The sequence below is a fragment of the Chelon labrosus genome (assembly GCF_963514085.1).
Source record: "Chelon labrosus genome assembly, chromosome: 11".
NCBI lineage: Eukaryota > Metazoa > Chordata > Actinopteri > Mugiliformes > Mugilidae > Chelon > Chelon labrosus.
The window spans coordinates 5588796-5656522 of NC_140344.1; the positions used below are offsets into that span (position 1 = coordinate 5588796).

The following is a 67727-nucleotide window of genomic DNA, read 5'->3' on the forward strand; positions in this document are numbered from 1 at the left end:
TGGTGATTCTAAATTGGCCGTAGGTGTGAGTATGAATGGCTGTCTGTCTCTCTGTGCTAGCCCTGCGATACACTGGTGACCTGTTCAGGGTGTACCCCGCCTCTTGCCCGATGACAGCTGGGATAGGCTCCAGCAGACCCCGCGACCCTTCACAGGACAAGCGGTTACAGAAGATGGATGGATGAATGAATGCTTTGCATGCTATTAACTACACCTCAGCACTTTAATCCCAACACTTAAGTCTTTCAATCCGAAGCACAAAGGTCGACATAAAGGCTGCCTTTGTCCGTCAAATTATCACAAAGAGCTCTTTTGCTTTTTCGAAACTACTACTACTTGTAAAAGAGTTCAACTAGTAAAAATGTTGGAACAGGATTCAAATTGACATATAATTGATCAAAATATGCAAGCAATGTGAGCCATTTAAAATGTATTTAAAATCCCCATTAGTTGAATTCAGTTTATAATAAAATAAAATAAAAGTATATTCTTGAAATCTCAAACATAAAAGCAGCTTAAACCCAGAAAGATGATATCTCCCTCCAGCTCATCACAATAAAGAAGACAACGATGGCTCTTGCATTCATGCCACTTACATCCTTTTTTCCCCCGTAAAATGCCTCATACTACTGCATTGCTAATGATCAGTAATGTCTTGACATTGTTGGCAGCACTGATCAGTCAATCTCCAGCACCTCTTATTGAATCTTAATGAGCTGCTTTTTGCTTGCAGAGGAGAGTCCTCCAGAGACCAGCGCTGCAGCTGAGGCCCAGCAGGCCTGCCACAGATCAGTGAAAATAAACAGAGACGTTTAAAATGCTAATCCACACTGTTCATCATAGTGTTCATCATTTTCATCTCATGTATAGGGTCATTATGACCCGGTCATATATACATATATATTGGCATTTTAAATGTTACAGATGATATGACATTACCATCACCAATTTATCAATGGCTTTGAAATGCATCAAAAGGGAGAAAGTGACAGGAAGTCCAAAAAAAAGGATGTAAGTGCACATATGTAATTGATAGATAAACTATAAAACACATTCTAAAGTTAAGCCACAGTAGTCAGCACTCCCAGAATTGTTTCAGACACTGTTTCATATGACTTTCCTGGAAAATAATGACTAGCATGGAGGTTTTGAATAATTCTCTGCAGGATTACAATTAGATCATCACTGTAAAAACCTAAATAGAAAATGTAAAGTAGTATACCACACAGAAAAAAACTTAACGGCTTCGCCAGCTTGTGATAAGGCATTTTTATACAGAAATTAAAGGACAGTTTAAGGGCAAGTTACCTCAAATCTTTGTAGATTCCTTTATTTAATGTTAATTGCATTATTTTTTATATATGATTTACAAAGAAGCAACCTAGCACATCACACTAGTTTTTCTCTCCTTCTTCTTTTTACTGCCAGTCTGTGAAGCAATTATCAGGTCCTGCCACAAAATGGACTGAGGTTTTGTCTTTGAAGCATATTAGCGTTGTTGTTTTAAATCCAATCCTGTGAATCCTCTTGGACAAAGTCAAACTAACAAGGACCACCCTTATTACCACTTCAGCTTCTATCCCATGTAGAATCTGAACTGCAGAAATAAAGCAAGAGATGATTTGTGAATTTCTGACAACTTGAGATCAGTAACAAGGAGGCTAGCAGCTGATTTATTGTTTAAGAAAATAACAAGCTGCTCTCTTCAGGTAAAAACAGTCTATGCTTAACTCCAAGAAACACTTCAGCTTGAATGAAATACTGTAAGTCACAGGTGTCAAACTGATCCGTGAAAGGGCCGCTGTGGCTGCAGGTTTTCATCCTAACCATGCAGCAGCACACCTGACTTGGCTCAATCAATCAACTGAACTGCCTTCACGCAGTCATTTCAGGTGTCCTCTTGCTTGATTGGAACAAAAACTTGCCAGCCACACCCACTGCATGGGTGCTGCATGGTTGGAATGAAAACCTGCAGCCACAGCGGCCTTTTCACGGATCAGTTTGACACCCCTGCTGTAAGTCATATTTATATAAGTCACATATACAAGTGACCTTACAAGTCATCCATACATCCATAGTCATGTTTGTCATCTCCTCTGTACAGCAGAAATTAGAGGAAGCTGTGACTTACCTTGAAATGCAGTACTGTGTGTGCTGCAACACGACACAAAGACAAGCTAATTCACTGGCAGGCACAGATCCAACTGGGAATCTGACCCATCTTTTTTCTTCAACCTGAAACAAAATCCAAAGCCATGGGTGCTCAAACTTCCTTCTCAGAGGACAGACTTCAGCCTTCATTAATTTTAGGAGAAGTGGCACACGTTTTAGTGCACGTCTCCAGATGCTGCTTTGAGATTTCATTTGCGGTCAAAAATCATCAACCTGTTTGACTATCACTGTTGCGGGTGTATTAAAACGCTTTTATCAATGTTTCAGATAGCAGGCAGATCCACAAACAAGCCTAGAAGTACTGTGATGTAAAGAAATGCCCACCAGCGCTGGAATAAATATGATCCTACGGAGTGAAGCAGTTTGTTCTGAAACACGAAAAAGTCATGCTAGCATCCGTACGGCCCCTCGAGGTGATACTCTGACACGATTCTGTTGTGGACAACAACACCCACAGGGAGGGTTTCACAGATAAAGGAAGTGTTTCACAAAAGACTTTAGGGTTGTTCTCCATGCCAGTGTTTGCTCCTATGTGTTACCCACAAGAGAAAACAACAGAAAGTCCTCATTCCTAAAAGACTAAATAGATGAGTTATCACTGAGCACAGTCACGTTGTTGCCATGGTCGTACTGACTTCCATCTGTCTTCACAATAGCCTGAAAGAAAAATCAATGCAGAGTCTATGGCTGCAGCTGAGGACACAAGGCCTCCAGGGTTAAGCCAAGGCTTGCTTTTGGAGCTAAACAATCTTGGTTATGTTGCAGCATGTGAATAATTGATATAGCCACAAGACAAAATGTAAATGAATTCCTCCCAAAAATACGAAAACAACTTAATTCTACAGTACTTCTTGTGCTGTGACACACTGTCCACCAAAATAAGTGGTTTATTATGAATATAATTCCCACTAATCTGAGTCCAACTGGACGCTTTTCTGACATATCTGTGTCCTTCATCTCCCATCATCTCTTTATTGCTGCATTTGTTAAAGGCTTTGTTATAGTAACATACCAAGGTTGAATGTGAATTAGCCCTGTGTGCCACAAAATAGTTAAATTAAAGACACAACAAACTGATGAAAAAAAAAAAAAAAATGTCTAAAGGAAAATAAGAGAAACATGTATAGGTAGTAAGTTTTTGGTATGTTCTTAGATCTGTCAGAGGCTGATGTCTCAATGGACAAACTGGTGAATACGTTGCCAAGCTGGGATACAGCAATCCAGAATTTCCTGAGATCACTTTTATGTTTGTTTAATCTTAGCACGCACTGAGCTCAAAATCATTAGCAAAACCACAAGGGGTCTGGTTTTGCCAGAAAAACTTCAGTAAAGAGGAAAGAAAACACAATGTTTGTTTTACTTTCAAGAGCCTCTGACTCCGGGGGACTCTGAGAAATTATTTCTCAGTTTTAATTTTCAGTTTTGTCCTCGCCCGGTTGGAATAAGAGAGTGCAGAGATATTGGTCCATAAACTATATTAAAAAAAAATACCCAATACACAACACAATTTTCCAGAACCTAATGAGACAACTTCACATGGAGTGTTTTGTCCCAAAGATACTCTGACAGGCTGACAGCAGAGAAAAAGCAGAACATTCTCACATTCAACCAGTGACTTGAACTACGGTTAATATCATAACAGTTAACTTTCTATCCATTAATTAAAAATGAATACTGGCTAACCATTTCATTTACTTTGCAGTTTTGGCTCATTTACTCATATAAACACACCCAGAGAGATGGCAGCAGGCTTTTCTGGTACTTGCTTGAACACTGAGAGCAATTTGAATTTGTGTCTTGCTTAAGGGCTTTTTATATGTTGAGGATGAGCTGCGACCAGTGCAGCAGATGGTGGACAACCCGTTCTACCTTCTGAACATGCGTCCACATACTTCCAGATTGCAAATAAAAGAGTTGTTACGACCCAGCTCAAGGGCTGCAAAACAAAGTGGAGACAGATGATGTAGTTACAAACCTAAAAGGTTTATTTTGGTTTAAAGGCAAGAAGCCGATAGGTGAGACATGATGAGCTGACAAGCAGTGTCTCCTCGAGCCTCTTCATCCCTATCATTAATCCACACCTTTTCAAATGTGGCTAGTTAAGGTAATTAACCCTAATGCATCAGTTTAAGTTACTACCGTCATGTCCATGTTCAAAAAACTGCTATAAAAACTGATTATTGTTTCTGCTTTTTTCTGCATATGTCTCTTAAACCGCATCAGCACTTTACAAAACTACCAAAAATTCAATCATTTCGTGGGTTTTAACCCTTTAAATGCCAGTTTGATTACTTAAAGTCACTGTTGTTTTTTACGAAAAAAAAAAAAAACCCACAAAAAATAGTTATTTTCCATAAAAATAATATTGGGAGGCTGGGGCATTTTTTTCCAAATCAGTCTTGTTGTGACCAAGATTATCTGAAATATTGACTTGATTGTATTGTTTGTTTTTGTGTAGCATCAGATTTAAAATTTACTACCCTTTTGTGACCTTAGCGGACAAAAATGTCCCATTGACTCCCATTATAGCAATATTTTTTAATCTCTCAACCATAACACTAAAATCATTCATTCTGCAATATTAGGGTTTCATTTTGGAGAAAATGGTCAAATTTGTCATTTTTAGTGTTCAACCCTAAAATCAGCCATTTCCCCATTACATGGCCTATGCATGCAAAATGCAAAGTGTTTGTTATTTCATTGGTATTTGTGCTTGTGTTATTGAGCTTAGCAGGCTATCTTAAGGTGTGTGTGACGTGACGGGCATAACAGAGTCAGTATGTGTATTATTTCGTATGTGCCCAATTTCCCATTTATAATTTACCTTCTTTGTCTTCATGGCATAATTCCTCTTCAAGTTATTTCTAAGCTTTTCCGGAGCTCAGTAATGTTTTTGCACCCCCTCTCTTCATCTGGGCTGAAGATGCATCATGAACGAACTGCTCATCCAAGAAATGTACATCAGTGATTCACCTTATCTATTTTGCTGTACATCGCAGTCACAAGCATGAAAACTGAATTCTTCAAGAGAGCAAGAGTGGTATAAGAAGATGCCAGAGTGATTCAGCCAGTCACACCATAAATAATCCTTTCTGCACGGCTCTGTTTGTCGCTTTCCTAGATCCTTTAGCCTTATATAATCCCTTGTCATTTCACAACTGGATGCTTGCATCCTGGAAATCTAGGAATTGTAACTTTTTGGGTGACACTTTATGAGCTACTGCATCTGAAAGGTGTGAGTTGTTCAATTTGTGCCAGACCCCAAGTGATTGATGCACCAGAACTGTTAAATATTCTGCCAAATCGTCTCCAAGTTTGGCCTAAACAAACCCAGCAGCTAGAACTCCCAAGAGATCCTCTGTAATGTGTCACTGCTGACCCGAAGCCAGTTGAAGTGTTAAAACAAACAGCCAGTGCTTCCCAAGTAGCTCCTTCCTGAATCTCTGTGGTTCTACATCATTTTAATGTTCACCAGTCCTTTTCAAATGCAGTGGAGCTCTGTTAAATTTCTGAGGCTATAGAACAAACCTAACCTTAACCTGCTTCACACTAAAAGCTTACTACTGGCTGTTATTCATTTGGTCTCTGGTTTATCAAAGTACATCGAAAACATTTTATTTTAGTCTTCATTTTGAAATGACATTGTCATCAAATTTAGTGTATTTATGAGCGTGACTCAACCGTCTGCAACCATTGAACTAAATATTAACACTGGTGTTGGCATGCTAACATCTGCCACTTGGCATCAGATGAAAACAATAGCTTCGGCTGCAGTCATCAGAATACATCCTCATAGCCCCAGCAGCATCACGCTTTAATCGTCCAAAACAATACTTGACACTGTAAAGTGAAAATACCCTCAGCAAGAAATATGAGGAGAATGCATTGCATGACATGAAGTACAGGTCCAGCCGGCTCGGAGACAAACCAGGCAGTCTGCTGGCTGCTAAATGCATTTTTGCTTATTACAGTTGCTTAACTGTTTGGCCATCAGGTCAGTTCTGCCATGCAGCAGTCGCTAGCGTGACTGAAAACTGAAACTGCATTTCCGCTGCAACTTGAATCTGACCTTTCATTTTTGTTCAGTAAGTACAGAGGAGGAAAAATAATTATCAGTTAGGATGATCTCCTTGTACAACTTTCTACTCCCTGCCTAGAAATTGGGAAAACCATAGACTGTTTAGCTTCAAATGAGTATCAGCCTTTCTGTGTTGTATATCAAATTTGCTGCTAAATCCATGGCAATGCTAAAGTGAATGCTACAAGAGCCTCTTAAAGTTGTCAAATCTCTATTATTGTTTATTAAAGGTAATTAAGTAATGATGGCATGCTTATTATTACCATTTTAGTCTTTTAAAACGCAGTGAAGCCTACATTTATCTGTGTGTACTACTGCAGCCTGACAGCACACCAGTGCATGTAAAATGTCAGACTGTAACTGGTGGCCTCACGCCAGGCGAGACTTTCACACGTTTAACAAGGTATCAGGATGAGGTGTGCATGGGAGGATTACTTATCTCTCCTCACAATCATGGTGTCACGCATTCTGTAGACGTCATTTTCATCTCGATAAATCCTGTTTTTTTTTTTTTTTGTTTTGTTTTTTACTTAGTTTGAATAATACATTTCACGTTACAGACATTTAAATGAAAGAATCTTTTTGGCACAACAGTAAGATTTGTTAAAGGTTTGTCATAAGGTCCTGATTTTGCTTAGGTTCAGGTTTAATGTAAAGTATGTGAAGGAAAAGCTAAATTAATGTGACTACTATATACACCCAATTATTGTTTTAATATTTGTCTTGACTATTCACTTTCATAAAATGCATTATGTATTTATATATTATGACTTATAATAACCTCTAATGCGAACTGCCCACTGCACTGCATAACACACTCAAATAAGTCTAACACAAATTAAAACTCACCTGTCTTTTTCACTCTTATTTAAAGCTGAATTGTTGACTTTTCAACCACTAGGGGACAGTAGAACACACTGGAAACACAACATTATCATTTAAAGCTTGATTAAGTTGATGTAAATAATATTTAGAAATGTATGTATGGGAAAAAAATGAATAAGACATTTAGTGAGCATCTAAAATAATTGCAATGTCAGAAAATAAAACACTGATTCGAACTAGACTTAAGACGACTTAAGAAAATCTGAGCAAGAGTGCAGAGATAAGTAGTAGTTCTTTGTGTGTTTGACACCACGAAAGATCCCTTTCACAATGAATGTAGTCATTTGATCCATTATTGGTATTAAAATATTGATTAGAGCAGCTTTAAAAGGGCAGCTTGATTTGACTGTAATCCATTTAAGCCTTGATTAAGCACAATGGCTTCTGTGAACCAGTCGTCACGTAAACAGCACCACATATACTGATGGATGGGAAAGTAAAGGATGGAAGACATCATGAGGTGTCCTAGTAAGTTGTCTGTGAAGGTTCTCAGTCATCCAGGCTATGGTATACCCAAGAAACTAGCTGAAACAAGGGCAACTGCACTTTCTGCCACTCATCCAGGTAGCTTCTTTAGGACTAGTGGCACTTTATCAGGAGCGTATTTAAATGGTGTCCACCTGAAACACCAGGTACTCACCTGCAACAAGAGGAATCTGATGCTGATTCTGATTCGTTTTTACATCAATGGTGGATGGTACTCTAACAAATCCATTAATGGTCAGTTACTCCAGACTCAACGTGTAAGGCTTCTTGGTAAAGTTCTCTGAATCCATATCTGCCTGAGGTTGCTATCTGTTGTCCACTATGACCTTTGACTTCCCTATGGAGAAGAGAACTGGCCACCCTGAAAGAACAAATGAGCTTCCTGAAAATGTTTCTGAATTTGTCTCTGGATTTTCTAAGGATTACAGTTGATATAAAATGCAAGGTTGATAAGTTCGTCAGTGTTGAACTGCATACAAAAACCACAGTTCACTGCTGACCAGTACTGCCACTCTGTTGTATACCACCACCCAGCCATTACTGCCACTCTTTCATGTCTCTGAAGTGCAATCAACTTTCGTTTTATTCTTTGCCTCCACACACTAAGTGCCCCATTGTAATACCAGTGCTCTGCCATCTTCCATCTTCGCTGATGAAAAAGGTGAGAGAGTGCAGCGCTCGGCCCCATCTGGTGCCCTCTGTTGTCTTTAAGTGGTTTTAGAGCCACTTGTGCCGCACTTTCAGAGGAGCAGAGGAGGATGGACAGCAGTCCTGCTGTGCATGCCCCCCAAACTCAGCGGATTAATTTCACTTTAGAGTTGCGAGGCGAGGACGCTGCAGCTACACTTGTGGCGCACGTGTTGGAAAAACAGGGAAACTGACCAGCTATGCTATTTAAACTCTGAAACTTTCAACCCGCACTTATATCAGAAAGCTCTTTCAAATCCTAAGAAACATTTCTATTTAGCACTGATGAGGACAGTCTGATGCTGTCTTTATTGGTTGGACCAGACCTCAAAGTGCCACCTTCTGTCAACACAAAACAGGTGGTAATTCTGCACTGGCCACAGTGGTTAAATCATGATGCTTTGATTTCACTCAAACTCCTCTTTTTTCCTCTTTTTCTTTAGATTGGGCAGACTAGACTCCGCACCAACTCGCTAACAATGGCACATTGTGTTGGATTCTAGGCCTTTAAAGTGCTGTCAAGTGCTGGTTCTTTGGATGAAAATACAAGTAACAGGTCCAAACAGGCCCTCAAACTTCCTTGGTGGAAAAGGCTTGAAAAGGAAAGTCAAACTGTTTCAACATCTTAGTTTCCTTGTGCATAAAGACAGCTCTACAAAGACAGGGTTTTCCCAGTTTGGTGAAAGTGTCGCAAAAATACCTCAGTTGTACCCAACATCTTTGGAAAGAACTGGAATGACAAGCAGATTCCTACATCCAGGTTCCAAAATCTAGTAGATCTTCTCTGAATAATGGAGGCCGTTCTAATAGTTTAATCAACATCTGGAAAGGCGAGGATCCCTGTGGGTTTAATGCTTACACCAGCTTCAGAGTCCTTCTCGATATACTGGGAAGTGTTAATTGTCAATTATCACGTTTGCTTCGTAGGTGTCACACAGACAGAATTCACTACGTCTCAACTCAAAACCATAGCTGTGTTATTAGCCTGGCGGGTCACAGCTTGGGTCACAGTCCCGGCTCCAGTTCACGCCAAAGACTTTGGATGAGTTTCAGGTTGGCTCTCAGTGTGTTCCTGTCATATTGCTGTAAACTAAACAGGGAAAACCATTTCTTGCTTAAAGTTGGAAGGGCCCCGTTGTTTAAAATATAAAACTGCATGTATCCTCAGTGTAAATGAGGCGAGATGTTATTTCAACAGGCCTCTAATCTCAGAGCTGTAACTCTAACGTTGTGTACTTTCTTTTGTAATATGCGTTAAATAAAATGCAGCTTTGTGTGCCTGTGTGAAAAGTCAGTGTCAGTTCTTTTACCGAAGTGATCCTGTGCTGCCATCTAGTGGACTAACATAGAAAACCCTAATTTTTGTATTTCTCATAAACCAGGTTTTATCATTATCCCATGATGTTCAAATACTGTGCTGTACATATTTGAGCTGCCTTGATCTCATGTAACATATGTGACTTAGATTCCATTATCTTTATCTGAGCAAACCAGGGTTTATACATTCTCACTGCATGAGTCAGAAATCAGATTAGAGCTGCTCCTGAGATTCCACCCTTCCCTCAGCCCGTGTGCGTGTTCTCCCTGTGCATATTTATGGTGTATGTGAACTACCTGGAGGTGCAAACCAAACACAGTCATGTCAGATATATGGGCCACTGCGGGGCCGCTGAGGAGCCTGGCTGCAGTTTGGTTTGGCCACCACGCAGCAGGAGCCATCTTCCCCCTGTCAGCTTTCATGTGGTGCAGACATTCATCTCCGCGGAGGCAACAGGATTACAGCTTGATGAATGCTATCCCTCCATGGTCCAGTTTCTACAGCGGGAAAAGCTTTCAAAAACGAATCAATTATGAATCAAACAAATATATATATATATATATATATATATATATATATATATATATATAAAATATGTTTACTTGTGAACATAGACATATGGATTACAGTACTGTGATTTCTAAAAATGTCAATCACTTTTGAAAAACAACAGCTTCTATTATCTGAGATCAGTTTTAAAGCCTCCTCTTAAATCTGAACTTGTGCTACAATATGAAGGCTGGGTAGAGACTGTTCCAACATGAGTGGTAATGAGTCATCTCTTCCCGAGCAAGATCAGGGAGAACCCACTCTCCCTATCTTCTCCCCTTCACAGCTCCTGAGGGTCTGGATGCAGGACACTCGCACCCGGGAACATCGATGCCGAGTCTTTTGCCACTTCGGAACACTGCGATTCCTTTGGACCTTTGAGTGCCGTCAGTGGAGGATTTAGCCACCGTGTGCTTCTCCTTAAAAAGTGAGCTGCCATGTTCAGTCTTTCCTGAGAGGTCAGAGCTTTGTCATTTCTCCAAAAGACACTGGTCACAGTGACACGAAAGTACAGAGGCAATGACGAATCAATACTTACTGATGAATACTCTTATGTGCAGTACCGAGTTAGCGTGCTGCATACGTTGGCTGATGCTGCGTCGTTCGCTGCGTTTCCATTGTCAGGACATTTATTGGACATATTATGTGTATTCAAGAAACCCACAGAAGAGCAAACATAACAATGGTTGAGATTTAAGACTGCACATTACAGATTTTAAAATGAGCCTGTTTTTCCCCACCTGAGCCCTTATCCACGGTGATCTACAGCTTTCCCCCTGAGGCCTTGGAGCAGAACAGCACTGAAAACAAGTAGAGATGATCTACTGTGTGTGAAAGTAATAGAGTGGCATAAAGATCATCCTGTACCTGAGGGAGGACGCTTCCTTTGGAGAGCACAGGACACTGATTCAAAGTGAAGTCGCTGCACCAGTTCTGTTTGTTCCCTGCACAGAGTACAGAGTGTCTTAAAATTTAGTGTCAGCAAACCTGAATTCTTACCTTCCAGCGACCTATTAGCAATATTTCCACTTGACATTTCATTCACTTTTACTATACATTCAATTTGTGCTCACAAAACAGTGGAGTGATCCTGTGTCAAAACTGGGTCATTTGGATTTTGAAACTTTCAATTCATTTCGTCCTAACAAAGCCTACGAAGCCAAAGATTAATATAAAGTTCTTTTGTTGAAATACAGAGCACAGACACGTTAACAGATCAGAGCTAATTCATTTAATGAACTATAGTCTGTGCTCTGCCCACGTTTGAGGTCGAACTTACCATCCCGTCCGTCACATGGGGGCTGTCTGCTGTTTGTTTGCTGTTAATTGTTGACTGATCCCTGCCTGTGTGAACATCATTATTCTGTTGGGCTTCTGCCTCATCTGACTATTCATTAGTGGAGCAGCTGCCAGAGCCAACGTGATGCTTTTCCACTGATAGATGAATCACAGCCTCCCGGCGCGTGCGTGATGTTCTGATTTTCAGCAGCATGTGTGGAGATAACATTAATACAGGTCTCACTTTATTGGCCAGAATATTGTTGTTTTATATATGCTCAGATAACTCAGGCAGTTACCGTTAACACCACGTTCACGTTTACTGCAGGACATACACCGATCAGGCATAACATTACGCCCAGCTTCCTAATATTGTGATGGCTGCTGCCATCAAGGAGTGTCGTTGCTATGGTGTGGGGGTGCCGGGTCTGGTCTAGGTGGGTGGTACATATCTAAAACAACATCCACATGAATGCCAGGTCCAAACGTTTCCCAGCAGAACAATGAATTGTCACAAGATGGAGAACACTGCTTTTAAAGAAGAGAGGCTTTTCTTTCAGTCTCTATTGTATTCATTATTCATGGTCTGAATCACTTGGGTCCCTGTTCAGCATGTGTGTGTATTATCCCTTCAAACCAGGGTGAACAAGTGTTTTTGCCAAACACACTTACAAACAAAAATCTGAAAAGAAAGACAACACCAGAGAAACAGTCAAACAGTGTGTGACACATGGAAAGGAGTTCTGCAAGCACCTGGCAACTAAAGAACATGTGTCAAAGTTTCAGAATGAGGCTGCCACATAGTTCAACGATAGTGCTGGTGTAACATGGAAAAGGGAATGAGTGGCAGCCTCCAGTGATGTCAGTCAAAGCTCGTGTACAGCAGGGAGATGACTTCAGAGATTAGGTAATAGTCAGCTAGATTCTCCATTGGTTACGCTGGATTGGACTACATTTACCAAGGGACCAGGCCTGCAGCTTTCCCACAGTAACACTGCCAGCACATGCCCTTTGTGGTACTGATAAAACATCATGAATATACAACACACATCAATACACTCTAACTGCTTTCATACGAAGAACCCGGACACACGCACGCTCATGCTCCACTCTGACGTCTCTGGTAACTGGACACCTGCTTTCTCCTGCCCTGACTGACAGCCTGCAGTAGAAAGTCCAGATCCAGCCCCGGCTCTTCCTAATTGGATTTGTGAGGCATCCTGCCACAGGCCTCTAATAGCCTCTTGTGAGCCGCCTCAGGCCTGTTGTGGGCCACTTCCTCCCCGCGCTGAGAATAAGGGACCTCCTGAAAGGCCTTTTTGGCTGCACACCCTGATTCCTCGGGGCTATTAGGCACTTGTAGATTCTGAAGGGCTTTGACAACAACAGGACACGTGCTGAAAAAATTGAAAGGCAAAAAAATAAATAAATAAATGGGTGCAAGGTTGTAGCATTAAAAAAGGCAGAGCCACCGCCAACTGTTGTTGGTTTTGAATTTTGGAACTGTATTCGATCCAGGATGTTTCCTCAGCTGTAAGAACCAATGTTTGACTTTCAAATCCATGACAGGAAATGAGAAATAAAAAGAAGAAATGATAAGTGTGCTGTGTTCACCTTAAATAAATGCAGGGCACGTCAACTGTCACAGTGAGTTTTTTTTTTTTTTTTTTTTTATATATATGCAATTTATTTATTGTTCCACAACAACAGGCTTTCAGAGGAATCTATTGTATTATATATATATGATACACAAAGATGAAAAAGAAAATGAAAGTAGTTTGTATCGCTCAGAAACACGCTGCCAACAAATATTAAACAAAATAGAAACAAATGAACCTTGCTCCCTGCAACACACAAAAAAAGTTTCACAATACTGTGATGTCTAAGTATTGTGAAAACTCCTGGAAACTGTGAAAATTGCCTTAAAAAGACATTTGCTGAAACAGTTTGACGGACAGCAGTGCTGCAACAGGAGAGTTTTGCAGAACCTTAAATGCAAATACAGGCCGTCATGTGAAATATAGGCATGCCTCCCAAAGCGAACACAGTATTTCTGAAATGTTTCCATTGGTCGTTAGGTTGTTTTTTCATAAAACAGCCCATAAGATGAAAATGTCCACGTCACACTGGCATGGAGAACTAAATAAACATGTTTCCATACTGAATGCCTTGAGGCCTGTGGAGTTTAACGTATGTTGGCCCAAAGAGCCCAACGCACTGCAGTTCCCATAGCAACAGACGAAGCACAAGCAAAGTCAGACAACGTCCTCGTCAATTTGACAACGCCTGAGATCCAAACACACAATCACATTGATCCGGATACACAAACAGTCTAGAATAATCGCAACAACAAAGAAATGTATTTCCAACACCACTGATGAGTAGCGAACATCAACGACTCCAAAAGACGTAAAACTTTGAATGAAAGCGAGTTCATTGTTGTTTTACTCTTCTTGCAGCTTGTTGTTTGTCTGTGTTGTGAGTACTTGCTGGTGTTATGAATATTTGCTGGTTTTGTGAGTATTTACTGGAGTTGTCAGTAATTGCTGGTTTCTCTGTATTTGCTGGTGTTGTGAATATTTGAAAGTGTTGTGACTATTTCCTGGTTTTGTGACTGTTTGCAGGTGTTCTGACTATTTGCTGGTTTTGTGTTGTTGGTTTTGTGACTATTTGCTTTTGTTGTGACTATTTGCTGGTGTTCTGACTATTTGCTGGTTTTGTGTTGCTTGTGTTACGACTATTTGCTGGTGTTGTATTTCATAATGTTGTGACTAGTATCTGTTGTGACTATTTGCTGGTTTTGTGACTATTTTAAGTGTGTGTTTCTGTATTTGCTGGTGTCTGTGAAGGTTCTCAGTCATCCAGGTCATGGTACATCCAAAAAATGTGTTTTAAAAAGGCAACTGGACTAGCAGAGTTTTTAGAGAAGACGTTTCACCACTCATCCAAGTACGTAGCTTCTTCAGTTCTAGGGGACTGGTGGGAAGTCTGAGGTTTAAGTAGGAAACTTCTACTGCAACTCTTGTTTGCATAAACAACCAGAAACCGGTGCAGCTAATTTACATAAACAGTTAAGTACTTACCTCTTTCCCTATCATTTCTTTTGCTTCAGTTGTGTCTATTTGCATGTGTTTTCTAGAGTTGAGCTCTCTCGGCCACCATACAAATGATTGTTGGACACCATAGTAGTGGCATGAATCGAGTCTTGTGATGTACCTGCACCATATCAGACCACAAGAGGGCTTTGAAAGCATCTAAATTTGAAAATTTTATGGATTTTTTGGTTTGGATTTGCCATTTTTTTTATCTTTTAAGGTTGTTGCTTCCAGAGCTGCAAGTAAGACCAGACAGGTTTGTCTCTTACACTGCTCTGCCAGTGTTAAACCCAGCTGACAAAGAACAAGTAAAAGATATTTCTTTATATTAATGAACTATTTAAGAATAGTACAGCACAATGATCAGGGGAGACAGATAGTTATTTAATGCATTTTTATATGCACAACATCAACATCATCATGTATATTAGGCAAGCATAAATCCAAAAGGAATATGTGTTCATTAAATAAAAGGAGGAACCTGTGAGAGTGTACAACAACAATGTGCGTGACAGTCTGGACATTAACTTCTTTATTTTATTACATTTATTGATTCGCTAATTACCCAAACCAAGAGTCATATGCCTAGTAATTGAATACTCAAGGTCTGGCCGGTGTTGTTTTCTTTCTGGTTTTGACCAGGTCATATGTCTGCCTTTAGGTCTCCAGTCAGGTGAGGTTCTACTAAAGGACAAGATCAAGCCCTTATTTTTGTCCCTAAAGTCTATTTAGTTTATTATTCTATTCTATTTTATTGATGTAACTCAAACAAAGCTTTGCATCTACCAACAAACATAAGTTTGTAGTTCATGCCTTAGCCACATTCGGACAGGAAAGCCTCCTTATAAATGATCTCTAGAGAAACATGAATCGGTCTAAGAACATTAGAGCAAGGGGGAGAAAAGAAAAAAAGAGGATGACTGGTGGAGAGCTGGTCTTCCCATTCCAGAGCAGAAGAAGAAGAAGTAGGACATCAGTGTTGAGTGATTAGAATAACAACAGCGGGCAGACACCCAGAGTAGATCTCTGCTGTGGAGCATACGTGACCGCCGACGCCATTTTTCAGCCGCCTGCCACCGCTGCGTTTGATCTACCTCTGTTTCTTCATGTCAGCGGAGAGAGTGTATTTGTATGCGCACGCACACGTGCGCACGCGGGGCCCCGTCCTCCCCCACGTGAGGTTGTGCGGGAAGTAGGGAGGCAAGGGAGGGAAGCTCTTATATTAATGGCTGTGGTTAACCTGGAAGGGTCAAACCCATTGGAGCTGTTGATGGATCTGGTCTGCAGGAGCTCTCTCTCTCTCTCTCTCTCACACACACACACACATGCACACACAGTGCAGGCCTGGCTGCATGATCAGTCTCTGATTGCCCATTCACAGTTTGATGCTCACCGCCATGCAGAGAGACAAAAGATGATGTGGAGGCGAGGGCAGCAGGGGCTAAGAGATGGAAAAAGGAAAAGTCGATGGATATACTTAAACAGTAGATTGTAGTTTTAGTTACAGTTATGTGTATCATAGGGCGAAGGAATCGTGACGGTGTATGAAGTACACTCACTTGCCAGTACATTAGGTACACTAGTGATAATGAATGCATCCTAATATAATAGTCCTGCACTAAATCTTCTAATGTTGAGCTGATGTTGAAACAGCATCAGAGAGGTGGTGATTCATGTAGTTTGTGGAGCTGTTAAACTGGATTGAATTAAACACTAAAGTGTTTCTGTTATTCGGCCTAGCCCACTGACTAAAATGGGGTCGTCAAAATAATAGAAACATACAACACAACACAGTTCCATAGTACTACAAACCACAGCCTCCAAAATGGAAGCACAGTTGAATCAACAATCTCTCTCGGTTATTTGTGACAGATGCTGACCAGAACCTTTGTGTGCAGAAGATGCAGAAGATTTCGTTTTTGCGAGTGTACCTTCAGTAATGAACCGGCAAATGAGTGAATCTCAGTGGTTGGGGTAAGGGAACCACATTGTTTCAAATGAAGATATGTATTACTAGGCATTTTTATGATATTCACAAAAACTGTAGAGTAAAGTTTGCTTTTTATTTTGCCAAATTCAAAGTTGATAGAGGGCGTTCCAACGTGTGGTCCTTCGCATTTCTCACTGGAATATACTTGTTGAGAGAGAGAACACGGTCACTGTTGAATGAACCCGACTGGTGCTAGAAGCTGAACCGCGGTCGCCGGTGTCAGAGTCAGAAGAAAATGCTCAGCCAAACAGAAACGTTTTTGTGTGCGCTACAACAATGTCCCACCACTCAGACCTTTTCGCTCCAGAGACAACAGTTGTTACTCTCATGGCTACAAGACCTGGTAACAGCTAGCTGCATGCACATCGTTCGACAGGCGGATGGACCTGAAGGTTTCACAGAAAAGTCAGCGAAAGTCAGTACATACATTTACCTTGTTTTAGCCGTTTTTCAGATTTCTTTTTTTTCCAGAAACAGTTGTGTGCAAATGGTTCATAGTTAGATCTTAGTGAGTTGCAAACAAACTGCATCTCCCATGCACGTCGTCTAAGCATCAAGACGATATCATGACTGCAAGCATCAAGATGGATTGCATCCATCAAGGTAATGATGGATGCAATAAGTGTGATGTGTGTGTATGTGCAATGTTTAGTTTTTAGCACCAGAATCTAAAAAAAATATATGAAAACAAACTATTTAAGTACAACTTATTATAGCAAATGAAGCTTTCTGCAACAGTAAAGTCATGTTTAAAGACTGCACTTGCTGTCCTCTTAAACATCGTTATTACTTTTGGACTTGTAACGCATTATTGTCAAACTGAGTTGCAGCCATTGTGAGCTGCTGTTAACTTTTCAGTGCTCAACAGAAGATCTGTGTCCAAGATTTGCTTAAAATGGAAGGACTCGAGATAAAAAGCAGGCCTTCTCATTTTGGCAACAGTGCTTACCCACAATATACCTCAGAGAACTGCAGATATATTGCAAATTTCCTAATCCCAGTACACAACTACGGCCTGGTGGAGATACAGTTTTTTTCCTGTGTTTAATGTCCTCAGTAAGAAATGCTGCAACATCAGGGAACACATCCAGCAAGCCATCCACGGACACCTCGGGATCAAAGCCTTCGTGTTATGATGCGTGCCGATAAAGCGCTCTGGGTTTGTGTTCTTGAATGGCAGCAACCAGGAAGTACCCCAAGGAAACAAACTTGTTTCCAAACCAAAGCATCTGACACAAGTTACTCTCCTAATTGAATCAAGCCCACCGTTCCTATAGACAGGGTTTCCCTGAGACCCTATCCCCCGCCGACTGTGGTCTCAGAGCAAAACAAAGAGGATGATGTCAGTAAGGAGGGAGAAGGGGAAGAAGAAGACATGCTCCCAATTACACGACAGCGTGATGGATTAAAGAACAGGGACTGCGCGTTTTACAAGGAACATGCAGCGCTGGGGCCTGATGGAAATGGCAGCTATTGATGAATACAGAGATTAACCGTGTTTAATGAGCTGACATGGATCTTTACGGAATACCAAAGTGAGGCTTATTGTTGGATGGAGCTTAAAGAAGGAGTTTGTTTATACTGTCATTTTTTTTTTTGTCAGTAAATCCCATTTAAAGACCAGCACTGAATGCTTTCTATGTGTTGTGTTGTAAGTGTGTTACCTGTATCCACAACCTAATCTTATTTCTCTATGTTCTGTTGTTGTACAAAAATCTGTTAAAACCAGTGGCATGTTTATGATCAGTAAGACCTTTTACTTACACTTTCACCTTTTATTAGCACATCAAATGTGTATTAGTCCACGGCTGAAAATAGTCCCCAACACGTGAACTTTGATTCATTACTTCTGTTTTGGCTTGATAAAACTATTTGTGACCCAAGTCAAGGGACTGAGGTTAATTCAACAAACAGCTACAATGCTAGCTTTGGCTTTGAAATTAAAAAAAGAAAAAAAGAAAAAAAAGAAGTTATATCGGAAATAAAAATTAGAAATCAGAGCTTTTTTCCAGTAAATTCCAGTATTTTTGGACGAAACAATCCCAGAAACAGCGTAAATATGTCTTTGTTGCAGCTCTACAGTAGGAATGAGCAGTATAATATTGTGTAATTGATGGTAATCAGATTGCTGGCATAAAGGAAATTGTACATCACAAAATATCTGCTGAGTGTGTGTTATTGAAATCAGAAGAAAAAAAAGAAAAGAAAAAGAAAATCAGTATTTTTTAGCTTCCCCATATAAAAGCCCACTAACTCCTGGTCCAACCCCAGGGTAAACATAGTAAAACGTATTAACAGCTGGGTACTGCAGTTATTTTAGTCATTTCTCAAACTTGAGCATAAATTGAATTTTCTCCAAATATTCAGCTGCAGATTACTACACATGAGGTGGGACAGTGGCATGAGGCTTTGGACACACAGTCAGCACTAAAAGTTCCTTACAGGTCTTGTTGAATATCCCCTGCACTGCCTTTCAGCGTAATTCTTAAAAAAGCGCAGTCATACCAGAATCAAGTGGCATTCATTTATTATGCTTCCACCAGATAAATTTGTTACACAAACACAATTTCCAAACCAGCCTCCTCTGCCTGCGTTGTGCAGAGGGTAGGCACACACCCCACATTACGGAGCTTTGCTGCAAAGCACGGACACGTTAGTACGTCGAGTCAGTTTTTTCTCTGCCCTGCTGATCTTCAGTCCTGAGCCGGAACGAGGGAGGAAGAATAAAGGGAGAGAAAGCTTATTCACAGTGCTTAGGAATAGCGAAGTGGTTCGGGACCCCTCCCTCAGGATCCACATGTGCTCACACTGCGATCCAATCACACACACACACACACACACGTTTTCACTGTTTCACTGGCGCGCTCCTTACGGAAAAACGAAGAAAGGGCCCAGAGATCACGAGTGTTCATCAAAGGTCTCCTCTGACCAGACTGGACGTTACCCTGAAACTCACAGAAGTCAGTTAAGCTATAAAAGGGTCTCCCACTTTAAACAAAAGTGTCTTGTCAGCTTATGCCAGTGCTGCTCTGCCCTGCTCATTGATCTGCCTTCGACCAGAAACACAGCTGATTGTCACACAACAGGGTTAATTACATTTTTGGATGCTAGCTGCTGTTAGAGTATGCATTAATCCTGGCATATATTTACACACAGATTTTCTGGACACGGCAGATAGATTTTTGGTCAGAGTTTGATGTAAAAAGCAGGGCAGTGACGTTGTGTCACTGTGAATGACACAGCTGTTTTAAAAATATGATTTCAAACTCTTTATGCAAACTCCACATTTTGTAAAGTGGAAACTTGTCCAGGCTTCCCAGACATGCACGGGAACCACGATCACATGGCCCAGGAGATGTTGGCCGCGTGCTCCTTGGCCTTCATGCGCAGCACGGCGATGCTGGATGAACGCCTCTCGAACTCGGGCTTGGTCTCGAAGGCCGGGTTGGAGGACGGCGTGAGGAGGGAGTCTGCGCTGAAGAAGTTGTTGAGGGAGACGTGGCCGAACTGGTTCTGCTGACTGGGGAAGCCCACGTAGCCGTGGTCGGCGGTGCCGGCGGCCGAACGGGGGGAGTGCGAATAGGAGGTGACGCAGGGAGGGGAACCTCGGGGCAGCATGCAGGAGGAGACAACGGAGCCGCCGGGAGCTGGGCTCGGCCACAGGTTGTTGGGGATCTGTTGGGTAAAGAGGAGGTCAGATACAGGAGGGGATGACTGAACTTCATGAGGACGCAGTGGAAAACAGGCTGCAAAGGCCTGTGTTAGTTTTTAAATGTCAGCTTTGTGAGTTGAGACCAGAGGTATTTGACAGTTACTACTAAAGTCTATGTACACTGTAGGATGAGATGTGGTGAAGCTAAAATCTAATGCTTTTTGAGTTGAAATTATTTTGGCACTCATTCAAATGTTTAAGTTCCACATGCTGTAAGTAACAAATAATAATTAAAGAACAATAATTGTTCAACTGTCTGTGTTTATGTGGTTCTCTGTTGCATTTAACTGCACCACTGGAACACTACAGGAGTCACCATTAGAGGAAAAGTGAGGACAGTTAGGTCAAAGATACAGAGCTGTTGGAGTGATACTGGGTTAAATGTTTCAATAACTGGGCAAAAAAAAGATTTTATAAACACAGTGGAAACTCAAAATGCTTGTTTCTGTGTTTTGTTTTGTTTTTTACCTTATCTTGAGATTGTCTTTCCAGAAACTGTTTTCTCCGCAACAGTCTGTATGAAAATCTAATGGTGATGTGTGGATGTGTCATGTGTCAAGTGACAAGGGAGGGTGTGTGTGTGTGAGCGAGAGAGAGAGAAGGAAAATATGAATTTATTTTATTTTAGGAATCCACACATATGACTTTGGAAGTGTTTAAGTACTTAAAATTAATTTGAAGAGAGGCGCGCAGCCTATTTTGGCACTTTGTTAGGCAGCCAGAGAGCAGAGAGGACAGTAAACACCACATAGCTGCTTTTCACACCCCAAAAGAGTAATGTGAACCGCTGCTCCATCACATCTAAATGGCTCCATTCACTCCCAATCAGTCCATCTGGTCTCATTTGCCAAGGTTTCAGTCAAACTGAGAGGACAAGCCATCATAAGAGAGTGGCATGCAAATGAATTTGTTCCTTAATTATTTTTGGTCAAAAAGAAATCACCTGAACGTGCCATTTCCTCCACCATAAAACATAAAACCCACAGAAAAACAGAAACAAATCGTTTCACAAAATCTGAAATTATATAAACTGGACCAACTGGCTATTTGCTCAACACCTCTGTGCCAAAGTACAGCTTTCTGAAAATAATGACAAACACCACAAGCCAGCTGTGGTTTGGTTAGGAGTCAGATTTCACTTTGACAGTAAGATAAACTTCCTTTGTAGCATAGAAATGTGGTTATATCATGAGGATCAGCTTGGCCAATCAAATGTTTCCTAACAGGGCCTTCTTGACAACATGTGCCATCTCCTTTTTTTTTCAACATCTTTGGCCAAAACCTCACAGTCAACAAGAGAAAAAAATAAAAATTAATTAAAAACCACGAGAATGTAAGCCATGTCCAGCAGCCTGCTTGGGGATACAAAAACAGCCAGTGCCAGCACAGCTACGAGTAAGAGCGTCCATTCAGTGACAGTAATAGGGATCAGCTGTATGGACGGGCATGGCTGGGGTCCAAGGGAGTCTATCAGAAACATGTGCGAGGAAAATGCGAGACAGTCCAACAGTTTTCTGACCTGGGCTTGAGCCAGGGCATAGCAGAGCGGTGACTCTCACTTCTAACACTTTTTATACACAAATAATAGTGGCTCTTTGAATTAAACACATCAGCTGCGTTTAAGGCTCAGAAAAAGTGCACAAACTCCTCATGTGCAGACCGACTTTGCGTATTTCCAACTGAGAAATGATCTCCAATGCTCTGCAGCACTCCGAGGCCTAATCTCAGTTTCTGATAGGAAACACCCACCAAAAGGACAAACTGACAGTCCGCATCTCCTCTCACCTCATCTTGTACCTGACCTTTGTCCGAACAGAAAGATAAATGGTCAGCCAACATGAAATCTGATATAAGGTCATCAATCCAGGCACGACACCAGGCTCTAATCAGCGGTCTTATCTGAAGACGGCCTTCATAATAAGTGATTCATAGAACAGTGATGCCTGGCTTTATGCGATTTGTAGTGACGCACAAGGCACAGGAGGAAGATCGCAGGCCGCGCTGAGCATTACGCACAAACTGCGTCCAAAACGTGCGGCTGACAAATAGGTTTAAATTCCTAGAAGGAGTTGTTACAATAATAATAATTTTTTTTAAAAAAAAAAAGAAAAGCTGAAGCTGAAGCTAAACACAACTCGCCTGTGTGTAACTGTCGGTTCTCGGTAACACCGATAAATCGTAGGTGGCTGCGAAGTGAGTTTTGGCTTGTTGGATCTGCCCGTAGCGCTCTCTTTTCCTCCACTTGGCTCTTCTGTTCTGAAACCACACCTTGGAGGGAGAAGAGAAAATAGGACACAATTAAACACATTTATTCATTTATTTTTAATAAAGACTCAATCTGCCTCTGAATGCAGTCTGCTGAAATTAAAAAGAAATCAGCAGTTTAAAATTAAATTTAAAACCCTTCTGCAGTGCTTAGAAAATAATTGTATATATGCATCTAAATTCATAAAATTAAGTAAAAATTGTTTTAAAATGATTTGTGGTATATTTATATAGTGGACACTGGTGAATGTAGGTTTTCCAGCCTATTAGGTCTCATCGCCTAAAACCCGTATTTATTTTTCTTTCTCTGTAAAAGTGAAACTTAAACATAAATGATGCGTGCTACAAATTTTACCTGCACCCTAGCCTCCGTTAACTCCGTCCTCATGGCCAGCTGTTCCCTCACGTAAACATCTGGATAGTGAGTTTTCTGAAACACTTTCTCCAGCTCCTCCAGCTGCGCGCTGGTGAACGTCGTCCGGTGTCTCCTCTTCTTGCTGCTGGACACGTTGCTGTCGCACTTGTCCCCCATGTCGTCCAGGTCGGTCTTGTCCTGCCCGGTGGTCACGGGGGACGCCCGCAGTGTGCAGCAACCGTCCATCGACCTCCCGAGGTCCGAGTGCAAACTGTCCTCCTCGGTTTTTGGCACACCGTAACCGGCTAGAACGACGGAGACATAAACGAATTACTGTTACACTAATAGAGACACTAACCAGCCACTATTATATTATGTTATATTATATTATATTATATTATATTATATTATATTATATTCGAGAAAAGATTGCCAACCACAAAGTTTCTGAAAAGAGCGAAAACATCAAATGCATTACAAATTACAAAATACATAACATCTAATGAGAATAAAAGCAATAAATGAAATAAAAAATGAAAAAGAAAAGTAACATTTCCTAAAAAAAAAAAAATTGTATACTTGTGTTTTCTCCGCCACTTGCGCACAGAGGCAGACCAACCCAAACGAAAGTGCGCAAAAAAAACAAAAGTCACGGCTCTTACTCACCGGTCTGATCTCCGCAGGGCGAGGAGCGGTGATCTCCGCTCTGAAGCCCGAAGGCCTGCACACATTTGGGGGAAGACTTAGTGAAGTACTGCGCGCTGTCCAGGCTCTCCATGACTTGGTCCATGTAGTAATCGCTGGCCTTCATCACCTGGCTTTTCAGCGCAAACTTATCCTCCATGTACTCCATCATCATCACCGAAATGCGCTCGCTCTAATCAAATGTCACCATAAAAAAAAAAAAAAGAAAAGAAAAAGAAAGAAACTAATCGCCCGTCGTGCACCGATCAGCGGAGAGATGTCTTGTAATGCAATAATTCGCCAATGGAGTTAATTTGCTCTGTCTTGAAGGCACAACGTCTTTATAGCCCCAAAGAGAACGAGATCCTTAAAGAGCCCCCCTCCTTCCCCTGCATATGAAACAGCCACCCAACTCCTCCCACGCCGCGAATCCAAACCAAACAGCAGTTTGAAGGGATTCTCGACCCACGACGACTCCGTGGAAACAATCAAAACTGACTTTAATTTACAACGTGTTTAGACAACCAAAATGAGGCTGTAATTTATCGACAGCTCCACGCTGCTGCTGCTGCTGCTGCTGCTGCTGGAAGTGGGATTTAATTAGAGACTCTGGGTACTTAAGAAGGTCGCTGATCTGCTGCTGTTAATTCATTTCATTTGGGAAGACACCAGAATAAAATCAGCAGCCAAATATAGGCCAGATAGAATGAAAATAAATGTGTTTTGTTGTTGTTGTTTTGTTTATTTAATTTCGAGGGGGTATTCAGTAAAATGGAATTTGAGGCCTAGAAAAAAAAAACAACAATAATCTATGCCTCACCAATTTTTTTAAAGCTTTATTTTTAAGTCCGTTATTTACTTACTTACTCCATTCACTTACTGATTTAAAATGCACAGTTTAATGTCGAGAAAATTAAATAGACCGAATTTTGTCTTGATTATTTAAAAAAAATAAAAATAAACTTTTTTGTCTTTGTTAAGTTAATCAGAGTGTACGTTGTTTGCATTAGGCTGAATAAGTAACGTGCGTTTTTACGCGCAAGAAAATTCCAAATCTTTCTTTTTTTCTGTTGATATAAATTTAACAATTTAATATTTATTAACGCGCACGGGCACATTTGAGACTCAAATCGCTTTCTTAATTGGAAATGAATTCAGTGAAATTCAAGACCTCATATTTTGGCAAACCAGGTTCAGGGAGGGAGCAGTGGCTTCAAGGTGAAATCTATTTTTCGCCAACCTAAACTACTGATCTCATTTCGGGCTGCACCAAGGAACTTGTAGTTAATAAAAAAAATAAATAAAAAAGTGCACTTCTTTATTTTTGACTACAATAACTGTGAATATTATTGATGTTCAGAAGTTCGATGAAGCCTGTCTACAATTTGCAACAGGACTTCCGCGTTTTGAGTCACATGTTTGCAAAAACAGCTTTGTGCAACAGGACACGACATAAATAAACGTCGTAAATATCTTCAGTTTTACCTTATAACTGCAATTTTTTTTTTCATTATGCCTAAAGTAAAGGTAATTCTCCGAACATGCATATTTTTGAAAAAAAATCGTTGTTTTTTTTTGAAAAGACTCGTGTTATTATTACAAAGCTCCATAAATGAAGTACTTTTTTTTTTTTTTTGCTTGAATTAAAGCCCAAACATCCTCCTCATGCCGGAAAGAGGGCTTTCATTGAACCCTCAGGAGCAGACACTCCACAGGGAGCTTTTCAGAAATGACAGGAAGAGTCCTTCTTCTATTTCTGCTTATTGGAGGAATTATGTTACCACCAACCAAAGCCCATCTCCCACCTCCACATCTCCACACAGAGCCACGCCACCTGCAAGGCACACCGTGCATAGCTTTGGTTCGCTCTAGGGTCAGTGGCAGTTACCTGGGGCTGCGCGGTGCCAGAAGAGAAAAAATAAAAATAAACAGAGGTGCTCTTAAGTAGCAGGGGGGTGTCTTATTGGTCCTCTAAGATGACCTCGCATGCTGCCCATGCTGAGGAGAAAATGTGAAAAGTTCACTGTGGTTTGGTGGGAGTTCGGCTGAAAGAAATTCTTGCCCCAATAGCTGCAGCGTGCGCCTGTAAAGATGGAGCGGGTCATCATATAGATTCATAAGTCAGACTAATAGTTTAAGAGCTGCAGCCAGTACGTCAAACGAGCCACGTAGAAGTCACAGTTTCATTTTTAAAAACGCACTGCCGGTTTTTTCATCATGTAGCCCACATTGTGGTCAAAATGTCACTGAACTGAACTAATTATCAGTCGTTTCAGTCTTAATGTGACTGAACAGAGTCCAACACAACCACACCGAGGTCTGAGAGGCCAAAACATGCCACTTCAGAAGGATGAAACATGACATCATGATGCCCAAAGTCACGCTTAGGTTTAATTCAATCTGCCCAAATGTCTTCAAGCGTTGGCACGAAACACAAAAAGGACCAGAGTTTATTTTCCCCCAAAGCACAAATTGCATTGAGCTTATGAATGCCATTTGAGTCATGCAGAACATTTGGATCATAAAGCTGACTTATCAGAACGTGAAAGCAGCACATTAGTGCCTTAAAAGTTTGTTTACATTTTGTTTGTTTGTCTTTATTTTTTTCTGGAGCCAGGCATTCCTGCGGACTGACAAACTCTTAGTCACTTGACCTAGTCATCTGGGTTTATGTTAACATGTTACACATTTCACCTACGACTGAAACAGAGCAAAGCAGCCAGCAGTGCCGGTCAGGTTAAATATAAATGCTACAACACAAGGCTAAAATTATACACATTAACAGTGTGTCAGTATCAGTATGTAATATATTTAGATCCAATACATTATTACATACGTCTATTACATTTTTATTACCATTTATAAATGCATTCGACAGATGAAGGCTGAAACTAGATGTCTCAGAACAGCTACAAACTTCTGCAATCACTTATTAGTGGCAAGAGGTGCATAAGCAACTATCATATAACACGCTGAAGTATAAACAATGTTTTATAATAGTTTTTGAATCCAAAACAAAAGTCTGTTCATCATTTAAACCCAAATAAGGCAAACGTGGAAGTACATTTGCTCCACATACAAAATCAAGTCAGTGATCAAAACTTTTTAATATTCCTCTTTCCGGAATCTCATCTCTCAGATAAATAGCAACATAAATTTAGTTTATCATAAAAAGTCAATTTAAAGTAGGAATCATCTTTAAAAAAAAAAATCAAAAACAGTTGACATAAAAACATGCATTCACACATGCATGCCCATATACGAATGGCTGCCGTCAGGCCAGCTGTCAAATCTCATTTTACAAATGTGTAAGGTAATAAGTCATATGATAATCTTTCACTTTGTCTTTATGTGAATAAATTAGCACAACAGAATCGTTTCTGCTTGTGTGAGTTTGTCTCCAGCTTCTTTAAAAGCTGGCTTCACCTTTCCAGGAGAGCCTTGCACATTCCTCAGAGTTTCCATCTATTTCCTTTTTCTTTACTTTGGCTAAAGGAGCAAACTGTGCCGTGAGGCAGAAATAAATAAGAAAAGACAGACTCCTCTGTCAATTAAATAACTATATAATTTTCTGTGTATAAGATTTACCTCCTATTCAAATCACTTTATTAGTCTTGTTACGATTTACTGTTCACTTGGATGTCAAATATAACCACTTGATAGTCTGGTGTAGACCTTTCACTGCCTTCTATTAATTTTATTTTATTTTATTTTTGCGTTAGTGTCGAAACAGTGTAGAAACTCCTGCACGCTTACCATAGCTGTTTTTACACGTTTGAAGAAGTCATGCTGGTGTATTTTAGAAATCTTTCCAGACAGACGCTGGACTCAATTACAAATTAATTACAAAACTGAAATTAAATATTAGGTCTGTACATGATGCAATATAATGCAAAGACAATATAACAGTGACGCGTGTTAATGGTTCACGAGTGAATTCATTTTTGAAAACAATTTGCATAATTTGTAGCTAAAACCTGGCAACATGTGTCTGTTGTTTTTTAATGCACCTGAAGCCAGAGCCTGGACAGACCCGGATACAAAACCTCTCCCTGACAGACTGCATCTGACAGCATTTGCTGACTTGAGGTCGGGCTGGCAGGGCAGCTCGGGCTGAGAGGGACATTCTTCATCTTATCTAAATGCGTGGCGGAGCACTCGTTTCACCAGGCTGCAGAATTTGGATGTCTCAGGTTACATATAATTTACCCATAACCTAAAAGTAAACACACCTACTAAAGAGGGGTGGATGCTGGCTTATCAATATAATGTCAGGAGCAGATGCAGACAAGAACTCTTAAAGCATTGGCAATTTCAAACTTAAGTCATGGCAAGTTTTATTACTATGCACTATTTTTGTGTCACCTGTTAATTCCCAATAAAAACCTGACTGGTCCAGTATAATGACAGCAAAGGATCAGTCTCTCTCTAAAAGGAGTACAGTGCTCTTGGCTTCCACAACAGCCCCCAAGCGGGCAGGATCACCACAACTCTGACATTCTCCACTCTCCAAGTCAAAAATCTCCATCAGCCCGTGTACAATAAAAACACTGCTTCCAGACATGTGTCAGGGGAAGATAGAAGGAAAATAGACAGACATGCATTTCCTGCCAGGGAGCCACTCTGCAGCTCTGACTATTTGTTTTGACATTCATTAACTCATCATTCTCAGGCAGCGGACCAGCGAGGAACCTCCGAGCCCGGGGTCCGCCGCCTCCGGTAGGGCAGCGTTTGTGGACGGACGCCTTTGGCTCTCCAAATTCAAATACACAGACAAGGCCATTATGAGCCGCGACTGAAAATAAAGAAAACAGCGTTCTAATTCTAACACCAATGTTTGTGCTCAGCTCATAAAAGCAGTAATTTCAAGGGCAAGAGCTGCATATACTTGCAGAATGGGGAAATTGCACATAAATTTCTGGACTTTATTAAAGTTAACATCTAATAGAGCGTGAAAGAAGTGGAAAAGGCAAGTTTCTTCCCATGGTTGCAAACTGTATTTATAAATCAGCATGGAAACAGCATTTCAGCATCCAAAGAAACATGAATCCGCAGGTACTAAACGTCCTGGTTCTTATTTCCTGCCGTCATTTGCATGTGAAGCGTGTCATTTGCTTAAGGTTTGTGACTTTGTTCCATGCGGTTCATTGCTGGTTGCCCGCGATCGAGTTCAGGCAGTGATACTTGAGCAGAATGGACATAATGGAACCGCCTGAAGATATTTGGGCTGGACAAGGTCCTATTGGTCTTAATTAATTTTCAGAAGAGGGAGCCTGTGTTTTCAGCTGGGTTTAAAAAGAACAGCTGCAGGAGAATTCAGAGCAGGTGATAAAAGAGGATAATAAATAAAATGGGCCGCTTTTTCAAGAAAGGAAGAAATAGTCACTTCACACTAACACTTTAGTGGTTGAACTCCTAAAATTTAACATAATGATGAGATGAATGAGGTGTCAAATGTTTTACAAGAGAAAATATTAATATCATGGCAAAGATGTATTTCTTGCAGGGAGATGTGTCAGTGCCTTAAGCAGTGTGGAATCACAACAGAAAAAAAAGCCTCGCTGTGGAAGGATTTGTGTTTTACTTATACACTCTGTCCCTCTTCTTGCCTCCTCCCCAGCCGCCACTCAGCTGGACTGGGTTGTCTCGGAAGGAGATGCGCTCCTTTTTTGACGGAGCAGACGTGACTCGCTTAGGACATGGGACTTCTTTTCCTGGAAACAAAGTGGAAGAGGACTCTGTCAGTATTTCAATTGTCAAATGAATCAAAATGGTAACTGATCAAATTTGTATTTTTTCTTAATTAGATACAGATCCATTTTTGCTGTCTGCTCTTTCTGTCGGGTCAGCCATTTTATAGTCTTGAATAACATGGGTTATCAATAATCAAAATAGATCCCCATCAGAAGTCTTCCAAAACAGTCTGTATTTGGAGCTGTAATAAAAGTAATATATAGATTATTTTACCGCGGAAGAAAACTGTCAGAATGTGGATTTCTTTCACAAGAAATGGAGCACAGGGCATTAAGTCCAATAAATACATACACATGTATCAAAGTATTAACTCTTAAAAGACGAAGGACATTATTTCATGTTGATAATTAAATCATGAGGCTAATTTCAAGCCAATGACTAAGATAGTGTCTGGATCCTATAAATAAGAAGTTTCCCATTTTTAACTCAAAGAAAGCTTTAATGAACAGAAGAACTGTAGTTTTTATTGTTTTATATTGAATGATTATAAGTAAATACAATATAGGAAGGTTTTACTATATTTAAGTTTTGAAATATTGTGTGTTAACTTTATTAAACCACACACTAAAGACTTTTGTATTTCTGTCCTTTGTGTCTCAGATGCACCGTGTGTCAGAGGCCCTTCCATTTCACCTGGGGATCAGTACAAAGCTCTTTAAATGCACAGAACAAAGGCAGCACTTCTACCGAGTATGATGCATTCCACGTGTAGAGCCCAAGCCTGCGGCCTCCACGGCCGCCCCACACAGGGAGCCAAACAGTGGGGAGGGCTCTTTAAGTGGGGGGCCTGGACGCATCGCAGGTACTGACCCAGCTCCAAATGTCTGCACAGCTGGCACATTGTATAGAATATCCATCAACTCACAAGTCATACCTGATCGCACTTCTTTAGGTTTTGATTTAGTCAGTGTAATTTTTTTTTTTTTCCTTGCGGTTTGGTGTAATACAGTTTAAAGATAACCCACCGCAGTCTCTTGTGTTTATTATCAGAAACTTTGGGCCAGCTCAGGTGGCTGAATTTAGTTTATTAAAGACGTTTGTCCAATGATGTGTTCTAAATCAAAAACAGAGCACGGAACTTGTGGCACATGTTGCTAATTTTAATCCGAGCTGTTCGCTCTGTTATTAAAAGGCACAGTGATGAACAAATGGCCGCACATTTGACCCGACCGCTGTGACCAAACAAATTGTTTTCGATCATTTTACTCCTATTAGGGTTGAACAGCGGACAAAATTGAGGGAGCAGATATGCGACTTAAGTGGTTTCCTCTGCACACGTAATGAAAATATTTTGTGAGCCTGGAAACGCATTTTATGGTACTGTCCCAGCGAGTGGCGGGTATCGCATTGCAACAGGTTATAGAGTAGGTTACAGACTATTTATGTAGTCTTTACTGCCATGGCAAACTAAGTGAACCCTCTAACTTAAGACTTTCACTTTGATGCATGTCTGCCACTTCAGAGGCAAAGGCTGTATAATGTTTTGTGAGTCACACTCTTTTACTGATACAGGCTTTATATGAGGATTCACATCAAAGTAGCTCCATTCCTATTTTCCCGATTCCTAGATTTAAGTTAAGTAACCCATTTCCTCTGATATAAGTACTATTGACACCATTAGATGCCCTTTCCAAGTTTATGAAATATCTAATTGGCTTTTTGAGAAATGCTTTTGCCTTACACACACATTGCCCTAGACAATTTCGATAAGTGATGTTTTCATCAGCAAGGACAAAGAGGCTTTCTTTCTCCCAGACATACTCATGAAGAGAACAACGGCATGCCTGCTTAGCACAAAGACGCTCGCTCCTGGTGCTGCTGCACCTCGTGGATGGCATTTTAGAATCATCATCGGAATCCAATTTGGCTTCGTTAACGTGGACAGGGCTCTCCTTCACTTGGATTCCTGGGCTTGTTTAATGTGGTCATCTGCCGTAGGCCTGTCAGTAGCATCTTTGTCACTCAAACCTCCTGAGCCCCACTTCTCTGACAGAAGGGCCAGTCATTCTTCACTGAAAGGACGGATTTTTTATTTTTTTTCCTCTTACTGCCCGTTTCCTGTCAGAGGAGAAATTCACGGCACTCTGTCCCCAGCCCGACCTTGTGGCTCCCCTCCCACAGCAGCTGACCGGTGGACTAGTCTAGCCTGAATAAGCAGCAGCCTTTATCCCTGGCTCTGTGCACTCAGGTTTGTGTGACCCAAGGCTCACGTGTGCAAGTATGTAAACCTAAAACATCTGTACACACATGTAATAAATGTACAGTTACATGTGCACACGAAAATATGCAGCGCTTCAACTTGCCTCTCTGTGCAGCTGCCCAAACTGAGTTTTGCGTCAACTGACTGTGCGTGCCAGTTCGCTCAGTTTTGTACAAAGTAGAGCTGGTATCTATTATTACTGGTATTTTGATTTCACATTCCAGTTTCGGTTGTCGAAGTTTATGTCTTTTTAAATAATATATCGGCATCGCATATACTGGATTTGTTTACATAACCATATTGTATATATACTGCATGTGTATGATTATCTTCTGTGATTAATGAAGTTCTTTAAATAAATTAGAAAGGAACAATGGCTAATAAATGTCTTAATTTGAAATTAAAAACAGTGACACTGATGATTGATTTTAAAGGGATCTAAAATACAACAATTTCTTCAGACTGTTTTGAATTTTTAGTTAATAATTTCAAGTGAAGGTGATCTTGGGTAGAAAGGTGGCTGTGAAGTTGACAAGACTCACTTGTGTGACCCGAGGAGTTTCTGCGAGGATAACTGTTCACTTTGCAAGACTGGGCAGCCATACTGCAGCAGGCCAACGATCCAGTGGCGTGATGTAGACGATCTGCGTATGCTGGGTCAGCCTACACACACACACACACACACAGAAACACACACAAATGAGGCCCAAAATGACACATCTCACGCAAGCAGTCCAGCGTTTTGAAAAACATTCAACAACCAGCGGCTCTGCAGTCGGAACATATCTAAGGAACAGGAGGAAGAGGGCGGCTCCTCTTGCCAGTAATCATAACTCAAACTGCTCTAGAACGGCACAGGGAGACCTGCGGTTTCTGACTTCAAAGCCCTCACGAGCGTCAGCATCATATTCAGGTCCAGGCAAAACTGCTCCAAAGTGACACAGGGATTTCTGCAAGTGAAATGAAGAAATTGCAGCCAGTTGATCCGATTGAAAGTGTCACTGTGGAGCTAAAGCTCAGACTCACCTCCCCCCCTTCCCTCTCTAAATCAAAGCTGATGAGACAGGCCCCGGGAGAGGGGACCTACAGCACGCGACGTGACTCTGACTGGTGTAAATGCTGCATACCTTCACATGCCAGAACCCCCCAGAAAAGATTCAGATCAAGATTCACCGTCGCTCTATGAAGTAAATGAACTGGAAAGGAAACATAGGCAGGAACGGTACTCACCACAAGCTGCACTCTGCCTCCATTCAGAATGGATGCGTTTATCTCTGGTAAGAAATGCTCGCTGAGACAAAAAGATAAAAACATTTAGGCTTTTAATGCTCTGCGTATTTCACTTCTATACAGTCATTTCCGACTTTCAAATCCACCTCTTTGGCCAGCAGAAAAATGTTTATTTAGTGAATGCTCGCTGCCTCTGTTACATATAGAGACAGTGAGTGCGTGAAAAACATTTTAACTTTAACACATCAACATATTAACTCCAGTGGTATCTAGCCATATCATTTCTGGATTTCTGGATATACTGCATTTGTCCAATTTCTAAAATATCAGTTTCTGAACTGTCTGCCTCCTCTCCAATTCAGTAGAAATTACTTTTCTGGGTGTCCCAAATGTTTTATTTTAATAAAATGTGTCCTGTTTACATCAACAGATATTTCAGGTACAAACAAATATTCATGGCTGGATATTATCAGCGGTAAATTGGAAAATGCATATGATAAAACACCCCTTTAGAGAAACTTTATCGACCTAACACACCACCTTGTGACCCACATTAAGTACCTTACCACTCTGAGAGCCTGTCAGACTGAGCAGCCTGGGTGTGCAGCCATTGCTGAGCCTGCTCCCGCTTCACTTGCTCCGTCTGCTCTCCCTGCTGAAGGCCCAGCCCGGCCTCACCAACTGCACCCGACAGAAAACAACAAATAAACGTCACAGGCCATTATTTCATTCTTCTTGTCTTGACGACAGCGCTAACAAAGAGAAAAAGCTCACTGCCTAATTAGCAAGTGCTGGGGAGAAAGTGGCATTTTTTTTCTAAATGACAGGAGCCGTAATCGATACTGCAGTGTAGGAGCTGTGCTAACAGACGCTCACCAGTGTACAAGCTCAACAAATAAACAGCTCACAGGCTTGGTCTGTGGTAAAGTTGGGTTTCATTGTAATTACAGTGTGCCAGGTTCCCCTGCGCTGTGACAGAGAAGTGGTCAAAGGCCTCAGCGTTTACGTTAAGGCTTAAGGTGGTGTATTTGTTTAGAGGACTCATGGGTATTGCTATAATATATTTAGAGCTGCTGAAAGATGTAGCAGGGAGGGCGATATTTTTTCGAACAGCTGGTGAAGCCTGTGGTTCTTAGTAAAACTGGAACCAAGCAATGTATCAAAAGTTGGTTAAAGAGAGAAATCTGTAGGGCTGATGATTTACGAGCCGTGCTGAAATCCCATAATAAAGTCGTAATTCAAAGTAAACATTTATGTTGCACTGACAGTAAAGCTCCATAGATGGGTGTGAACTGATAATGAATTTTGACAGCCCAATGCTGGAACTAATGATGCATTTATTTAAGCCATTAACTGGCTTTTGCTGTGCTGTAAGAGGAAGAGAAAAGCTTTACAGTTTTCATGGGTTAATTGAGAAGCCCCAGTAAAAATGTCAAGTGATAGATGCTTTCCCCTGGGGCAGCAAAGGCCAGGAAATGGCTACTTGGAGTTCCCAAAGCAGAGAGAGAGATGGAGCATATACAGTCTCATTCATATACTTATTATAGTGGTGAATCTGTGCTGCATTTTCAGTTCCTATATATTGCCTCCACGTGAAAAGATCCAATATAGTTGTAAAGCAGACTTCATAAATCGTTGTGAGGTGATTTTTTGAGGAATGCATTGAATGAACAGTTTAGCAAACTCAGTGGGTACACGTTGAAGAGAAAAGTTCGCATTTGTGTTGCGACCCAGTAGCATGGAGAGACTTCTCCTTTCCTGTTTCCCCTTCAGAACCCCCAACCCCAGCTCCCTCCTGACCTCCTCCAACCTCCTCAATCCCCCTCCAGTATTCCTCCAGGACATCAGGAGGGGGCCGGTAGGAGTCACGCCTGTTAAGGGGCGCTCTTAAGCACATTAAGTGATCTCGTCTACACTGAGGAGGGGAGGATTCTGACTCTCAATATCAGAGAGCTGGAACGGAGGAGGGTGGAGGCTTTGGCCCGCAGCAAACCAGAGATGAAGGAGAGACGATGTTGGCACTTTTGATCCTCCTCCCCTCCAACCACACGGCAGAAACAAACAACGCTGGGTCATGCAGTGGATCAGAACCAGTGCAGAGCCTAATGAAAAATAAAACAGGGGCGTAAATTGATGTTGATGATGTTGATGATGTTGTTGTGACTGAGCTACTTGTGCTCACAAAAGTATCAGTCAAACAGTCGGACAGTGTGATTGTAGACAATGGAACAAAAATGTATCCCACTTTATTTATTTCATAAAAACTGAAAGTGAACACACCTTTGGTAACCATTCAGCATTGCTACTACAGCAAGACGCTAATATAATCATTTAACCATTTAACATTGTAAGAAGCATTCGTCAATGCCTTAAAAACATTGCTGATTTGAGTGGAAAGACATTGCGTTATTGTAAAGGTCAGGTCCTGCTGAAAGAAAACTAGTTGAAATTGTATCTAAAGTCAGATGTGTACACATTTTTATACACTTTATCTTGAAAGGATTTCATTTGCATCTTGGCTTGCTATTTGCTCATGAAGACTTGTAGAGCATATGCCTGAAGCACATGAAACTTATCCCATAAAAACACCAAAGTGAAGCTTTACTTTGTTACTTTGTTTTGTATTTTGTGTGTATGGCATTTTGTTGGAAGCTATAGAGCGACATCATGAAAAGTGTTTAAGGAATCCTGTTTTCATGGCATTAGCAAAGTAGAAGAGGAATCAGAGCGTGTCTGAAATTTGACTGACTCAGTGTTTTAGTTGGATGTCTCTCTCTGTTAGTGATTCCCAACTGTACATTGGCTCTGCATGTTTCTGTGCCAGTAGTCCCCAAATATACACTCTGAAGAGAGACCTCCACTGCTTGAGATAAATAGAAGCTCAGTGATTCCGATGGAGAAATTGAATGCGTATGAATGGTGGTAAATTGTCTAACATGAAGTTATTTTGGATAGTCTGCGATAAACAAAATGATTGTGTTTCAGTTTGACTTTGTTGATGGCTTGAAGTGTGAAATTGAGTTAAGTGCTCAGGAGGTAGGGGTTCCAGGCTGAAACAAAAATACATACCCGTGTGTCCCTGTGACATGAGGACGGATGTTTGGTGGGGTTGGATCTCAGTTTGGATGGGAGAGGAAGGCTGGAAGAGTGTGTGTGTTGTGTTTGCCTGGGGGCATTGGGTGTATGGAGTTGGTGGAAAGTAAGAGTTAGAAATGAGGACATAAGCTTCGAGGCATACAACATCTTCAACATCTGCTGAACCCTAATAATAAAAGGTACAAATTATTTTAAAAAATAGGGAACTTTATTATCTATATTTTTGGCATTTAAAAGAAATTTTGTTGTGGCTCTGCACGATTCTCTCCCTCTCTGTCTTCTTCTCTGGGTATGTAAGCCGATACCCATTTCAACTGGGTTACTCATGTCCAGCACATCCACACAAAGAGCCCGGATAAAATAAACACGCCGCGTCGGATATCTTGGAAGGAATCTGTCATGGGTTTGGGGCTAATCACCTCCAGAAGGGGCTTGAGTCAAAGCCTGAAATGCTAGCCCCTGTCAGGGAGTGCTGGATGGGCCGGGCTAGTCTGGGCTGGGCTGGCTAAGCCCCGGGCACTGGGGATGGATCCGGAGGAGGGGGTGCCTGCCACAGGTCAGGACCAGGGAAGGAAAGGGAAAGGTAAGCCTGGACCCGTTTACACAGTCCCAGGATCATATCACAACAAGTCAGTCAGACCCAGCCACTGTCGCCACGGCCTCACGGTCATCCTGTAAAATGTCAGCGGGAGTCGTCTCGTCCAGAGTCAAGCTGGTTAGAGTTATGCAGTTAACAGGATCCACCCGGTCAGATCAACATGTGACTGAGGATACAGAGCATTAAGCAGAAGGAAGGATGACATCCTAACCAGAGACTCCATGTTTTGTTATCAGCTGATGTAGCTGCTTCATATCATTGCTCGAGAGCACCAGTCCCATATGATGAATTATCAAGACAAGGGTGGAGAGGTAAGATAAGGATACTGGAAAAAACAGAGCTGGAAATATTGTAAAGTAATACGTCATCATCGGATAGAAACTGTTGGCTGAGAGCTTATCCGCAGCAGTACGGTCTCAGACATGATCCCAGTGTCGGTAATCACAGAGGTGGAAAGTTGACATAATACACCTGCAGTTCAAACAAATATTAGATAACATAAAGATGCTGTCATAGCCAACTCAACTCAACTTTTAATGTCAAAAATTGTCCATCACTGCCTGATGAACGTGGCAATTTGGTGCAGACAAAAATGTAAAAAGAAAATGTAAAAAGAAAAAATCTGAATCTTTGAAATTGTTGAACTATGTTGATCTTTGACCGTGCAGTAATGAATCAGTTGAAATGGAAACTCCTCCACAGCTGTTCTACAAACAACTTACGAAACGATTACACCTAAGACAGAGGAGTTCTGTTGTTATGTAAACTGTAGGAAATGACAAGTGAATATGCTGCATTACTCCACGGAAAATTAATGGGCATTACGTCCTCATAGCAGCATTGGACTTGGACCAGTTTCTTCGCTGCCTGTTGTTGCACCGTCCCTCTGACTGCTAGATGACCGTGAGCGTTGTGCTCTCTGGATGCAAGGCCTTGACCCCGGCGGGTGGGGGTGGGGTTGGGTGCAGTGGAAAGATGGAGACAGGCCCTCATGATAAAAGCAGACTTCCCCCTTTCCTCCCTCGTGCCCTCCCTTCCAGCGCTTCCCTCCCTTTTAAGTCTGGCTGTGTGTGTCACAATGCCAAATCATCTCTGCACCTCAGGGCAGGCCATCAGGAACACAGCAGAAAAAGATGGAAGAAGAAATTTGCCTCTTCTCGGAGGATCAAAATACTTCACACCACAGTCAAACTGTAGAGTATTTAAGACTATAAATCCATAATAAGAAAACCTCACATCATCAAAAAGCCCAAAAATTGTCAAAGCGGCTTATAACTAGCAGCTAAATAAGATAAAAGTATGGGAATTAGTCTGTCTTTAATCGCAAGGCTACTGCTCTTCGTGAAGGGCATTTGTCAGCACTGCTTTAACACAAACTGCAAAAGTTGCACTGAATCACTTGTGATCGATGAAAGGATTCTATGTTTCATCTTACAGTAGATGAGACAGTATAGATTGTGCAAAGAAAGGTATCATAAAAAATAGAAAATATCTACAGATGATTCTACAGGATGTGTGAATGTGTAGCATGTCTCAGGTCCTACCTTTTACATAATTTCTCATATGTCGTGCAGGCCTGTTTCGTGTCTCCACTGGACCCTGGTGTAATTTCTTGTTTCTGAACATGGCAAGATGGATAGAGGGATCTGAGACAGCAAGAAAGAGAGGGTCACAGAAGGACATGGGAGGTCTAAAACCAGGAGCAGAAAAGCAGAATCCAACATTCGGAAAATATTAGAACAGTGCTCTGGTTCCACTGAGGCAGATGCCACGAGGAGTTACAGCCGACATAGACCTGTGTGCTGGTGGAGCAAGATGACAAGAGCTCTGCAGTTGAAATCATGCATTTGAAATTCTGATCAAAGAGCAGCCTTCCTCTACATGACCATGGCATGATATCCGTGGCAGAACTACTGTTTCTTGGAGCAGAGCAGAGGTGAGGTCACCTTTCAGTGGAGTCACACTCAACCACTACAATGAAATGGGATGAAAGTCATCGCGAGATGACTTGTCAAGGGGTTTCTTGGCAATCGTTATTTCCTTTGCAGGCATTCAAATAAGGCCCAATGAGAGGCGACAGGCCCTGGCTTCTGCTGTCTGTTATGGCTCGTTAACATACATGGGGTGGAAAGGTTTGGTGCTGTTGAAGCACGGTGGTAAGAACAAAGATGAGAATGAAAAGAGGCAAAATTAGTGTAGCTTTTTAAAAGAAAAATGATCTCATGCGCGTGCAGCAGTTCTTTCCATGATGTGAGGGATACAGCATAAAGATTAGGAATGAGCAAACAGAAAGAAACAGTTTATAAAAATGATTATTTATACCTCACAAACAATCACACTCACCAGAAAAAGGCACAGACGCAAAATCTCAAGAATATATTTGGAATTATTCCGTTGTGAAGACACTCACCCCTATGTTTCTTCTGCTCTTTCTTTGCCTTCATCTTCTGAGCTCTCTTCAGCATCATTAGAGCTGTGTGGCTGTCAGTGAAGCCCCTGCAGACAACGCGGAAACAAATGTCAAACAGAAAAACGCATTCTGTAAAATAACAAAATGTAACCAGAAAGAAACAATGCATGAAAAGATTCTAATTTACCATTCTTCCAGAATCTTTTCTGATCTTTCAGAGAGACCGCTCAGCACTGAGGTGGAAGCAGGAGATTTGCTTCTGAAATAGGAGATTATTATTTGTTTACTATTAAGAGATTATTGTCTGTAATAAGAGTGAGATCCAGAAATGTACTAGTTTACTAGCATAAGATGTATGTTATCAAGGTTATCGACTATACCAACTTGCCAGTGATCCTAAAGGCTACATTAGTTCAATCAATGTTGTTGATGCAACCATGAGAAGAGAACGTTCAACGTAAACATTAGACATGAGTCGTCATGGTCTTCAATCAATTTATATCTAGTTTAACCATTTGATTCTATACAAATTTTGTATTTTTTGTATATTGTATTTTACATAATGCGCATTCTGCAGTTTTCTTTTTTTTATACTTTGCATATTGTTTCTTTAGTATTATCTAATTGATACGCTATCTTGATGTTTAAATGTTTTTGTTGCATATACTTTAAGTTATCCTGACTTTGGTGCTTGAGCAAATACTATTTCATCAATGAATGTCACTGGTACAGGATATCAAAAGTGTGAATAGGAGCAACTGTGATATCTGTCTAAGTTCTACAACATATCCAAAAGCGTGGATCTAATTTCTCTACGTTGAGCTTCCTCTGTGTGCAGACTCAAACAACATTACTGTGATTTTACCAACACCTACCTACTGGAACTCTCCGGAGAAATTCTTTGTGCAGCAGAGTCCACATTCTCCTCAGCCACCCAGGCCTGCTTTGGGCTCCACACAAGTGGTGGGGGGAGTATACACTGGGAGGGATGAAGACAGGGTCCAGGAGGCTGAAATATATATTTTTTTAAAGAATCAGTGTCAGTAGTAATTTACAAACCCTATCACTGGATATTAGTAGATTGTCATGCTTTTTAAAACAGAAGTATGTATTGTAGTCTTTGGATTCTCTTAATTTGTGCCAGTAAGAACTGAATCAACATTTGAAGGTGTTCAGAAAGTTGTGATACTGTAACTTTAAATGGAAAAATAGAATTTAAGCTCTGTCTAGAGGAGTTCATGTCCTCTGTATTCCTTAGGGAAAATGAAATATAATGTATACAATGATATCTAGTCACATTTAACTCAAGAGCATATTTTCATTGTAGGTGTTTGGCTGACATTTGTAACCGAAGTGAGTTTTCACACTTGTGGAATGCTCATATGTAAGTCAAACTAACAGCTTAATTACTCTCCAGATTCCATTTTCTCTGTGTCCAAGCGCTAAATTGTTCATTGCTGCCTTTGATGTGTACCTCAGTGTCAACACAATGAGGCCGGCCACGCCAGCAGCTGCACCCCATCAGCTGGCCTAAACGGGCTACCATGATGTACAGTGCTGAGCACGCTCCAAAGAAAAGATCCAACCAGAGGTAAATGAAGGGGGAAAAAAACGGACGACAGTCCAGCCGGCATGAAAAATGACATCTGCTGGTGCTGAGCAACCTTCAGCCCTGCAGGAAATAATCTTGTTTTTCAAGAGAATAAACTTAAAGATCAATCAGGGAGGGTGAGGCGAATCCTGGATGGGGGCGATAAGCTAGATGACACGGGAAGAGGATAACTCTTACATTTCCCATGGGCTGGTAAATCCCAAAATTCACTGGCCACTTTGACTATGATAACAGCCTGCCAGGTTTTAAGAATACTTGATAATTTCCCAGGACTTTACCTTCGGAGATAGTGGCTGCTGAGACACAGGGTAATATCTGGGAGGTGAGTTCTCAGAAAATGTCCAGTCTTTTTCCAGAGCTGCCTTTGTGAAAATGGAAAATATATTTTTGATATGCATGTCTGCACAGAGGCAAGGAACAAACAACAAAGACTGTATCTTCAAATATGTATTATTACAGTAAAGTTATACTGAATGTCAAGAAGAGGTAAAAATGATAACATTTGTGAATGTGTGTTTTTGATGTGTAATGTATGTGTGTGTATGCACAGTCATTATTTGTTATTATTAGTCTTTCTGTATTTAGGTATATATCCAAATTTGTTGGTGTGCAGGTTTATGTATGTATGAAAAAATTGTAGGCTAAATAAATATACAGGCTTTTTTTTTTGCATCTTTGTATCAACCCCTGCGGAAGTTTATGTCTCTGATGGGGCGAGGGGTGAAGAATTACTGAACCGTGAAAGTGAAGAACTCACGAACTTGTGTGCATACCTCATCGAAGATAAATTCATCCATGTCCACCTCCTCAAAGGTGTCATCCTGTCCAGCATCGCACCATGTGACAGTAGCAAGCGCAGATGCAAGCCTCCTCCTCAGACTGAAGCCCCTCCAATATGCCTGGAGGTACCCAGAGAAAGAAACTTTCCATGAATCACAGAGCAAACATAAATATTGTATGTTATCCCATTAGGGAGATAAAACATGCTAAGCCCTCTTTTAATTGCAGAGAGTTCTGCTGTCTGAACTCTGTGTGACTCTGGGCTGTTCTGAGACAAATGGAGCTCCAGTGTGCCTCTAAATCCTCCTATTCCCAGTGGGCTGGGGGGGCACACTTCACTTCAAGTCGAGCCGCACAGGAATTCTACAACTCTTACTACCGCACTTCTTTGGAATCTGATTAATCACTCTGTAACTTCCCACCCCCAAACGCACACGCACGCAAGCACAGTTCTACACTACAACCCCCACTTTCTACCTTGGAGAGCCCTAAAGAACTCATCAAACACTTTTTGTGTTGAGAAGGGATTTGAGAGAGGTGTTGAGTAGCATGTTTTTCAGAACAGCAGCTTGCACGTCTGTGCAGAGGATTAGCCAAGTAAGCCTCCATAGCACATGTGGCCTGAAGATCAATGTCCAAGGATGAAAACGGACATTTTCAGTGATGGTGACTTCAGCAACACTGGAAAAATGTAGTTGTCGTAGTTCTTTTAAGGTCTTTAATTAGACAATGACAGGTTAATGAGAAGTTTCTTGTGAAGACATAACAATAATTCAACTGGATTTTATTTTTCACAACAATCCAACATTTCTCCCCAGGGAACCCCCAAGGGAAAAAATCCCTTTTGACAGAAAGAAGCCTTGAGCAGGACCGAGCTCATATGGGGCATATTTATTCCTCTCCTCTCATATTGTATAGACTCAGTAATAAATAAACTAAACATAAAACTGATCTATTATTTGACAATTCAATAACGGCATCTGTAACGCATCTGTTCTTAGACTTTTAAAATATATCCATGGACACAGTGACCTAATGGATGGACTGAACTAGACTGACAGTAATTACCAGTAAAAAGTTTGACTGATTGAATTCATGTCAGCTATTCCAAATGGCCTGTCTGGGTTGTCACAGCATCAGAGAAAGCAGTTTGATTAAAGAGGACAGGTGACGGGTGCTGCAAAAATATGCACATTATGGGCACCAGTATGTATGCTATATAACAAGGCAACAAATATAGTTTGTAAATTCTTAACCCAGCATTAACCTTTTGTTCAGTAAGTTCAAGATGTTTTACCTGGATGACAGTTGCTGCATAGTCTGGGCCAATAACGCTCCGGTTAATAAAGGAAGGTCCCCAGTCTGGTTTTCCTCCATCTCCTCCTCTTTCTCCTCCCTTCTCTGCAATGGGGGGAGCATGTATGTTCCCAAATTTCTGTCTGTATTTCCTCCAGTGCTGCTGAATCACGACTGCTGCTGTGCTGCTCCAAAAACGACACACACACACACACACACACACACATACACACACGTATAGACAAATACATAAAGTGAGGGATACACATGATGTCATAGCACCTTCATCTTTCAAAACATGAATTTATTTCAGAGCAGACATCTGGAGAGCAGGACTCTGGAGAGTTTAAGCCTGTCCAAAGCCACCCTTCATATCAAAGATCTATTGTCCTCCCAAAGATAGCGCAGTGGTAATGATAAAGCTTCGTGTTAAAATGAAGAAGATCTTCAACATCATATGCTGCAAATCAAATAGTGGAGGCTCCAATGATGACAAATGCTCCGCAGCAGAAACTAATAAAATGGTGAGCTGCTATAAAAAGCATTATATGAAAACACACAGCGTTTGCTTTGAGACAGCAGTGTTCAGTTGCGTACCATGAAAGAATTTAAAGGCTTTCATTACATACATCCTACAAGCTGACCTGTCATCAGCAGTGTAGTGTTTAATGGAATGGGTATACAGAAGAAGATGTCATTGACTCAGATAAAACTTACTTTTTGAGGTGCAAGTCTTGTTGGTTGGACACAGGTTCTTTTTCTAGACTAAAGGAGGTAGTTTTTCCTTTTGTTGCGAAGACGTGAACACCGCCAGAGTTTGGTTTGCTAACTGCTGGCTCTGGTCCCATTTTAACACCATCAAATGTGTCACGGCGACTCTCCGCAGCTGGCGTCTCCTCAGTACCCCAGCTGCATCTCAAGTTGTTTCTGCTTAGAATGACTGGTGGCATTTTGGCAGTGGACTCCCTTTTTGGGTAATCAGCGATGATGGTGTCCACTTCCAGTGTTTCGGCCTTTGTTTGGGCAGCAGCCCAGTGCTCATCACACACAGTGGTGTCACCATATTCGTGGGCAAATCTCTGCTCCTCAGCCAGCTTCAGAGTCATAGTGAAATGTCTCATTGCATCATCCAAGGAAGATGAAGCATCGCTATAAGCAAAAGAACACAAAAAGTTACTGTTTGGATAAATTGCTCAGAATATGAATCAGTTGTTGTAGAAGTGTGGGCCCTAGTGACCTGCTCCCACACATCGTTTTGTAAAATTACATTTCAAATGTACTGTATCCTAGTCCACATGAATCCCAATCAAACCCACTCACTGGATTAACTGTATGCAGTGGATCATGTGGACAGACCCTCCTGCATGTAAAGTCTGAGTCAACAAACACATTAATGGTGATTTATATTTTATGAGCCCTCGGCTAAGTGACGGCACTTGGGGAAATGTTGTGAAATTCGAGCTAAATTTTCAGGATCTTGCCAATTCTGCACAAATGTACCCACACATATACATTAAGAGAAGCAGTTTTCCACTTCTTTCATTTAATGTGATTTTGAGTTAACGTCTGTGGTGCAGATTGCTCTGACACTGGGAAATTCACTAAGCCCACAATAAGTAAATCCTCTGTGGATCACTGGATCTGGTACAGTTCAGGTTTGTTCACGGTACGCACAGTATGAAAAGTAAGGAAATATTTTTGTTTCCAAACTAGATTACACATCAGTTATAATATAGAAATCACACCGAAGGCTATTACAAAATCTTTCCCAGCCATTGAACCAGACTTCAAATAAATTTTTGTTTATTTAGACTCTGATTTATGGTGCTATGAAATTAAATTAGGTACAGAGTCATTTAGTTTGGAACATACTATTACAAAATAGTATTAGCGAAGTTAAATTTAGCAAGCTTAATTCAATCCATTCTGTCGCAACACACATAATCTTATATTGAATTAATGAAATATCAGATTTTTTAGATCCTATTCTTGACCAGTTCACCTGAGGTGAGTGTGTGCTCATATGTCTGCGTGTGTTTGTGTGTACGTGTGTGTGTGAGCGAGAGCTGCCTGTCTCTTCTCTGTCTCCCCTAATACCATATAATGTCCCTTTCATTGAGGGGATAAACTGACGACAAAGCCACCTCAATAGAAACTTAATGAATCTATTAGCAATGCTAGGGTCTGCTCCCCTCCCTGTCTTCAACCCTGAGGGCCCAGAGACACTCGACCAGTCTAGAAGGCCAGTGGCTTTAAGTAATACAGCTTCTTTTTGACAAAGACCTCGCTCTTCACTCTCAGCGGGGCAAGTGAGAAGAGTCAGGGGGTCCAGAAGCACTGCAACCCCAGTGACCTCCATCCCTGTACCTGCTGGTTCACTGCAGGGTCACCATGTAGCGGAAAATCTAAATTATAGCTGCAGCACAATATGACGATGACAGAAAAATTAAGTAATTCTAATATTATGTGCAACTATCAAACTCCTCAGTGGTTACTTCGTTTTTTTTTTTTTTTAAATCATATATATATATATATATGTCTCATTTAATTACTCAAGTGCAAATAAACCTTTATTTTAACTGCTTGTTTTACAAGTAGGTGCTCACTGCTTGTAGGGAAAACATTTTAGTTAAAATTTTTCACAATGAGCCCTAAGCAACCTCAAAAAGTACATCATATGTATGAAACAGAGCCTTTTTGTTAGAAAAACAGTATTCAGCCTCCTGCCTGTGAAACGTTGAGAAACTATATCCTTAATATACATCTAGCCCACCTTCCAGTCACCAGCGAATTGACGTGTGGCACTCTTCTCACCTCATCTAAACCTCAGTCTGACACAAGGTCAGGCCAGGGGTTAAATGGCTGTGTTGGCTCTTGCAAGGCCCCAAAAATGGCCCATTGTCCAGAGGCCAGGGGGATAGAGGGCACACAGTGAGGGGTGAAGTGAAGGGAGCGCTACGCTACCCCCGAAGCCATAGGAGTCCTCAGTGTGACCCGTACGAGTAGCCGCCGCCACGTTTCATCTTTTGTGCTGTGTAATTTGGAAGGGTCAGGAAGATAAGCAGAAAGTTGACCACTGTTTTAAGTGCTGGTGGTCCGACCAGCATAGGAGCGTCAATGTGTGTGGAGGCCAGTGACACTGAAGGACTTATGAAAATAGATGGACGTTGTCTTTAGGCTCACTACGCCCTATGTATCAGACATAACAAGAGGTTAGCTAACATTCCTCACTGCTTGATGTCTGTATATCTAACAGGACGATCGACAAAAAAAAAAAAAAATGCAATATGACCTCCTGTAAACAGGCTCGCAGTCATTTATATTGCATTATTCTTTTATGTTTTTTATAGTTTTTCTTTTAAAGCGCGTTCTAATCCCTTTATGGTGTTGCCTCCTGCATGCAAATGGAATCACATTTTCTGCCCTCTTTTCCCTAAAAGCACTACCTATCAAACATACAGCACTGGCTTGCCAAGCTTATGTCTGCACTTCCTAGTTGAGAAAAGTTCTTTAGGTAATTTATTGTGGAAATCATAATCACTTGATTAAAAAGGACAGTGCATGATAGTGAGTGAACATACCATCTGTAACGCTGGAACCACAGTACATATCAATACATGTAACTGAGATGAGCATTTTAAACCTTCCTCCCCAAGAGCGGTTTCAAGCTCCTTCAGAAGTCTGTACCCCACACATTTTAGTTTACAAATACAGATAAGATACTATGATCTCTGGTGTCAGCATTGGAGAAAATAATGAAGAAGAAAATTATGAAATCTTACCAACAATAAGCTCCTTAACAGTGTTTCCCTTTATGAGGACAGCTCAAGAGAGGGATAACTATAGATTTAGGGGCCACACACCTATCCAACCATATACTCTCACTGTTGGTAACACAGGTGGTATGCTGACAGTACATCTATACACAGCCAGACAGTATTGTGTCTCTTACCTGAGCTCCATGCTGTGATGCTGCTGTAAATCACGCGTCTGCTGAAGCTGAGCCTGACAGAATGTTAGGAAGCAGCCTGAGGCCAGGGCGACCTGTTGAACAGCAGGGGGCGAGAGAAAGGAGTCTGTCTGCTGGCTATCAATGGCCCTCAGACCAGGCAACGCTTTCTGTAGTGTGGCTCTGAAAAAGAGAGAATACTGGATAAAATAACAGCCACTTTTATGGTTGTAATGTCTGTATTATCGACAATAAATCTTTGAGCAAATAGGCTATTTAAATAGAAAACACATATTCCGCCACAAATCAGATTTGCACTTAAATCCCACATAAGACCGATGTGGTCCATATCCATAACCAAATCGTAAAGTTAAAACCATGATTTAAAAAAGCGAATTCCTTCTACATTTAAATTTATCTTTTGTACACATTTCAATCTGTGGTCATGTTCACATTTCTGTCTTTTAAGTAACGATACTACACTATACACTGCAGTGAATACACACTACTTCATGAGTCCCAAATGAATAAACAACGTGAACAGAACTCAAACAAGAATTTCAGATGCAGTGGAGAAATTTTCACATTAGATGCATGTTCTGCCAGGGATACAAAATAACACATGAAGACTTTACCATGGAATATCAGCATGATACAACTTTGATCTTTTAAGCCGAAAGATAAATCGATAAAGGCATTTCAGACTCAAGGAACAGACGCAGTTAATTCTATATTTCAAGCCAGTTACGTTGCGATGTAACTTGTCAGATAATCACCACTGTCTTAATGAAAACTCACATTAGATCTACATGAGGTTAGAAAGTTGAGCTGATATTGAGGAGCTAGAGCAACCATTCTCTGTTTCTCCCCAGCCAATCATGTTCATGCGCTTAAGTACATTGTAAATCTAAACCTCTGAACTACAACTAGATTGATACGTTTACAGTGATTTAATGATCCTCTGGTATAAATCCTGTATGCTGTGATTTATGTGAAGTTAAACAGCTACTTATTTATTAAAACCTTACTAACTGGCATATGTTAGGTAGTATGAGCCTTCAACTGGAGGGAAGCCCTGAATGTGTGTGAGTCTGGGGGAGAGGTAACCGCTGCCTGAGGCTAAGGATGTACAAGCAGAGGAATCTCAACTATCTGCCAGAGAAACAGACTCAGAGCATCTACCAGAGGAGCACTGGCCAAATGTGGTCTGTGTTCAGTGGGAAAATGTGGAGCTGGAAACTCTACAGGACACCAGGGAATGGCAACAATAAAATCAGTAAAAAAATACAAGCCTTCAGGCTGCAGAAATCAAGAACTGGGTTTTTCAAAATTGATTCACAGAGCACCATATGCTCTTAAATCTTGCCTAGCACGTCACCAGAGAAGGATAAAACATGTGCTGAGGTGAAACCTCTCATTTACTGGTTCAGATGGATTCATAAAGGCTGCATATGTGAATATTTGAGACTGTCTTACTTTATAATGTACACATAAAGTTCTTTACATGCACTACCCTTCTTGCAGTTTTTATGACATCTTGTTGCCTATAATTTTTAACCATCACTTTATTGGTTTCAGAATTTCGCCAGAAGACTGTAGCCAAAAATAAACCAGCTGGCTAACACTGGTACATTAATAGATTTCTGTGGAATGTTTTATTGACCTCTGGCTATAATGTTTTTTTCTCTCTACATTCTCTGGATTATTTAAACCGTTAAAAGCCTCATTTCACACCAATAACTTCATATTAATATATTCAGTCTCTGTTCAGTGGCTAATAAAGGTGAAGCAGAGTGCATAATTCTTGTGGAGCAAGTAAAGTAAAGGTATAATCATATAGAACAATACTATATGCAGATAGCATGCAGAGTTTTCAAGATCCTTCCACCACCCAGAGATAAAGATGTAGGACTGGATCTGTGTACCGGCAGGGGAATACAGTTTTGATGTGGCTGCATAGCGCTTTCCAACACAGATCAGAATTAGATTCCTACTATTTGGGCATGATTCCTGGCTGGTTGTCTTCAATGGAAGCTCCAAAACCCAAATAGGACCTATTGGTTGTAACTCAAGCTCACTGTGGTGGGGTGGAAAATGTAATTCAATTCAGAAACAGACGTCAATTAGGCACACTTGTGACAGCGCAGGGTAGACTCCACACAAAATAGTTCAATGCAATGAGTTGTTGATGTTTACAATGGATGATTCTTATTGAAGAATTGGGGGAAATGTGCTGTGGTAATGATCTGCAATAGACTCAACAGCTATTATGATCTTTCCAAAGCATAAAAACAGTTTAAGAATCAGACATTATGTAGACTGCTTAAGTGCCACCATGTAGCTGAAACTCACAATTCAGATGCTATGAATCTACACTGGATACAGCTTGAATCTCTTGAAAACTGATATAAATGTTGTCCTCCTTTCAGAGGGAAACACTGTTCTTGGCTGAGATTTTTTTAACCTCTCTTCTCCAGCCTGTTTGAGCACAAGTCCGTATTTCATTTAGTGAAGACTTCCTCCAAAACACAGGCCCTTAAAATGGCCCTGATTAATCAGGCCCAGTGTTTTCTTCATCTACGTCTCCTGGATCAGGGGCTGCCTACAGGGAGTGTAATTCTTAGCGCTTGCCTTTTGGTGCTTTAATTTAGCCGATGTTATCACTGGCTCAGGATGAAAGGGCCGGGGCAAGAGTGAGGGAAATACTAGAGGTTAATTCCACTGCTGGCACTGGAGGTTAAGTAAAGTTCAATGAAATATTAAGGTAATGTTTCAGTTAAGGCTTAAGATGGAAAAAGCATTCATAAGTTAGGGTTATTCTGGACAGAAAAAACACCACAAAAAAAGTAAACAGTAAACCCACAAATAAAAAGATTTTACACAGATTTATTGAACGCAATGGACACCACTGGAAGTTTAACACGTGCATATGTTGTCTGCGTTAGGTCGAAAAACTGACCAGTGAGATCTCCGTAATACAAAAGTCTGAATTTTCTAAAACTGAAACACTAGGGACTTTTTGGTGGGGTGAGTATCGATTTTCATATTTTTCTGTTACTAAATGGGTGTGAGTAACCCTGAGGACCCAAAACTTTACAAACCTGCAATAGCTGACATCACTGCTCATGACAGTTGAATAGAAGCAAGTGAAAGTGGTCATCGCATATTTTTCATATAAAATCATTGCAAATGTCGTAGCGTGGACAAAATATTTAGCCACTCAACTGTAATTGCATGAGCAAATTGACAAAGAAAAGATAACTGATTTTTCGGTTGTATCAATATTTTGGGAATTTTGAGCATACGATGCAGCATACGTACACACAGATGTCTGTGGAACCTTGTGGTAATCTAATAGGCAACGCGGATCACAGTGGTAATCCCAGGGAGTGGACAGGGAGACCTGTGTTCAACTGGAATGTTTAGACTACCTGAGCCAACCGACCGAATTTGTGATGGAGAAGCAGTGGCTTTTCACTGGTCTGTTCATTTGAATGACTATCACAGCAAGTCACATTTCCGAACAGAGGAAGCTAAAATTGTGCAAAATATTTCCAGAAAGAACTACGGAAATTTCTAATTACTCTATCTTGATCTGAAACTGTGTCCCGGGTACTGCAGAGGACAGTGTGCTCATGTAAGAGGTTAACAGCTATCCAGAAAATGACATTAGGGACATATGAATTTGCAACAGCACTGCCTGATGTCTCCTAGATGCAGATGCATACAGATTAGATAGCGGTCACTGGAAAAACAGTGGCCCATGTCATTTGGTTAACCTCCTCCATGCAGCCGTCACCTTACCTCCAGCCATGCTCCTGCTGAAGGGGATTCCCGGTGAGCTGGACGTCTTGCAGGAACTGACAACCTTCCAGATTGTCACACACATTCTGAACCTCTGCCAGGAAAACAGAAACAGTTTGTGGTCAATTTCACAAACGTCCCATATAGTTATGTGACACTAAATCAACGAAATGAAATAAGCCATAACCCTAAGACCCAAGTGTACATTGGGTCTTGGGGTTATGGCATTAAACTAGAGGCAGCAAAGTCCAAAGTCATTAGGTCAACACAAGTGAGATAAAGTGAATATCAAATCGCATAGCTATTACAATTCCAGACATTACTTGAATAGTACAGTTAAGTTACGGCTTTATTATAAAGGGAAGTGTATATATAATGTTTAATCATAACAACATGTTACCTGACAGGCAGTTGAATCTAAGATCCAGATTTTCAAGGGAAACAAAATCAGACATGGAGGGCAGCTGGGTAATTCTAGGAAACAAAGAAACTACTTAGAACTCTGCACCATATCTTAATCTAGGGTTCATGTCGCTGTGAACACAAAAGAACACAACTGAAAAACATTCAGTAATATTCCATATCAAGTTACACTGAAAAAAGAAAGAAAAGCCATAGTGTTGTTTTGTATTTTGTGTCTGCAACACTTAGGCAAAGATAGACTGGAGGAATACTGTGTACCTGTTTTGGGCTGCAGAGAGGTGTTGCATGAGGGGAAGCCAGCAGGCAGAGAGGTCCTGAAGGGAGGAGATGCTGTTGTCGTCCAGATGCAGCTCTCTGAGAAGGACCTGGTTGTTCAGACTGGGGGGCTGTTGTAGAAACAGGGTGAAGTTGTCAGTTAACACTTGTCACACTGTGAGGTTAGGCCAACTTTACATTGCTGCTGCGCCCGCAGCATCTAAAAGACCCCATCTATCAATGTCAGTTGATCTGGTCCTGCTATGGTAACTGGTGTCAGTGTCAGCCACAAGTAAGGCTCATCAGGAAATGAGTGATGCAATTAGAAATACTGATTATGTATACACTATCATGCTGCTCTTACTTTGATTTTGAAGAATACTTTTTCTTTAGTGATCAGTGAGATATGATGCATTCAATAGTCCCAATAAGTCAATACTCAAAATTATGTTATTTGCAAATTCAGGACATTCAGTGCATAAAAGGAAAAAACATGGCTTTGCTACAAACAACAAATGCTCTTCAACATATATATGGTAAAAAAGGTGCAAAAAGTAGCAAAACAATGTGGGCCTAACTCTGTGTTTTTTAAAAGCCCATCACCCTCTCAAATGTCCAAACACCGCTCTCAAACTTAAAATACAGACAACGCTGACATCAGATGTAATGCTTTCAATCATCATCTGTGTCTATAATTACCTCAGAAAGGCTGTTGGCTCTCAGATCCAGCGTGTGGAGCAGAGCGCTGTTCTCCAGACCCTCCACTCTTGCCAGGTGGTTGTGTGAGCAGTCCAGGTGAATGAGTGTGTACACGTCTCTCAGCCCTTTGGTGCTGATCAGCTGGTTGTGGTCCAGTGACAACCTCTGCAGCCTCTTCACAGACTCCAGACCAGCTAGTAAAAGAGATGAAAATCACTTGTTCAGACAGGAAAACAATTCAGGATGAGTCTGAATATAAGCAGAAGAAAAAGCATGTTTAAAAACATTAAATGATAGAGTCCAAACTAACACAGTCTATATGTATGATATGGTGCAATGACAGTAATTTCTAAGTCAACAAAGTCCATAGTCCCAGAAAAGGGCGATAGTGCCCTCTTGTGGAGAACTGAAGACTTCTTAGAAATAGTTCAAAACATTCCTAAACTGAGTTAATCTCTGTGTTTGATGAGGTATAATGAATTCACTGATTCTCACCAATGCGAGTGATGGAGTTGTGCGAGAGGTCTAGGACGTCCAAATTATCAGCACCGGTTAATCCATGAATGGAAGGTAGTTTGTTGTGGGCAAGTCGAAGAACTCGTAAACTGGTCATATTTTCACATTCCATGAATGAGATCTCATTTTCCTAAGACAAAACAAATGTACGGCGTGATCATATGAAAAACATGAAAACTGGATGCAATGACTCTATCTGCTCTGATGCTATAATCACCCGCAGATCAATGTAGCAGAGCTCTCGTAGCTGGCTGATGCCTTCCAATGATCTGAGGCCGCAGCGCCTGAGAGTGAGGGATCGAAGCCGAGGGCACTGGGTAAGAGTGGACAGGCTGCAGCCAGGCAAGTCCTCCAAGGTCACCGTGGTTACCTGAAAGAGAGGCAAACATGCCTGAGGAGTTTTACTGCATATTCAGAGGTAAAGTCAGCAAGTGTCATTTACTAATTTACTTAAGATTTGATTTTTATTGCAAATGCACAATTTAATAAACCTATTTCTTAAACCTTTTATAGCAAATTAAGTTTAACTTGTGTCATATTTAACAAATTTATTGGTAATAATTGGCTCTGGTACTAAATGATATCCCTTATGTGTCCGTATAGTGCCCGAGCACTTGTTACCTCTTGTAGAGATCTGCAGCCTGTGGACTGCAGCAGGGTATGTGAGCAGAGAGGGGGCAGACTGCCGGCCTCTGCTGCCTTCCTCAGCCCTCTCCGACTCCGGACGGACGCTTTCTGCTTCCTCCTGTTCTGGAGGGACAGTTTGGACCAGGGGATGCAGTCCTTCATCCACGACAACCTCTTCTGCTCCGTGTGATCTGAAAGGCACGCAGCTGAAGAGCAGGAAGTAGAGCAAGACAGTGCTGCTGGTTGGTCCATAGTTTTATACATGGTGGTCCGACTAACGGTCTGGTCATGTTGTTGTAGGGTTTTAGAGTTGCTGGGGCAGTCTGTGGACTCATTGTGTAAAGGAGCAGGGCTTGAGGATGTCAGTGTAGGCTTGACTGCATGTTCAGTACCACATGTATTACCGTTTTTCTCTGTATTATGCATACTAATGTCACTTTCTTTCAGTCTTCTTTCTTCTGTTTCTATGTTTTCTCTCACCCGTTCCCTGTTTTGCCTCCCATCCTCCTCTTTTCCCGAGCCTCCCCTTTCTTCCTGCCTCTCCTGTTGATCTTTTCTATCTCTCTCATGTTCCGTTTCTCTGTTGCTTGCTTCATTCTCCTGCATTTCTAGTTTGAGTCTTATTTCTTTCTCTCTGTTTCTGCATTCCTCTTCTTCTTTCTGTCTCTTAATTTCTTCGTCCAACTCTTCAGTCTGCTCTTCCTCCTCTTCCTTCCCTGTCATATATTTATTTTCCATACCATGTCTTTTCTCCTCATCCATTCTCTTTCCTTCACCTCCCTCTTCCTTTTTCTTCACCTGGTCATGCATCATCTTATTCCCAACTTCTGACTCTCTGCTGTCTTCTTGACTTCTTCCCTCCACCTCATTTTTCCCTACCTCCTCCTGTTTCATTCTCACCTCAAGCTCCTTAGTAACTCTCAGCTCTTTCTTATCCTTATATTTTATCTCCTCTTCTTTCTTCTTTTCAGGCTCATTCACATTTGTTTTCTTCTCCTCTTCCTTCCCTGTCATATATTTATTCTCCATACCATGTCTTTTCTCCTTGTCCATTCTCTTTTCTTCACCTCCCTCTTCCTTTCTCCTCATCTGGTCGTGCATCATCTTATTCTCAGTCTGCGACGTTCCTCTTTCCTCTTCACTTTTTCTCTCCTGCACCTTCTTCCCCATCTCCTCCTGCTGCATCACCACATCAAGCTCCTTGGTTATTCTCACCTCCTCCTCCTCCTTCTTGTTTCTCTCTTCTTCTTCCTTCTTTCTTAGGTCACCTTTAAGTTTTACTTCTTCATTTTTCTCATCCTCCATCGTCTTCTTCCCGGCCACCTCAATGAATTGTTTTTCATCCTTGCCTTTTCTTTCTTCTTTTTCTTTCTGTATCATTTCCTTGTTTCTTCTCTCCTCCTCTTCCCTCAGTTGTATTTCTTTTCTTTTTCTTTCTTCATTTTCCTTCTTCATCTCTTCCTCTAACTTGTTTTCTTCCTCTTCTCTTTTTCTCTTTTCCTCTTCCTCCTTCTTGTTCATCTCCTCTTCTTTCTTTCTCCTGTCTTCTTCTTTAAGTCTCATTTTTTCAGTTTTTCTCTGTTCCTCTTCCTCTATTCGTTTTCTCTCTTCCTGCCTTTTCCTCCTGTCCTCCTCTTCATTCTTCCTCTTCTCTTCTTTTTCTTTCCTTTTCCTTTTTTCTTCCTCTTCTCTCTTCCTCCTCTCTTCCTTCTCCTTCCCCCTCCTTGCCTCCTCTTCTTCTTTTTTCTTCTTCAGCTCCTCTTCGATCATTCTCTTCTCTTTATCCACTCGTTTTTGTAAATTACTAATCAGTTCCTGTTTGGAAAAAACAATTACTACATTTTCAACAATGCTAGTTGTTTAATTTCATTGATTAACATTAGCTCAGAAATAACTGAACAAGCCAAATGGAAATTGTAAACACTCCAATTCACAAGTTTGAGTCCCTGCAGTAGATCAAGTTTCAGGTACCTGCTGAAGCAGCAACTCCTGTTCAAGTTTTTCCTGCGCTCTCTTCTCCATCAGTTCAAGTTCCATCTGATGAAGCTGGAGACAGAAGTTAATATTTATATTTATGATAAAATAGAGGTATACGTTATATTAAAAAAAAAAAAAATAAAATAGTTATTGTATATTTTCCATGATATTTAGCTCTCTGTTCACTTGTCAGTTTCTCTGTAAGGAAATCTAAGGGGACTCATTTGTACCAGCAGATGAATTCATGTTAGCTCATCTGACTGCACCTACATCTGCTGTATGAAGCATTAACAGAGTATTGTGCTGAGAAGATGGTGTCAGTTACCTTCTCTGCTTCCATTAACTTCCTCAGCTCCTCCTGGAAGTCGATTTCCCTTTGTCTTCTTTGCTCCTTTTTCTGCATCTCCTCTGCATCAAATGCACCGATTTTCGATGTCAAATAATTCTGATTCTCAATATAGTCATCTGTTTCAGCTTCATCTGTGACAAGTACAAAAGGTTATGGGTTATATACTGTAGTAGTTCAGCAAGCAAGGAGGAAAACCATGAATACGTGTCAGTGCAGGCTCAAATCTGGCTTGTAGCTTGTCATCCTTCCCCTATATTAAACCATACGCCTTTAAAAACTGTCTCAAATCTAATGCATGAAAAAATATACATAACATCAACACCATTAATGATGTGGACCAGATGAGAAGCATATGGTGAGTGCCCTTTTCTATGTTTTGTCCCAGACTTGTAAATTTAACACTCAACAAAATGAGACAACAGCGACCTCTTGTGGTGGTGAAAAGAGCTTTCAGTGTATTGTCAGAGGTTCATCAGTGAAATGAAAGTGGCTTAAAATTTGATTACTGTTGTAAATAACTTAGATAAGTTTGCAAAGTACCAACACAATATTGTTTTCCATTAATCGTTTATGTATTTCATGATTAAGTTCACATGAATTACTGAGAATCATGCCCAAAATCAGACGCTTTAACCTTTCAATATATTTCAATATATGCACATGAAAAATAAGAAGGGGTTCATTGTGCACATTTAGTTTAATTACACATTTCAAACGAATTACTTCAAAATTTGAGACAGATCCCATGGGATGTACCATACATATTTAACTCATGTTGCTAGGCTTGTACTCTACCTTCATTGTCGGGACACAGTGACACATTGTGAGTAAAAAGTGTTTGCATCTCTCCATGGGCATAGAGAAGACAGTCATCAGTCTTGCTCTCCACATTTTCAGTTAAATAAGCGACCTGTATCGGGAAAAAAGGGTTTTAAGTCATGAGGCATTATATTTTGGATATCATACAGAAAGACATTTGAGAATATATCATAAAGAGACACATTTACCTGCTCATTTACTTTCATCATTTCCTTATTGAGCTCAATAGGCGTCAAGCCCTCAGTGCGATAGGATGCGGTGATGTCTATGATGCAATAAAATAAAGCGCAGATTTTACCAACTACGATCTCGAAACAATCGCAGCCACAAAAATCATTTACATTTATTATCTTTGTGTGAGTCTAGAAGGTATCATACCTTCAAGATCCTCAAGAATGAACTTTTCACAAACTGCTGCTCTGCTCTTTGAGCTTTCAAAGTAGCTCAGTAGAGATGTAGGAATATCACCTGAAGCCTATATTGAGAAAATTGGTTAAATATTAGTGTAGTGACATTACAAAATGTAAATAAGTGTTAAGGGAAGTTTATGTTTGAGTGTTGTTTCCAGTCTAACACCAGTTTTTAGGATCTGTGACATGAAGCAAAACATAAAACATTTTTGTAACCCTACAGTCAGACTAGATTTAAGCGGGGTCAGTGTGTGTTATAGGCACAGAATCGCCCATAATTTCCACAATATGGCCATAATCCCGTGTTTTATCTAGTTTGGATTTACAAGGGGGTGTTACTCCTTAATGATGGCTTTTTTAACGTGACGCATTCAGATTAATTTTCTTCACAGTTGATGTGAAACACAGATTTGAAAACTAAATAAAATAAAGAAGATACACAGATATATGTAAAACCCATGCCAAAATCCAACACCCACTCAAACTAAAAGATAAAAAAGATCCTACTGTTGGATACAGTTAGCTTCCCCTGTCCAATCAACATTAGCAAATGTTATTTTTTATTTTTTATTTTTTTTTGTTTCAGTGTTTAGGTCTCAGCAGTAAAATCATAAACATACCGACTCTTCGTAGCATGAAAGATCACCGTGTTCTTCTTTAGTATCATCAGTATCAGAGTCGACTAGTTTGTCCTGGTCTAAGATGACTGATTCACACATCTCATTAGCATCCGTCATGGTTGCGAAACGGCAGAAATTCGCTGGTCCGTTAACGCTCAAGTACCACTGCCATGTATAGTCAGAAAGTTATCGTAAATATGTATTGTTATCCGCAGTTATATTTACAGTTGTCGTTTTTTAAGAAATATTTTGTTAAAGCTAATTTGACATTCGCTTGAGTCGGAAAGGTCCTTGTGCGTCTCCATGTACTCCAGTCTCCATGGAAACAACGCAGTAAACTACATGGTCTCGTAAGGAACAAACCGTGCAAAACGCAAAGATGAAAATACTCTTGTCTCCATTCAACGCAACAATAATTATATCATTGGCTGTTTCATTAGAAGTATTCTTAAATTATTCTTAAATTAAACTTACCGCTGATATTTAAATGACCGTTTTATATGTATGGGTATTACTTTTATATTATTTTACTGCAATAAAGGGCAAGAGGAAATATTGTAAGAGGTAAAAAATCTTTATTGATTCATATATTGGGGAGAATAATATTAAAATATTGTAAATGAAAAGACTGATTAACTGATTTTACTCCTACAAAAGCTGTGAAACTTTCCACTCTTATAAATGAGTGTTACTGTTTGGTTAAACAGGCAATCTCAGAACAACAAAGCTGCTTAGATCAAATAAAATGTAATGTCACTGACTTATGTGGGCATTTTGGGCAGCCAGCTAGGAGGGGTCAGTGAACCCAAGACCTGAGGGGAATCACAGGACCTGAAGAGCAAAATCGGTTGGGCTGTGAACAATGCACACTTTTTTCTGATCACAAAGACCGGTTCCTCTCTCCCGTGGTGAGAGCTCTGCACCCGTGTTGTACTCCTTCTCTTTGAGGAGATTCCAGTGGCCCACACAGGTTTTCCCATACACATTCCTGACGGCTTTCTCAAAGGAACCCAGTCTCCTTCCTTACAGTTTCAAAGAAAAACAGCTTGTCCTCCATCCCAATGTATTTGTCAGGAGACACATTAAGGCCTGTTCTCTGTTCTCGTAACATTTGTGGACAAAAACAAAACAACAGAATGGCGCCAGATCAGACCACTTTTTCCTTTAAAGGCCAAAACAATGAATGACCACATCTACAGCGTTTAACCTTTCAGTCTGTGCAGGTTCTTCACAAACATACTTTTATAAAAGGTCTTTAAGGGTCAAGGCACAACTTCAGTCCAGAGAATGATGGGCAGATACAGGACAGCTTGGTTCTGCCCCTGTTGTTGGAGTCAAACTGCCTGTCCCTTATGTTTCATTAGGTCCTCTGAGATTCATTGACCAAGTTCAATTGCTCAAAAAGGCTCCATCAGCAAGCCTTGTCTGCTTCAATTAGCACCAGGGCCTTTGTCATTGGGCAAGGTGTCCATCGCTTTTGTCCGAGTGCACGGAACTCAGACAGCGGCCAGACAGGGCCAAGCTGCAGATTTACACAGCAGATTACGCCAGTCAATGGCGGCTCCGGCCCAAACGCTGCAGCAGTTTGGATAGCAGCAGCGTGTTTATACTGTCAAGGGTTTTCTGTTACTCGTCTGTAGCCATTATCTTGGCAGCCAATGGGCAGATCAAGCCTATCATTTCCATCTGGGGGCTTTGACGAAAGAAGGGATTTGAGGGAAAATTTACCAGTACCCCATCTACCCTTCAACTTTCACTTATTGCCCGGATGTACAAGGCACAAGCTATACAGTTTTTAATGATCAATACTTTGGATTTTTAAAATGTGCTTTTATGCTGTGTCACATGAATCTGCCTCTTTTGTCACATTTGTTGGATCTAATCTCTGAATTTAGTTAGATTAACATCTGTCTGGATTCCCTTATTTTTTGTACCATGACGTGGATGACTGAGAACCTTCACAGACAGAAATGAAACAGTTATGAACATGGAATAGTTTCACTGAATGAACTCACACTAGTATTTCAAACCTGGAAAATGGAAAGTGGATTCTTGTCAATACACTGAGCCTGATTATAGGCGTCTGAGAGTAAGGCGATTTGTATACAGACCCGATGGTAGTTTAAAAATATTACGTGCACGTGAGGGGGGATATTTACGCGAGCTAATCCTGCACGAATGCCAGTGTAAGCCTTATCACGCTTTCGTTGCATTCATGTCGTCATCTGCTGGTAAAACAATGCAATCAATACCTGGTGTTGGGTCCTCCTCACAGTTTTTTAAAGCTTTACCCACGCAATCAAACTGGGACAGTTCACCCAGGTCACACTCAACATCCACCTAACTGAGGTCATCGCCCCCACAGTGGACGGACAAAGGCATTGAATAAGTGGGACTTGAACACAGATTTGGATTGCCTTTCAAAGTTGCCATTAGGACATTAGTGTGACCTTAGTAGACCTAAATCTCCTTCAAATGACCGTGGGATTACTGTAATCAGAAGCCCCCTAACAAACTGGGGGAGGACCTGGGAATAGTTTACTAGGTTCAGGGACTGTAACAGTTCCACCTTAAACACATCATCTCAGTTATTTGTATTGTACGTTCTACATGAGATATTTGAGGGTTTAAGACATTTGCACCCGTCTTCCTCACACTTATCCAGCAATCACATGCTGAGGACAGTGCTTCCTCACAGGGATATCAGTGGCTACATTGACAGCCAGGGGGCAACATATATTGTGAGCTCTTTTGTTCATTTCACTGAAGGACTGAATGGTGTACATGTCCTAAGAATGTCCCAAGCCATTCTCAACGTTTTGTGTCGAGCCGCAGTGTACAGAAACCCACTGTGAGGAGGCAGAATAGCTCTCAGTGAGCAGAGGCAAACGGCGGAGGACACTCACTGCTGGCTCTCTCTCAGAATACAGCTTTCAAAACATTCATGGAACATCCTTATTAGAAGATTTGCATACTTTGCACCAAAGATTAGCAATAACGCTGGGAAGTTGAAACAGGAATACAGTAACATGACATTGGTGGTGTTGGTCTATGTTTTCGTGAATTTCAACATTTTTTTTTCCAGTTATTATGTGGGTTCTAAACATTTTCATATGTACCAATTTCATGCCACAATGGAGAATGTGAGTCCTGAGAATTAAGTGTCACTGAAACAACAGCTTGTGTGTGTGTTTCACCAGTGTATAGAATTTGCAACAAACTGGCATCTAATAATTTATTGTGATTTTACTGTTTTACTCATTGGCCTAACACTCACCCACATGATGCCTATAGGGCACTTGGCACAGGTCTGCTGTGGTGTGTAGGTCCCATGACTTGTTCTTGGCCTTTTGTCACAGGACAGTTTACAGTGAGAGAAGAGAGGAGACTTTACAGAAGTTAATCGTCACTCTGAAAGAGCATCTCCACCTCCAGCCAACAAGCCTGGTGTGTGCCTACACTCTCTCGTCCGTGAGTGTGTGCGTGTGCGGCAGATGTCTTACCAGTCATACTGTGTGAAAGCACCTGTAGTTCTGAAACTGATGTGAAAAACACAAGTTGAGCGCATTAAACAGATTTAATGACAGATGTGCTTACCTACAGTGAGCCGAATGGTGAGTTAATGCTCATGCCTGACTGAACAAGGGAACTATGGACACATTTCACAGGAGATGTTTTGTCTTGTCACAGCTGGGAAAGCACAGGTGTATTAATGATGGCTGCAGTCCACTTAGAAGAGGTCCTGCTTTTGAACATGCTGGTTCACTGTCGCGGCCCATTGGGACACATTGTGGAAGTGAGCCATCACTAATACCCCAGCGCCTTCCCTGCTGTGATGAGTCAAAACGTCTGCTGTGAGAAAGGTCCACTGCACCTGGGCAGAACAAGCAAACAACACACAGAGAGGCCCCAGCCAGACGGTTCTGTGTTCACACCAAAGCGTCCGCCCTTCATATTCTGATCTTCCATGTCACCCACCGCTAACTGTTAAACTGTGAGAAGGTACCATACAATCACTGATATCATGTTGTGACATAACAGTGACTGCACTACTGTGCAAGACTTATTTTACCAAAAGGTAATTTGGCCGCGTTATAAATAAAATTCAAGATTCAGTATAGAAAATTCAAGTCATGTATTTTACTTCCACAATATGTTCCTTGATATATTAATAAAAACATACAGAGGTCTGAAATACTGTTATTCCTGCACATATGCATACATGGCATAGACCACAAGTGTCAAACATACGGCCCAAAAGGCGAAAAACTGCCCGCCAGAGGGTCGAATCTGGCCCGCAGCATGGATTTGCAAAGTGCAAAAATTACATAGAAGACTGCAATTTTTCAATGAAAATAACTGCTATTCCTAATTTGTCCACTGTTTTACAAAGAGAAGTGGACAGGACACAACACTGAGACCCAGGACTAGACAGCAAACAGCAGTGTGCCCAAATTGCACTTATTAGTTGTCGTTACTTATAGGTTATTATTCTGTTATGTTACTGATGTGACCCGCTTGGGATCAAATTGGGCTGTATGCGGCCCCTGAACTAAGATGACACCCCTGACATAGACAATAACTACTATCTCTACTACCACACCACTGTTACTACTGAAACTACTTCTAGTTTCATTAATACACAGGATTAGATGTTACAATCCCTTGTGCCAAAATCCCAGGCAAAACACATTTAGAGGCCCTGTCCAACTGAGAAACCCTCAGTCAGTCAGTTTTCAAGGTGTTAATTTACTCCAACTGACTTTCACAGCTGGCGCATCAATGGTGGCTGACAGTAAATCCGGAGACTATGGATGGAAATGAGTTTTCAGATATATGTAGGGCTATGTTGTGCATCACATTTTTTTTTTTTTTTAATTAAATATTGTTAAATGTGAAAGAGACCAATTAAATAATAAAAATCAATCCTGAGGTTTAAAATGTTCAAAAAAACAAAAATGGCATTTTCAAAAGTATTAGGAAGAGAGACTTTCTTCTGAGTGAAGAGTAAAAATGTTATGTCCCTGATTAGACCTAATCATATAAGGGGGAGATGAATAGAGTATATGATGTCCTAGATTTAATAATCCACCAAGAACAAACATGCGCTATTAAAGGTAGAAGGATGTGGGACAATCTCTGTAGCCTCAGAGAAGTCTCGACCAAAGGAAGGCCTTCGATTACGTGTCCCATTAGTATTTATGGGCCGTAATGAAGGTTTATGGTTTCCCTGCAGACTTTATTAAATGATTCAGTTACTATATGTTAAATCCTCAGTACAAGCTAAAGTGAATGGAGTTTTAACTGAACCTTTTGATTATAAATATGTAACACAGGTTGAACACCAACACATAATTAAAAACATTCATTCATTCATTCATTCATCTTCTGTAACTGCTTGTCCTGTGAAGGGTCGTTGGGGGCTACAGCCTATCCCAGCTGTCATCGGGAGAGAGGTGGGGTACACCCTGGACAGGTCACCAGTCTATCATAGGGCTAACAGGGGTGTAGGACTATCCAGTTACATGTAGTTTTTTCCCCCCTCTTGACTGGTTGAAGAAAGACCCATAATGAAATCTGAATGGAATGTTACTATACTCGTATTCAAATAACAATTTAATCTGGCTATGCCACGCTACAAAATTCCAATAACCAGATGATTAGAGAGAGAGTACGGAGGGAGTTGTGAGTGAATGAAACAAACTGAATTTTGTTTGTGCCTAAGAAAACTCCACATGGGACCTTTATTCAACAGGATATCTGAGGAAAAGACTGGAACAGTATTACTGTTATAACTGACTGTTAACTATGTTGGCATTTTGAGCTGTAATATTATATAAGACATGTAGCACCCACCTAGACCAGACCAGGCACCCCCACCCCATAGGAATAACACTGGGAACAACTCAAAAAAACATGAAGAACAGCACAAGGTGTTGACCTGGCCTCCAAATTCACTAGATCGCAAACTGATCAAGTATCTGTGGGATGATCCACAGAGGCCCCTCCCCTCAACACATAGGACCCAAAGGCCCCCACTAACAATATTCTGTTGCCAGACACCACAGGACACCCTCAGAAGGCCCATGTCCATTCTCTGATGAGTCACAACTGTTTTGGAAGCACAAGGGAGACCTACACATTATTAGGAAGGTGGTCATAATGTTATGCCTGATCGTATCTAAAGACAGCACAGGGTCAGATAAATCTCACCACTATTGGAGCCATAACACAAGGCAAGAACAATAAAATATGATATACACTTGTATGTTACATGGGGAATCATAGCTCTTTGGTCACCTGTTCTCCAAAAGAAAATGGACATCTAGAAAGCAATTCCTTGAGTGAGAGAACAAAACAGTCTCTGGTAACCTGTCATTTAAAACTAGAACATTTTGACTCAGACAAGACACAACATGGTGGGAGCAGATTGCTGTATCACCAACTAGTGTTTCCATTCTTCTTTTGCCCATGTAAACTCCAAGTATCAACACTCATCGTGGCCTTGTGCTCTCAGTTTGATTCTCATCTTCGATGGGAAAAAACTCTAAACTGCATCAAGGTTGTTACAGTGAATGTCACTGTTGCCTCACCACTGACTGTTTTCCTTTCTTTTATCATAGCAGAATTCAGCTGCCAGCTGCCTATTCCAGCTCAGGACAGGCTTTTTCTGTTTTTCAAAGCAGCTCCCAGACAGCACATGAAATAGACTTTTCTCTCCCCTGGGAGAACACAGAGCTTTTCAAGACAATAGCACAAATTCAGGGTTTGTAGGGTAAAGGGTTCAGCGTGCAGCCATGATGTTATAAATAGTTCATTCTAAATATAAATATACATCACAGGACTTGATAACAGTTGCAGGATGTTACCTCTTTATGTTTTCTCCCTTTATGTCTGTGATCCTGTCTGTGGTTTTTATTATTTTGCTTGGCAGTGCTGAAAGTTTAAAGTTCATCTCATCTGGTTTTAGTTGTCCCTTGACAACAGGTTACAAGAAAGCCTCTTCAATTTTATATTGACTCAAAAGCATTTCAAATTCCAGCAGATGGGTGCGCATTTGCATGAAGACACAACTCGCAACGGTAATTTGCTGTAACAAAGAACATTCATTAAAATAAATAAAGCAATATTGCAGCACTGGGAATAAGCAACTTTACACACTGAATTTGTCACAGTCTTTGTATTTTCAAGCCTCTGTTCTTTTGAGTTGACATAGCTATTTTTGCGTTCATTTTTCATTTTAGAACCCAGTGAGGGAACTTAAAAATAGCATGCAAGAGGAACAAATAATATGGTTGGTGAAGATGGTTACCTAACATGGGGAACGACAAAGACGGTATCTATTCCAACCAGAAAGAAGCAATTGCATTACCCGGTTACAATGATTATTTTCATATTGAACACATTATGAAATTTCACTCTGATCGAACCAGATCGGGCCAGTGTGTTCAGAGAAAGGTGGTTTTATGGGGCTATTTGTTCTTAACAGGTTATTATTCTGCCGTTGCTTCACTCATTAATGACGGCTCTGCGTGACTCCCATTGGCTGACGACTTGCGTCTCCGTGACACGGACGAAAACCGATATGCCTTGACTTTCCATCAGAGGTCTGGGAGGGATAAGCTCGTGACGGCCGAATGGCGTCGTGTTACCAAAGTCAGGGTCAGTTCATGAAGTATTCAGCAGGTGAGCTGGCTAAGCTGTCCTCTGTGACAGGCTCTGTGTTTAGCATCACAAAATCAAAACAGTAACACGGGATGGGGAACACCATGTGCTTAATCACATGGTTCGTGTCTGCTTCAAAACAGCTGGTCTCAGTCAGGAACTTTTTGTGTCTGTGTCTGTGTCAGGCTGCATCCTGCTGGGGATGGCTGCTGCCATCAAGGAGTGTCATTGCTATGGGGTGGGGGTGCCTGGTCTGGTCTAGGTGGGTGCTACATGTCTAAGTAACATCCACATGAATGTCAGGTCCAAAAGTTTCCCAGCACTGTCATCCTGGAACTGAGAACAGGATGTATTCAGTAAGTTCAGATCATACATCATAACTATGTCATTAATATTTTTCCTTTGACTTCGACACAACCCACTCATTAAAGTGAAATGATAACATGTGCATATGAAGACTATGAAAACCGATCATTACTTCTGATATTTCACACCCTGTTCCAGTCTTGTAAAGATGTGACACATCCCTCTTTGGTTTTCAACCACTCCTACTGTTTTTTATTGTATCACCACATGAGGACACGCTCCTTTCTGAAGTTCTTTTAGGCAACTCGTGGTCTGTCATCCAGCAGTGTTACATGACTGTTGGACAATCGGACATGTCCTGGCCTGAAAAAAACCCTCTGGACAAATCCACTCCCACGGAGAGTAACAGGGCCAAAGACATGACGAGTGGTGAATGATCTTGCACTTTTTGATCAATGTGTGAAGTCTTCAACATTTTTTTGGATCAGGTGTTCCTAGCCTGGTGGTACAAGCGGCTACGGGAACATAAAGAGTGCTGTGTAAGCCAATAAATCATGCTTTTTCCTCCTTGAGGCAAAGTCCTCTTTTCACACTTCTGCAGCGTGCCGCACAGTCCGTCTGTCTTATGAGCAAACGTGTCACACCATCGAGCATCTACACGAGGAAGGATTCCTCTTTGAAGGCAGAGACAGTCACCGCAATTATTCCTTGAAACCTTGATATCGACGCAAAGATATACTGTACACAGTAAGCACACACGTCATTCTCCTCACGACCAGAGGCACGATGACAGTGGTTAGTATTAAGCAGCTTATGTGTGAAATTGATCAGAAGAGATTAAAATATTACATCAATGAGTGTAACTATCACTTGTTTGGTCTGCAGATGACAACATCACAGTACAAGGGAAATAAATAAATGACTCAGCTCAAGTTCTGAGATTTTGAAAATTCATTGAAACCTACCCTAAAATAAATGACAAGAGTGAAGGTCCAATGACATTCATTTTTGGCAGTAAAGATGATATCATCTAGGAATAAGCTATGCTCACTCATTTGGACTGAAAATAACCTGAAAATGATCCAGTTTAATAGAAACTTGGCAGCTTTCTTCCAGACATCCAAACATTACAGTATGCAACAGACCAGCATACAACCGTATGCAAAATCAATGAAATGTCAAAGGGTTCCAAAAATGACACCTCCAAATGATTCCATTATTCCAGCTGCACAGATTAAAGTTTGTCTCAGCGCATTTATTGAATCTGATTGAATCTAACTGATGAAGATTTCTATACCTGCAGAGTTTAGAGTACCTGAATAGCTCTATAATTTGTGAGGAGGCGAGCCACTCCAAATTCAGTGGTTGATGTCGTTTCAGCTTTACGTTTCAGTGACACCTGATAACAGCTCGGTAGAAACAAATGTTTACAACCTAGAGTTAAGTTTTACTATCAGTGACCTCTACAGGTCAAGAAATTTCAGCTTGTGAAAAATGAACAGCGAGATGGGGAATGGCATGCAACAAAGATCCTCAGCATTATGGGAACCAGCAGTGTTCCCTACCCTAGTGCATCATGGACTAGTCACCGGCCTCCTGACTTATTCACATAGACCGAGCAGTGAACTGGCTTGTCTCTAAAGGTGCTCTGCCGTTGATAAACGTTTAGAATCATCTAGAGTCAGTGCAGTCCTATTGGCCAAAGCAGTTGGCTGCTCTTCTCAGCTTTATGACGTGACAAAAACCCAGAATCACGTCATAAATCCACTGCAAGCTGTCCCCATTAGCTTAACCCTGTTGTCCAGCCTCTTCTGCTAGTTCTTTATATTCCGTTTGACCTGTCCACAGCATCGCCAGTGAGTATAGAGAGCACAGCAGCAGAGCGATACCTTTTTTTTAACAAGTGAGCGTAATCTGTGACATCAAATGACATCCTCTTGTGACATCCTGTTTCATGTCTCTTTCCCCTCCCTTAATTAAACCACAATGGTTTGTCTTCGGGGAAATAGATGTCTTCTCTTGCCTTCCTGTGACAGTGTAAGATTCTTTTCTGATTTAGTAGTCCACACCTGATAAAGTGTGGATGATATTGTTGCCTGTAGAGGCCTGCAAAGAGCCACCACTCATTTGATGATCAACCAATCAACCAGTTTTTGCTCCCCTCATATTTTTTTTTTTTACATTTCTGCATAAAACTCTGCCACGCACACTGTGGTTGTTCCGTGTTTCCCTGATGGTGGAGTCATGAACATTAACAGAGAGAAGCCTTCTTGTGTTCCCTGTGTTCCTTTGTGACCTCTCAGACTATTATATGTCATCTGTTTGGAGTTATCTTTGTTGGTTGACCCCTCCTGTGGAGGGTAACAGTTGGTTTAAAACTTCTGAACAGTTGCACTCTAATTTGGCCTTTCTGTTTCATTATTTGATTGGGTTCTCTAAGTGGGACTGTATATAAAAAACTATATGTGAACTCTGGTGTCTGATCTCTACTTTTTTGTGTCCAAAAGCTGATTCATAGCATCTGACATATGAGAGAATAACTTAATAAACGGAATCCTAATCTTTTATAGCATAAAAACAGCTTCAAACGCTAAACCACCCTGAGAAAATTGCCTTGACATTAAGTGGATTTCCTTGAAAATTTGCACACACAAACATGTCGGCAAAGCGTTACTTTTGGTCTCACGGCACTTTAATCTTTAGCATTAGCTACTCTTTGTTTAGCAAATGGCCCTGGACATCCATCAAACTTAGTGCCATCATCAGATCTAATTTTTT

At 41.0% G+C, this 67727-nt stretch overlaps 2 protein-coding genes across 2 annotated transcripts; both read right to left on the minus strand.

Moving 5' to 3' along the window:
- Positions 1-19877: 19877 nt before the first annotated feature.
- Positions 19878-23729, minus strand: alx1 (ALX homeobox 1; the record flags this gene model as incomplete). The annotated part of the gene is made up of 4 exons (XM_084555274.1): positions 19878-20213; positions 22390-22518; positions 22871-23175; positions 23537-23729. 4 exons carry the CDS (start codon positions 23727-23729, stop codon positions 19878-19880), a joined length of 963 nt encoding a protein of 320 aa, XP_084411400.1.
- Positions 23730-29134: 5405 nt separating this feature from the next.
- Positions 29135-57095, minus strand: lrriq1 (leucine-rich repeats and IQ motif containing 1; the record flags this gene model as incomplete). The annotated part of the gene is made up of 25 exons (XM_084555933.1): positions 29135-29268; positions 32051-32171; positions 32739-32799; positions 33305-33419; positions 34539-34609; positions 38776-38928; positions 39030-39101; positions 41187-41353; positions 42532-42715; positions 43248-43679; positions 46480-46662; positions 50284-50377; positions 50684-50757; positions 50965-51092; positions 51661-51854; positions 52156-52306; positions 52394-52546; positions 52798-52994; positions 53241-54618; positions 54775-54849; positions 55106-55269; positions 55925-56039; positions 56137-56213; positions 56327-56423; positions 56979-57095. 25 exons carry the CDS (start codon positions 57093-57095, stop codon positions 29135-29137), a joined length of 4707 nt encoding a protein of 1568 aa, XP_084412059.1.
- Between the last annotated feature and the right edge of the window lie 10632 nt (positions 57096-67727).